Source organism: Mustelus asterias, unplaced genomic scaffold (genome assembly GCF_964213995.1).
Source record: "Mustelus asterias unplaced genomic scaffold, sMusAst1.hap1.1 HAP1_SCAFFOLD_1672, whole genome shotgun sequence".
NCBI classification, from domain to species: Eukaryota; Metazoa; Chordata; class Chondrichthyes; order Carcharhiniformes; family Triakidae; genus Mustelus; species Mustelus asterias.
The window spans coordinates 1-72,089 of NW_027591617.1; the positions used below are offsets into that span (position 1 = coordinate 1).

Sequence of the window (72,089 nt, forward strand, 5' to 3'; positions counted from 1 at the left end):
ACAATCACCGTCAACACCTTCTTTACTCCCCGCACTGATTCATCCTGAAACAGCCCATTAAAAAAATAATCATTGTTGAAATCAGTCTGAGGAAATTGGACGAAAGGGGATCACGTGGTTGGCGGCTGACGGAAATGGCCGAAGCCGCCGACAGTTTGTCTCCCTCCCGAATGTGTTCTTATTTTTAATTAAATCCTTTTTGTGACGATTTTGAAGGGACTTGGAAAAGTCCGGCGGAATGCTGGTAACGTTACTTGAATTTATTCTTCGTGTCGGAGGTAAAAAGCGGAAATTACCGAGCGATCGGAAGGAGCCGAGTGCCGAGCCGGGGCCGTTAACCGTGTTTCCCCGCCCCCTCCTCCCGGTTTTATCGTCATTTTATTTTAATTCTTTTTTGTTGACGGTTTTTAAAAAGAGTGGGAAAAGTAATGCGGGATTCGCGTCATGTCGCTCGAATTTATTTTGCGCTGGTGCCTCGTGTCGGGGGGGAAGGCCGGGAATTACTGAGCGGGCGGCGAGCGGGGGGGCCGGAAATTGCCGAGCGGGGGGCCGGAAATTGCCGAGCGAGCGGGAGGTGCCGGAAATTGCCGAGCGAGCGGCGATCGGGGGGCCGGAAATTGCCGAGCGGGCGGCCGGAAATTGCCGAGCGATCGGCGATTGGGGGGGCCGGAAACTGCCGAGCGAGCGGCGATCGGGAGGCCGGAAACTGCCGAGCGAGCGGCGAGCGGGAGGAGCCGAGTCCCGAGCCAGAGACGCCATCGCTGTTCTGGTTGAGGAGCAGGCCAAAGCAGCCGGAGCGGGGCGGCCGGTTTGATGAGAGCGACGCCACAGTAGGGGCTTGATCCTGGACTCTGACTGATTTGGGGTAACTGGCGATTCCTCCCACCCCACCCCACCCCCGTGGCCCCGGCGATCTGGAGAGACCTGCTGGAGCTTTGTCCACCCTTCCTTGAAGTCGGGCTGCAACCCGGCTTTGCCCTTGAGCCTGAATCCCTGAGAGGGCAGCACAGCTCCCCTTGCAGCACAGCCCTGCCTGGGAACCCTCCTTACATGGAGCTGGGGTTGGGACAGATTTCCTGTCCTGATGCAATCCAGTTTGCAAACACAGTCTCCCCATTCCCCCCCCCCCCAACTATTTAAATAGGGGCTCTGATTTATTATTGTCACATGCATTGGTGAAAAGTATTGTTTCTTGCGCGCTGTACAGACAAAATATGGGTGTCACGGCGGTCAGCTTTGCTGCCTCACAGCGCCAGGGACCCGGGTTCGATTCCCGGCTTGGGTCACTGCATATGCAGAGTCTGCACCCTCGCCCTGTCTCCTCCGGGTGCTCCGGTTTCCTCCCACACTCCAAAGATGTGCGGGTTAGGTGGATTGGCCGTGCTAAATTGATCCTTAGTGTCAGGTGGTCTAGCTAGGGTAAATGAATGCGGTTGTGGGGCTAGGGCCTGGGTGGGATTGTGCTCGGTGCAGACTCGATGGGCCGAATGGCCTCCTTCTGTGCTGTAGGATTCTATGAATCACACGAACAAAAAAAAACCACCTCAGGACCCTCCTTCTCACATTGGCAGTTGTGGGTACAACCCCTGCTCTGCAGACTTGAGCCAAAAAGTCTTGAAATGCCACTGCATGCAAGGCTACGGACCAAGTGCCAGAAAATGGGATTAGAATAGATAGGCGCAAGATCCTGCTGGCATGAGCAGCTGTGAAATCCTACCCATTGACTTTTTTATTGGTTCATGGGATGTGAGCATCGCTAGCAAGGCCCGTTAGTTGTTGTCCATCCCCAGTTGTCCTGGAGAAGGTGGTGGTAAGTTGCCTTCTTCAGCTGCTGCAGTCCATGTGTTGTAGATAGACTCACTGCGCTGTTAGGGAGGGAGTTCCTGGATTTCAACCCAGCAACGGTGAAGGAATATGGATACAGTCCCAAGTCGAGATGTTGTGTGTCTTGGAAGGGGCCTTCCAAGTTGACCCAGGGTACAAGACACCCCCATTTTCCGTGGCCCCAGCAATAATTTATTTTCCATCTACTCGGCATACAAGTTGACCTCCTTTACAGCTACAGATCTGCAGTGTGTTATGGAGCTTTGCAGAACATTTAACAAATGTCTTAAAATGGACATTCTCATGGAATGGTTACAGCAGAGAAGGATGCATTTGGACCATCACATCTGTGCCATCACAGTGTTTCAGTTTACTGCAAAATAAAACCAGCTTGGGTGAACAGTCCTCCAAAGTGGTGAATGCTGTTGATGATAGACTGGCCCTTCTGTGATGTTGATTTGACGACTTCCAACCCACCTGAGCAGGTCTGCCATTATCATCACCAGCTGCCTGGAAGATCCCCACTGTCACCAACGTGAATCTCTATCGAAACAGAAGCTGCAGGCTGCAAGATTCAATACAGCACTAAAAGGTAGTGAGCCTGATTATGTGATTCTGTGGAAACTGATTACTGAGATAATTAAATAATGATTCCAATGCATCAAGATGAAGGCAATAACAATGGCCATCTCCAACAAGGAAGGATCTAATTATCATCCTTTAACATTCAATGGCATTACCTTCGCTGTATCCCCCACTATCAACATCCTGGGAGCTCCCATTGATCAGAAATTGAACTGAACCAGCTATGTAACTACTGTGGCTACCAGAACTGGACAAAGGCTAGGGATGCTGTGGTGAGTAACTTACCCACTGACACCCGCTGCCTCCCACCCAAAGCCTGTCCACCGTTCATGAGGCACACGTCAGAAGTATGCTGGAATACTCTACACTTGCCCGGTTGAATAAGCTGCGACAACATTCAAGAAGCTTGACCCCATCCAGGACAAAGCAGCCCCGCCTGATTGTTACCCCTTCCACAAACATTCAATCCCTCCACCACTGACGCTCAGTGGCAGCAGTGTGTACCATCTGCAAGGTCCCCTCCAGGTCACTCACCAACCTGACTTGGAAATATATCACCGTTCCTTCACTATCGCTGGGTCAAGATACTGAGATTCCCTGCCTAACAGCACTGAGGGTGTACCTACACCTCGGGGACTGCAGTGGTTCAAGAAGGCAGCTCACCACCACCTTCTGAAAGGTAGCTCGGGATGGGCAATAAATGCTGGCCTGGCCACGTTCCGTGAAAATGAATTTTAAAGAAAAAGGTCAAGTCTGGAGATAACAAAATCACCAGATGAGGGTTTTGGCAGGAAGCAAGCTAAGGCAGAGCTGGAGATGGGGTCACGTTACACAGCAGGAAGTTTGTGTAAATTGATTCTAACTGAATGCTTCCTTTGCAGGTCGCAATCATGCTGCGATTACCCGTGATTCGCAGGAAGTTAACTGGCATTTCCCAGTCCGCCAAAGATATCCTGGGAGCAAAGAACAATGGTATGAACAGTAGTAGAGATGAGAAGTGACCCTCCCTCCCCGTCAACCATTTCAATGTATTGTGATTAATGTTGTGTGAACTTCCTAGACATCCATGCACAGATTTATTGGGGCGTTGTTGAATGACGATTGTTGTGGTGCTTCAATTAGTAATGAGCTAATTTCTCATCGATTTCTGCTCTGCATTTTGGTAATGCTAACCAAGTCAGGTTTATTGACCTTGTTGCCTTGATGGGCAGTCAGCAGTTATATCTGATGGGCTTGCTAAACCCCACCGAAGAGCGTTAACTGCAGGCAGAGTGTGGAGCTGGAGTCATGTGTAGGCCAGACCAACTGGCAAGGTCACTTCTCTGAAGGGCAATAGTGAAACATTTGGATTTCTAAAACAATCCTTGCATGGACGTTTTGGTTTATTTTCCCAAGATACCAGTCCACAAATGACTGAATTTATTGATTCACTTTCACAACTTGTTATGGGGGCGATTTGAAATTGCAATTCTGGGCTACTGGTACTAAAGTTGCTACCCTTTACCGGTCTAGGCAGCGGGCGATCGAGGGGGCAGTCCATCCTGACTGCCTGCCCCTCTACCGCGGCTACGTTCGCGTCCGGGTGTCCCTGGAGAGGGAGCATGCGGTGTCCATGGGCGCGGTTGACGCCTTCCGCGCCCGTTGGGCACCGCAGGGGTTGGGGTGCGTTATTGACCCTGACAATCACATTTTAATTTGATGTTTTTAAGTTTCCTTTGTACTTTGATTTCTGTTTGGGCTGTTCCCCCTCCTTTTGGGGAGCTGCCCCTTTTACTTTGTCCTGATTTAATCTGAGTTTGTTTATTTGGTTTGACCGAAAAAGAGGGTAGCATTACTGAATATTTTAAGCTTTAATCTAAATTGTCCCTACAATGTGGAAGGGACTTCACCTTGCCCCCTTGTGGGGATGGCACATTGGCACAGTGATTAGCACTGCTGCCTCACAGCGCCAATGACCCAGGTTCAATTCCCAGCTTGGGAATTCCCACTGTCTATGTGGAGTTTGCACGTTCTCCCCGTGTCTGCGTGGGTTTTCTCCGGGTGCTCCGGTTTCCTCCCACAATCCAAAGATGGGCAGGTTAGGTGGATTGGCCATGCTGAATTGCCCCTAGTTTTGGGGGGATTAGCAGGATAAATATGTGGGGTTACAGGGATGGGGTGGGGATTGTTGTTGGTGCAGGCTGGATGGGCCGAATGGCCTCCTTCTGTACTGTAGAGATTCTATGATCTCCGAGGTGACCTTGAGCTGATTCCCAGGACAGAGACAGGCTGAGAGGAAAACCTTTTCACCCAGGGGGTAGTGGAAGTCTGGAACTCACTGCCTGAAAGGGTGGTGGAAACGGAAACTCTCGTAACATTTAAGTATTTTTAGATGTTGCACTTGCGATGCCAAGGTATACAAGGCTATGGGCCAAGTGCTGGAAAATGGGATTAGAGTAGTTAGGTTTGTCTTTGACTGGCACAGATGTGATGGGCCAAAGGGCCTATTTCTGTGCTGTGTACATCTATCACTCTATGTGCCATTCCTAAAAGTACTTGATGTTGAGACTCATCCAATTCCTACTCTGCGGTTACCCCACACTTTATGAGCGTGACATTTTAAAGTGGAATATTTTTGGCTACATTTTAAGGGTATGCATGGGCTTTGGCTGAGAGATTTCTTGCGATTGTTTTTTATTGTGTGTCCCTTTTGGCAGGGGAGGTGTGTTATTAAATTTACAATTTTTGCAGTTAATACTGTAATACAAGCCAAAAGACCGAGGTTCTCTTACAATTACTTCTAAAGTAGAATAGAATTTTTAAAAAGAAATAATTTGGTGCTCAGCAGCAAGACCTTGTAACTGCCCTTATTTGTTTAATTGTCTTGGTTCCTAGTAGGGCTTTTAAGATATGTATTTCTGACGTCCTTTTGGGTAGTCTTGTTGTATCTGCCATACCTGCTCTGTGCTTAGAGTCATAGAGGTTTACAGCATGGAAACAGGCCCTTTGGCCCAACTTGTCCATGCCGCTCAGTTTTTACCATTTAAGTTAGTCCCAATTGCCCGCATTTGGCCCATATCCCTCTATACCCATCTTACCCATGTCACTGTCTAAATGCTTTTCAAAAGACAAAATTGTACCCACCTCTACTACTACCTCTGGCAGTTCGTTCCAGACACTCAGCACCCTCTGTGTGAAAGAATTGCCCCTCTGGACCCTTTTGTATCTCTCACCTATGCCCTCTAGTTTTAGATTCCCCACCTTATGAGAAAATATATTGACTATCTACCTGATCTATGCCCCCTCATTATTTTATAGGCCTCTATAAGATCACCCCTAAGCCTCCTAAGCTCCAAGAAAAAAAGTCCTAGTCAATCCAGCCTCTCCTTATAACTCAATCCATCAAGTCTCGGGAGCATCCTAGCAACTCTTTTCTGCACTCTTTCTAGTTGGATAATATCCTTTCTATAATAGGGTGACCAGAATTGCACACCATTTTCCAAGTGTGGCCTTACCAATGTCTTGTACAACTTCAACAAGATGTCCCAACTCCTGTATTCAATGTTCTGACCAATGAAACCCATGCATGCCGAATGCCTTCTTCACCACCCTGTCCACCTCTGATTTTACTTTCAAGGAGCTATGAACATGTACCCCTAGATCTCTTTGCTCTATAACTCTCCCCAGTGCCTTACCATTAACTGAGTAAGTCCTGCCCTGGTTCGATCTACCAAAATACATCACCTTGCGTTTATCTAAATTAAATTCCATTTGCCATTCATCAGTCCACTGGCACAATTGATCAAGATCCTGCTGCAATCCTAGATAACCTTCTTCACTGTCCACTATGCCACCAACCTTGGTGTCATCTGCAAACTTACTAACCATGCCCCCTAAATTCTCATCCAAATCATTAATAGAAATGACAAATAACAGTGGGCCCAGCACCAATCTCTGGGGCACACCGCTGGTCACAAGCCTCCAGTTTGAAAAACAACCCTCTACAACCACCTTCTGTCATCTCACCAATTTTGTATCCAACTGCTTCTACAGAGAGCTGTATGCTTTTGAACGGCGCTTTGCAAATTGTCAGTCTCAAAAAAGCCAGCTGAAAAATTTCAGCTCCTTGCCCCGTATGTGGATTTTTTTTTTAAGTGCATGTGTCAGACAAGTACATATAATGGGGGTGGTTGGAGCTGGGAGTACTGCCTAAGATTTGCTTGCTTACATTAAGTGCTAATGTCAAACTAGTATGTGGGTTGTAAAAAATTATTAATACGGATAAAGGCAAAAAACTGCTGATGCTGGAATCTGAAACAAAACAGAGCTCTGATGAAGCAGTTGAAACGTTGGCTCTATTCTCTCTCTACAGATGCTGTCAGACCTGCTGAGATTTTCCAGCAGTTTCTGTTTTTGTGTCATTAATGTGGAACTGATTTCATTGTCCTTTTTGCAGGTGATGTTTTGCCTTAAACACATAGGAAGAATTTTGCCTTGTTATTTTTCAGTCTTTTGATCTCCATTTTAATTTTTTTTAATTTCAGAATCTCTCTCTCGTTGCTCACTGCTGTGCCCCATCCAATGTTCTGAATTTATGATCGTTCTTGCCACCCATGCTTCACTAGTTGTCGTTCTCTGCCCACCCCCCCCCGCTTCACCTGCAGCCATTCTCTGTTGCACGGATTTATAAAATCTGTTGGGAGGTGATGAGGGTAAGCCCTAGCTCTGTGAGCAACACTCTGTTTCCTGAATCTGAAAGTCATGGGTTCAAGTTCCACTTTGTGACTCGAATAAAGTCATATAAAGGGACGGCACAGTGGTTAGCACTGCTGCCTCACAGCACCAGGGAACCGGCTTCAGGTCACTGTCTGTGTGGAGTTTGCATGTTCTCCCCGTGTCTGCCTGGGTTTCCTCCGGGTGCTCTGCTTTCCTTCCACAGTCCAAAGATGTGCGGGTTAGGTTGATTGGCCATGATAAATTGTCCCTAGTGTCAGGGGGATTAGCAGCGTAAATATGAAGGGCTACGGGCATAGGGCCTGAGTGGGATTGTGGGCGGTGCAGACTCGATGGGCCCAATGACCTCCTGCATTGTAGGGATGCTATGATTCTATGATAAATAACCTCAGATGTCACATTTCAGTGCTGCATCATCCTTCAACTGCGATCCCAGCTATCACTTCCCTTTGAAAGATCCTTTGGCATTATCTGAAAAATACTCAGATTCTGTTGGTGTCCAGGCCAACGTTCTGCCTTAACGCAAAAAACTGGTCATTTATCCCATTGCCGAATGTGGGGTCTTGATGTGAGAAATGACTGCTGTGCAACAACAGGGGCTTTGTGCCATGAAAATAACTTACTCTATGAAGTGATCGAGAGAGATGTGATAAAGCATTATATCCCTCAAACTTTCTCCAAATCAAAATAATGTCAAAATACCAGACCATTCTGTACCTTTTGCATTCACTGCAAGCATTGTCCATACCAGCAGAAACAAGAAGTTCAAACACATTTGACCAAAAGACATGTAATTGGGGCCTTAAAATGGCCCATCATTGTCAGCCAACAGCAGTGGTTGCAGCAGGAATGGTGCTGTGTGGAGTTTTACCGCCAAAAGTTTATTTTATGCATCAATCACAGATCAGTAGTAGGACTCTTGCCTCTGAGTCACAAGGCAAAGGCGTTCAAGTTCCACAAGAGATTTGAGCATATAATTTCAGTTTACACTTCAGTACTGAGGGAGTGCCACATTGCCGAAGGTATCATATTTCAAATGAAACATTAATCCGAGGCTCCTTTTGCCTTCTCGAGTGCATGCAAAGCACCCCATAGCACGATTTCAAAGAAGAGCAAGGCAGTTTTCTCTTGCCCTGTCTAATATTTATCTCTCAATAAAACAATATCAAGACATGATTACCTTGCTGTTTGAGGGCGCTTGCTGCGTTTCCCACATTACAACAGTGACCCCCACACTTCAGAAGTATCTCCTTTGGCCGCAAAATACTTTGGGATATCCTGAGGTCATGGGCTGTCACAAAAGGAGGCCATTTGGCCCATGGAGCCTGTACTGGCTCTTTGACAGAGATTAGTCTCACACCCCTGCACTTACCATGACTCTGAAAATCTTGACCATATTTCTTGATATTTTGTCCAACTTGCATCCCACCACAAAAAAGTCACTTGCTGGTGTGCCCTAATTTGGCAAATACTATTCCGGTGCATTATTCGCTGATGTACTGTAATCCTAAAATGGCACCTTGTAATTCATTTCATGTTGATGCAACAACCTGTTGGTTACTCTCTTGTATTTTTCAGTTCGCACCACTGCTTCAGCAGCTAGCAACCTGGTTGAAGTGTTCATTGACGGCAAGCAAGTGATGGTGGAGCCTGGAACCACTGTCCTACAGGTACGGTAGCTGACTCTGTCAGTAAACCTAAGCATTGTAAATTGAGACTTGGGCCATGCTGGAAAGGGTTAAGAGGAGATTTCTGCAGAGAGTTATTTTGGCAGGGGAGGAAGCCAAAGGGTAAATAAAACTACTGGAATGGATGACAAGCACAATACTAATGTTTGTTGTCATTTGATCCTGTGTCCCTGGATTATCCAAGCCACAATTAGGACCCAGTTGCCTGGGCTTTGAGAGTTGGGTTGATGGAGGAAAGTGTACTGTCTGAGACCCACAAAGTTAAATTTGGGTTCCCTTGCTGCTCGCCAATGTGTTTACTGTTTTACTTAGTAGGAGAGAGAGCCACATGTCCAGACTTGGAATTGAAAATGTTTTTGACCTCCCATTGCATAGAGCCTTGTAACTGTTGATAATTTCAGTCAAATTCCCATTAATATGTCGATATCTTCAGTTACATGAAGAGAGCAGAGAAGTTGAGATTGTTCTCAGAGCAAAGAATGTTAGTGCATACTTTACTGGGAGATCAGGTGCATGTGCAATGGTGCCCTCTAGCATTCAGCAGCCAGCTTCCTGGCATGAATAAGCTCCACCCACTCCCCCTCCTGGCAAGAATCACACTTTGCCTCACTCTTTCTCTAAGTGGCATAAGATAGTGTTCGAGAGCTCACCCAAAAAATGGGTGTGATTCTCTCTCGTTTGCACGCTTGTCCGGCACTTAGAATTTTTTTGGTAAGATCGCTCCCTTGTGTTTAAGTCGAGCCTGGCTTTTCCAGGATTCCGGTCCAAAATATGTCAAAACTGAAGTATAATCCTGGAAATGTTAATGATTCAATTGCATTATTAATGTATGAAAATGAGTACTGATAAATAAATGCTTAAAATATTTATGCATTCAAGTTTTGTTTTCATTTATTCAAATTATTGAAGTGATCAGATTATGAATGGTAATTACGATGAAATCTTTATTGTTGTATGTTTTTACTTTATTCCATTGCAGTGTTGTTTTTTTTGGATTTCAGTTGGACACAAATCAAGCATACATGCCAACCCCTCAAACTAATTACCCGTGGAAAATGCTGACCTCGTGACTTTTGGACTAAAAAAAAAGTCCCAAAAATTTGAATTTTATAACATTATATAGAACTAGTGGTATTCAAAATTATGAGGGATTTAGGAGAAACTGTTTCCACTATTCGGAGGCTCTGTAACCAGAGTACACTAATTTAAGATGACTAGTGCGTGAACTAGGAGAGATGAGAATTTTCTTCAATGCAGCGCATTGTTAGCATTTGGAACGCGTTGCCTGAAAGGGTGGTGGAAGCAGACTCAATAATCATTTCAAAGGGCAATTCAATATATAGGAATGTGAATGGAAAATTTGTCCCGTTGAGCCTGCTCCACCAAGCGATAAGTTCGTGGCTGATCTGGTTGTGGGCTTGATTGCACTTCCTTGCCTGTCCCCCATAATTAGGGTGGCACAGTGGTTAGCACTGCTGCCTCACAGCGCCAGGGACCCAAGTTCGATTCCCAGCTTGGGTCACTGTCTGTGTGGAGTCTGCACGCCCTCCCTGTGTCTGTTTGGGTTCCTCCGGGTGCACCGGTTTCCTCCCACGGTCCAAAGGTATTTGGTAGCAAATGCCACTAGTTGATACCAAATAAACCTGTTGGACTTTAACCTGGTGTTGTTAAACTTCTTACTGTGTTTACCCCAGTCCAACGCTGGCATCTCCACATCTTAATCAACAACCACATGTATACTTGTACTTCCCTGCAGGGATCATTTGGATTTGGGTCAAATGTATGATCCCACAGAAAATTATGGTGCCCCATTGAGATCAACTGATACAGTACGTCTAAGTGCAAGGTAACGTCATCCATCTATCCACCAACTCATTGGACAGGATGCTTCAGCCTCGCTCATCCCGAAACCATAAAATCCTGCCCGGGGCCAACGGGCCTCCTCATTGTCCTTCCCGATTCCCGTGGTGGGTGGGGCGGTAAAATTCCGACCATTAGCTCAGCACTTCTCCCCACTCTGAACAAGAGAACTTTGCCAAAGAAATGTAAAATGGATCTTAACTCAGGAAATAATGTGACAGACCCGGTCTCTCTCCTGATTACAGGCCTGTGAGAAGGTTGGCATCCAGATCCCTCGGTTTTGTTACCATGACAGGCTGTCCGTTGCCGGGAATTGTCGAATGTGTTTGGTGGAAATCGAGAAGGCACCCAAGGTAACGGGAGTGTTTTATATTGCAGTGGGGAAGAGCTCCCAACTGGATATACATACTAGAAAAGATGGGGCGGCAGGGTGGCACAGTGGTTAGCACTGCTGCCTCAGCGCCAGGGACCCGGGTTCACTTCTGGCCTCGCGTCACTGTCTGTGTGGAGTTTGCACGTTCTCCCCGTGTCTGCATGGGTTTCCTCTGGGTTTCCTCCCACACTCCAAAAATCTGCGGGTTAGGTTGATTGGCCATGTTAAATTGCCCCTTAGTGTTAGAGGAATTAGCAGGGTAAATGTGTGGGGGGACGGGAATAGGGCCTGGGTGGGATTATTGTCGGTACAGATTCGATGGGCCGAATAGCCTCCTTCTGTACTGTAGGGATTCTATGGAAAATGATGGTACTGGGAAATAAATTCCATTTGTCATGAAATGGGCTAATTTAAGGAGGGGGTCTCCATGCCAAAGGAAGCAATGGTGTTCCCACAGGAGCAGAACTGGGAGAAAGGATTTCTCTATCACAGGGACAGAGTGATTTAGAATGGGAAATAAAAATCAGAACTTATTCATTCAGCACTATAGCAGGCCATTTCAACCATTGTACCAGTAGGCATTCCCGCTGAAGGTACAAAATTTCTTGTCTCTTTTTCCCTCCTTCCCTCTCTCTCTGCCCTGCCCACCGTTCATTGCCCTGTTCCAACACAGTGCAGAATTGCCACCTGTACATGGATGCTATGCTGTGGTGGCAGGGGCACTGCACATCAGTGACCAAAGGAAGATTATTGACAAAGAAAGCCTTCGTTTGCTATTACTTGTAATTTTTGAAATACATTAACTTTTAAAGCAGACCAAAATGAACCATCCACTTTTTTAAAATGAATTGAGTAGAAAGTGTTATAAATATTGAATCTATCCCCCCATGATATTGAAAAGGTAACAATTTATATATATTTGTTATTCTGACTCAGTATATCATTATTCTGTTATTGATGTAAGTTGACTACAAATTGTGTTGTCCTTTTTGGTTTTTTTTAAGCCTGTGGCTGCCTGTGCTATGCCTGTGATGAAAGGGTGGAACATCCTTACTAACTCCGAGAAAAGCAAGAGAGCAAGGTATCGTATGTACGAAACCCCTTCACAGATCATTCTGTGAACGTGCAGTTACAAAGGCCTGAAAACACCCTCTTGTCTGCAGGGTTCAATTGCAATCTGATAAAAGAACATAATATAAGAACTCGGAGCAGGAGTCGGCAATTCAGCCCCTTGAGCCTGCTCCGCCACTCAATCCGATCATGACTGATCTCATCTCGGCCTCATCTCACCCTTCCTGCTCGCTCCCCGTAACCTTTCATCCCACTAACCCATCTATCTACCTCAAATTTGTTTAGTGTTCTAGTGTCCACTGTACTCTGGGGTAGAGAATTCCAGAGATTCATGGCCCTTTGAGTGAAATAATCCCCCTTCATTTTTGTTTTAAATCTGCCACCCCTTTGTCTAAACTATGGCCCCTCGTTCCAGAACATCCAATAAGGGGACCATCCACACTACATCTACGCTGTCAGTCTCCTTTAGCATCTTATATACCTCAATTAGATTGCACCTCATTCTTCTGAACTCCAGTATCGGCCTAAACTGCTTAATCTCTCTTAAGACAAACCCCTCATCCCTGCAATCAATCTAGTGAAGCTTCTCTCAACTGCCTCTAATGTATTTACATCCTTCCTCAAGTAAGGGGACCAAAACTGTGCGCAATACTCCAGATGCAGTCTCACCAATGCCCTGCACAGTTGCAACCACACTTCCCTATTTTATCCTCTACTCCATTAACAATGAGTGCAAAAATATCATTTGCTTTTCTTATTACCTGCTGCACCTGTATACTAACTTTCCGCGACTGGTGCATGAGGGCGCCCAGATCCCTCTGCACTGAAGCATTTTGAAGTTTCTCTCTATTTAGATAATTTGTCTTTTTATTCCTCCAGCCAAAATGGATGACCTCTCACTCATCCACGTTAAATTCCTTTTATTCATGAAGGAAATTGTAAACTGGTGCGATTAATGTAGCTGACAAATTTTGTGAGATGCGCAACAGAAACCTGTGGAAAAAGGACCGGGAAAATAATTTGCAGGGAAATGGGAGAAACATCCGGGGGCGGCACGGTGGCACAGTGGTTACCACTGCTGCCTCACAGCGCCAGGGACCCGGGTTCGATTCCTGGCTTGGGTCACTGTCTGTGTGGAGTTTGTATGTTCTCCCCGAGTCTGCTTGGGTTTCCTCCGGGTGCTCTGGTTTCCTCCCACAGTCCAAAGATGTGCGGGTTAGGTTGATTGGCCATGCTAAATTAGAACATAGAACATAGAAAAACTACAGCACAAACAGGCCCTTCGGCCCACAAGTTGTGCTGAACACATCCCTACCTTCTAGACCTACCTATAACCCTCCATCCTATTAAGCTCCATGTACTCATCCAGGAGTCTCTTAAAAGACCCTATTGAGTTCGCCTCCACCACCACTGACGGCAGCCGATTCCACTCGCCTACCACCCTCTGTGTGAAAAACTTACCCCTAACATCTCCCCTGTACCTACCCCCCAGCACCTTAAACCTGTGTCCTCTTGTAGCAGACATTTCCACCCGAAAAAGCCTCTGAGAGTCCACCCGATCTATGCCCCTCAACATCTTATATACCTCTATTAGGTCTCCTCTCATCCTTCGTCTCTCCAAGGAGAAATGACCGAGCTCCCTCAGCCTATCCTCATAAGGCATGCCACTCAATCCAGGCAACATCCTTGTAAATCTCCTCTGCACCCTTTCAATCTTTTCCACATCCTTCCTATAGTGAGGCGACCAGAACTGAGCACAGTACTCCAAGTGGGGTCTGACGAGAGTCTTATATAGCTGCATCATTATCCCCGGACTCCTAAACTCAATCCCTCGATCGATAAAGGCCAGCACACCATACGCCTTCTTAACCACCTCCTCCACTTGCGGGGCCGATTTTAGAGTCCTATGGACCCGGATCCCAAGGTCCTTCTGATCCTCTACAGTACTAAGAGTCTTTCCCTTTATATTGTACTTCGTCCCATTTGACCTACCATTGACCATCCCATTTGACCTACCATTGACCATCCCATTTGACCTACCCTTAGTGTCAGGGGGATTAGCAGGGTAAATATGTGGGGTTATGGGGATAGGGCCTGGGTGGGATTGTGGTCGGTGCAGACTCGATGGGCCGAATGGCCTCCTTCTGCACTGTAGGGATTCTATGATCTCCACTGTATTGCGGGATAGTAAAATGTAATGTCTTCGGTGTGGATTGAAAAATGTTGTTGAGATACACATCGTCCCTCTGTTGGCAAACCCCAGGAAACCCAACAAGCTCTAATGATGCATTGTGTGTTATTGGAACATTCACTGTTCAAAACAGAACAAGAAGATAATGTTTCATTCTCCTGTACATATATATTGTATCAAGCTTCACTTAGAGTCATAGAGGTTTACAGCATGGAAATAGGCCTTTTGGCCCAACTTGTCCACACCGCCCTTTGTCTAGTCCCAATTGCCCATGTTTGGCCCATATCCCTCTATAGCCATCTTACCCACGTAACTGTCTAACTGCTTTTTAAAAGACAAAATTGTACCTGCCTCTACTGCTACCTCTGGCAGCTTGTTCCAGAAACTCGCCACTCTGTGTGTGAAAGAATTACCCCTCAGGACCCTTTTGTATCTCTCCCCTCTCACGTTAAACCTATGCCCTCTAGTTTTAGACTCCCTTACCTTTGGGAAAAGATATTGACTATCTAGCTGATCTATGCCCCTCATTATTTTGTAGACCTCTATAAGATCACCCCTCAGCCTCCTATGCTCCAGAGAAAAAAGTCCCAGTCTATCCAGCCTCTCCTTATAACTCAAACCATCAAGTCCTGGTAGCATCCTAGTAAATCTTTTCTGCACTCTTTTTCTAGTTTAATATCCTTTTTATAATAGGGTGACCAGAACATAGAACATTACAGCGCAGTACAGGCCCTTCGGCCCTCGATGTTGCGCCGACCTGTGAAACCAATCTAAAGCCCATCTAACCTACATCATCCATATGTTTATCCAATGACCATTTAAAAGCCCTTAATGTTGGTGAGTCCACTACTGCTGCAGGCAGGGCATTCCACGCCCTTACTACTCTCTGAGTGAAGAACCTACCTCTGACATCTGTCCTATATCTATCACCCCTCAATTTAAAGCTATGTCCCCTTGTGCTAGCTATCACCATCCGAGGAAAAAGGCTCTCACTATCCACCCTATCTAATCCTCTGATCATCTTGTATCCCTCTATTAAGTCACCTCTTAACCTTCTCTCTAACGAAAACAACCTCAAGTCCCTCAGCCTTTCCTCATAAGACCTTCCCACCATACCAGGCAACATCCTAGTAAATCTCCTCTGCACCCCTTCTAATGCTTCCACATCCTTCCTATAATGCGGCGACCAGAACTGTACGTAATACTCCAAGTGCGGCCGCACTGGAGTTTTGTACAGCTGCAACATGACCTCCTGGCTCCGAAACTCAATCCCTCTACCAATAAAAGCTAACACTCCGTACACCTTCTTAACAACCCTATCAACCTGGGTGCAAACTTTCAGGGATCTATGCACGTGGACACCACACAATATTCCAAATGTGGCCTTACCAATGTCTTGTACAACATCAACAAGACACCCCAACTCCTGTATTCAGTGTTCTGACCAATGAAATCAAGCATGCTGAATGCCTTCTTCGCTACTCTGTCCACCTATGACTCCACTTTTAAGGAGCTATGAACCTATACCCCTAGATCTCTTTGTTCTGTAACTCTCCCCAAAGGCCTACCATTAACTGAGTAAGTCCTGCCCTGATTTGATCTACCAAAATGCATCATCTTGCATTTATTTAAATTAAACTCCTTCCGCCATTCATCAGCCACTGGCCTAATTGACCAAGATCCCGCTTCAATCCTCGATAACCTTCTTCACTGTCCACTATGCCACCAATCTTGGTGTCATCTGCAAACTTACTAACCATGCCTCCTAAATTCTCATCCAAATCATTAATATAAGTGACACACAACTGTGGACCCAGCACTGATCCCTGAGGCACAGGCCTCCAGTTTGAAAAACAACCCTCTACAACTATCCTCTGTCTTCTGTCATCAAGCCAATTTTGTATTCATTTGGCTACCTCCCACTGGATCCCATGAGATTTGACCTTGTGCAATAACCTACCCATGCAGCACCTTGTCAAAGGTCTTGCTAAATTCCATGTAGACAACATCAACTGCACGGCCCTCAACTTGGTTACCCCTTCAAAAAACTCAATCAAATTTGTGAGACATGATTTTCCACTCTCAAAGCCATGCTGACTGTCCCTAATCAGCCCTTGCATTTCTAAATGCCTGCAGATCCTGTCTCTCAGAATACCTTCTAACAACTTGCCCACCACACATGTGAGGCTCACTGGCCTATAGTTCCTAGGCTTTTCCTTGCAGCCCTTTTTAAACAAAGGCACGACATTTGCCACCCTCCAATCTTCAGGCACCTCACCTGTGGCTGCCGGTGATTCAAATATCTCTGCTAGGGGACCCGCAATTTCCTCCCTCGCCTCCCACAGTGTCCTGGGATACACTTCCGGTCCCGGGGATTTATCTTCCTTGATAATACCTTCATTTCTGTTTTATTTTAACAGGGAAGGTGTGATGGAATTCCTGCTGGCTAATCATCCATTGGACTGTCCCATCTGTGACCAAGCAGGAGAATGTGATCTCCAGGTACCACGACAATTGATAGTGATGAATGGAAAAGATTGTTTCCTATGAGTGAAGATACAACAGGATAAAGATGTCATGATTCTGGTGGATTCCAACAGTTTTGCATGCATCCTGTGCCAAGGACCATTCCACCTATGAACTGTTGTGTATCTGCCAACACTGTGTTGGCCAGGTGTTGGACAGAAGCTGTTTTATTTTAAAAGCTTCGTTGCTATCGGCTGGAACACTATTACTTAGACACATGGATGGCACAGTGGTTAGCACTGCTGCCTCACAGCGCCAGGGACCCGGGTTCAAGTTCAGCCTCGAGTGACTGTGGAATTTGCATATTCTCCGGGTCTGTGCGGATTCCCTCTGAGTGCTCCGGTTTCCTCCCACGGTCTTCCAAAGTTGTGCAGGCTAGGTGGATTGGCCATGCTAAATTGCCCCTCAGTGTCAGGGGGACTAACTAGGGTAAATGCATGGGGTTATGGGTGGGATTATGGTCTTTGCAGACTTGATGGGCCAATTGGCCTCCTTCTGCACAGTAGGATTCCATGGTTTTACCCCTTTGAATAAACTGTGGACTGAGAAAATTGCCTCACAGCGCCAGGAACCCGGGTCCGATTCCTGGCTTGGGTCGCTGTCTGTGTGGAGTTTGCACATTCTCCCCGTGCTACAAATAGTTAAGATTATTAAAAGTAAAAATTAAATGGGGCAGAAGATTAATACAGAGGATCCTTGGATTTGCCTCTCTTCGGACTCGAGAGTAATAAAAAGTGGAGTATTTTTGTGCCTAAAAACCTAGACAACCTCCATGATGTGGTTTATCTGTGAAGTTTTGTCTGTGGGTTTCTCAGGTGCTCACTTCTACATGAACTGTAATATAATGGAACATGCAGGACTGAAGATCTGTTACAGACTAGTGTGAGACATCTCCCCTCCACAAAGCTGTGGGTCACGCACACGGAATTGCCTGCTGCCCTCTAAACACATTGGCTGGCAAGTCGCCACCTTAATTGATAATTTGTCTCTCCCCCGTGAACAGAGTTAACTGTCTACACTAGCTGTTGAGATGGTCTTCCAGCCCTGTGTGTAGCATGACTCAAGAGAATATGTTCTAACCCCAGAAAATAAACACACACACACCCCATGATGAAGATTCCAGTGTTTGTCCATGCTGAGTAATGGAGGTTACCATGCTTCGTCCCATGGCATTGATTCACCTGCTATTAATGGGGCATGCGCAATAATGTTCACAATGACGTCAGGTATTTGTATGATTTAAGTAAATGATGCCAAGATTATCGGTGTTCAAATGATGATAGATTGCAGACTTGTGTTCTCTTGAATATTAAAGATGAAGGGGTGATCTCATTGAGGCAGTGAAGGTGTTTCATCGAATCGCTACAGAACAGAAGGAGGCCATTTGGCCTATTGAGTCTGTACCGACCACAGTCCCATCCAGGATCTATTCCCGTAACCCCACACATTTATTCTGCTAATCCCCTTGACACTAGGGTCAATTTAGCATGGCCAATCAACCTAACCTGCACATCCTTAGACTGTGGGAGGAAACTGGAGCACCCGGAGGAAACCCACGCAGACATGGGGAGAATGTGCAAACTCCACACAGACAGTGGCCCAAGGCCGGAATTGAACCCGGGTCCCTGGTGCTGTGAGGCAGCAGTGCTAACCACTGTGCCATCATGACGCCCACCCGTTTGAAGGGTTTGAGAAGGTCTTTCCTCTTATGAAGCCCAGAACAAAGCATAACCTTTAAAATTAGACCTGGGCCATTCAGGGATGATGTCTGGAAGTAGTTTACTGACACAAACAGTAGTGGGATTCTACTCTGTAGAATTCTCCGCCTCCTAAAAAAAAACTTGCCATTGGAGAGCAATTAAATGTTTCAAAGCCAAGATTGATACAGTTTTGTCAAGTATGGGTGACAGGAAGATGGAGTTAAAATGCAGATCAACTATTATCTAATTGAATGGTGGAACAGATGTGAGGGCCTCAATAATTGTCATCCTTCATGACAATGGTGAATTTTTATCCCTTTTACAAGTATAACTTGAGATACTTGCAGTATTTTGCTCCTTAAGTATGCTCCCTCGGAGTGCTAAAACACAGCTAATATCGGAGATGTTTGCCCACTGCGCTCCTCAACTGGCCCATCAGTTGGCTGCAAACAGTGAACACGAGTTCTCAGCCAAAAATGAAGGAAAAATCCCAGCAAGTAACATGCGGCCAGAGTTCTTCAAGCAGCACCTGGAAGAACAGCATCAGTGGAGTGCCGAGAAAGGTGCAGAGTGTTTGGGGAGGAGAGCTAAAGCTGTAGGGAAAGGAGGAAAGAAAGAACAAAGAAAATTGCAGCATAGGAACAGGCCCTTCGGCCCTCCAAGCCTGCACCAACCACGCTGCCCATCTCCACAAAAACCCCAGTTTTGTTTTTTGGCGGGGGTGCAGTGGTTAGGATGAATAAACTAAACCAGACTTGGAACTGAATGGAATTGCTCAATTTTTTACAAGAATACTACATAGGAATTCTGTTGGCTTTCAGGGTGAAATTGGTGGAGAATGAGGCGATGAAGACATTAGATAAGAAACTCTTGCGTAGTTATTTGTTAAAGCCTATTTCTATTCGGGAACTAATGAGAATAATTTTAAGAATATTAAAACTGGCACTGGATATAAATCCAGCAGAAGTGCTGTATGACATTCTTTAAGATAAAATTAATTTCAAATGAGTGCTGCAGATAAGTTTTGTCAAGTTGCACTGGTGGCGTTTGAACACTTTACCCTCATAAGCCACAGAGCTGAATACCGTGGCACTCCAGGGGTCACACACCTACATACTTATTAAATGCCTTGTGTCTGCATACATTTCCTGTCACCCCATGGGCAGCACGGTGGCACTGCGGTTAGCACTGCTGCCTCACAGCGCCAGGGACCCGGGTTTGACCTGGCCTCGGGTGACTGCCTGTGTGGAGTTTGCATGTTCTCCCCGTGTCTATGATTTGATTTGATTTATTCACATGTGTTAGCATACAGTGAAAAGTATTGTTTCTTGCGCGCTATACACACAAAGCATACCGTTCATGGAGAAGGAAAGGAGAGAGTGCAGAATGTAATGTTACAGTCATAGCTAGGGTGTAGAGAAAGATCAACTTAGTGCGAGGTAGATCCATTCAAAAGTCTGACAGCAGCCGGGAAGAAGCTGTTCTTGAGTCGGTTGGGACGTGACCTCAGACTTTTGCATCTTTTTCCTGACTGAAGAAGGTGGAAGAGAGAATGTCCGGGCTGCGTGGGTTTCCGGTTTGTGTTCCGGTTTGCTCCCACACTCCAAGGATGAGTGGGTTAGGGTGATTGACCATGCTAAATTGCCCCTTAGTATCAGGTGGATCAGCAGGGTAAATATGTGGGGTTATGGAGATAGGGTCTGGTTGGGATTGTTGTCAGTGCAGGCTTGATGAGCTGAATGGCCTCCTTTTGCACTGTTGGGATTCTATGACCCTCAATGTCTCGATTTATAGTGGAAATTGCTTTGGTAAACACGTGCTGTAATGACACTGCCCACCAGTGAAAGTTCTATAATTATAATATGACAAATTTACATAGGCAGAGAAAACCTGAAATTGGAAATTACACAGTGCAGGCAGGGAGTTGTAGCATTTTGAATCAGTCAAACTCAGTTTGATAGTTCCAGTCATTCCCACTTGTGTTCTGTCTGTTATTTGCTGCCTGTTGTCATTCTTATTATATATTTCCTGTGTGATATTTGTAATTGGTGTAGGATCAGTCAATGATGTTCGGCAGTGACCGGAGCAGATTTACAGATGGCAAGAGAGCTGTGGAGGACAAGAACATTGGGCCCCTTGTGAAAACGATAATGACGAGGTGTATCCACTGCACGCGCTGCATCAGGTACCTGCCCAAAGCCACTTTAGATTATAAACACACTGCTTGCTATTGCAAGCATTCATTATAGTCCGGAATGTCTGTGATAATATAGCTGATGTCAACTGGGGCATCTCAGTGGTACAATGGTTAGCACTGTTGCCTCAGCGCCAGGGACCTGGGTTCGATTCCCGGCTTGGGTCATTGTCTGCATGGAGTTCTCCCCGTGTCTGCGTGGGTTTCCTCCGGGTGCTCCAGTTTCCTCCCATAGTCCAAAGATGTGCGGGTTAGGTGGATTGACCATGGTAAATTGTCCATTAGTGTCTGGGGGATTAGCAGGGTTAATAAATGGGGTTGCAGGGATAGGTTGATTGGCCATGCTAAATTGACCCTAGTGTTAGGGGGATTAGCGGGGTAAATGTGTGTGGGGTTACAGGAATAGGGGCTGGGTGGGATCGTTGTCGGTGCAGGCTCGATGGGCTGAATGGCCGCCTCCTGCACTGTAGAGATTCTATGAATTGGGTCCTTACTGTACGGTGTTGGTTGTGGATCAGTGTTAGCATGTATTCCCCTGAAGTCCCACTCAGAGTCTAGAAGACAAAATGTCGGCTGCTAATCCAGTGCAGCACTCGGAGTGCTGCTCTGTTGGAGGTGCCACCTTTCAACTGTGATCTTAAACCAAGCGCCCATCTGCCTTTTTAAGTGGATGTGAAAGATCCCATGGAACTATTTTGAAGAAGAGCCGCACAGGTGGCCTGAGAAATATTAACCCCTGAGCCAACGTCATTCAAATAAATTGGTCACTTTCCCATTGCTCCTTGTGGGAGCTTGCAGTGCCCACATTGGCTGCCTTGTGTTTTTTTATTATTAGTCACAAGTAAGGCTTACACTAACACTGCAATGAAGTTACTGTGAAATCCCCTAGTCACCACATTCTGGTGCCTGTTCGGGTACACTAAGGGAGAATTTAGTACGGCCAGTGCACCTAACCAGTACGTCTTCAGATTGTGGGAGGAAACCGGAGCACCCGGAGGAAATCCACGCAGACACGGGAAGAATGTGCAAACTCCACACAGACAGTGTCCTGAGGCCGGAATTGAACCCGGGTCCCTGGCGCTGTGAGGCAGCAGTGCTAACCATTGTGCCACCGAGCCGCTGCATTACATCAGTGACTCCAATATTTAATTGGTTATAAACTGTTTTGGGACATCTTGCGACCATGAAAGATGCTCCATAAATGGCGTCTGAATGACGACTTTGGCACAACCATAACAAAACATTCACTTTACAATTTGTGACAGCTCAGACGCTGTACTTGGTGAGCTCACAGGCATTGGAGTTGGGGAGACAGAGGTACGTGGTTTCCGCACTGCACGATATCTGAAGGGGAATCTTTATTAATGATGGGCAGTGTGAAAAATGGGGAACTGTCCTGTTTCCCTTTACTGAACACAAACAATCGTACAGAACGAGAATGTAACTCTTGCTCTTCTACAGGTTTGCCAGTGAGGTGGCAGGCGTGGATGACCTGGGCACCACAGGAAGAGGAAATGAGATGCAGGTCGGCACATACATCGAGAAGATGTTCATGTCTGAAATGTCAGGGAACGTCATCGACCTTTGTCCTGTTGGAGCTTTGACATCTAAGCCTTATGCCTTCACTTCCAGACCGTGGGAGACCAGGTGCAGCATTTCTTTAACTGTCAATGAGCACACCCCTTTGCAGTATCTTGTAGCAGTTATGCATGTTTGTACATTCTGACTGTATACGCAGCAACATAGGTTTGGGGTTGCTGATGCGATGCACCATGTAGTGTTAGGGGTACAAGGATACACCAATTACTTGTCTCCCTGGTGAAGAACGTAGGAACAAAGTACATATTACAGCCTGTTTCACTATATCTGCACCTCAATTCCATTCACCTGCCTTCGTTCTACATCCCGTAAAAACTTTACTCAACAAAAATCCATCTTCTTCCTCCTGCTTCCCTCTGAACCATGACCCCACCACCCACCATCAATACACTGTTTTCAGAACTGTCATCAACCTCTTCACTGGCTTCCCATTTCATACTTCTCCAACCCTGTATAAGCTCGCTTGCACCTCCTTCCCAATATCCCGGTAGACCTGTCACTCAGCAGTTCCTGCCCCACTAAGCTGATTTCTTCCTACCATGACTCAATTCTTCTCTCTCCATGTCCGGTCTCAGCCCACCTACATCTGTGACCCTTGATGCACTCCGTCGTTTTAAAAGTCTCCAATTTCCTGGCCCTATCCATGTCCTCTTCGTCACGGATGCCCAACCTCTCTACACCTCCATCACCCTGAGGGCATTCTCAGAGCTGTCTGCTTCTCCCTTGAACTGTTGCAAGCATCCATTATAGTCCAGAATGTCTGTGATAATATAGCTGATGTCAACTGGGGCGTCTCAGTGGCACAATGGTTAGCACTGTTGCCAATCTGTTTCCTTTCGCCTGACTGAAATTGCTCTCTTGTTGAACAGTTTCTGCTTTGACTCCTCACACTTCCTCCAATGTTGCTACGGGTACCCACACAGGCCTTGGCAATGTCTGTCGTTTTATGGGATATGTGGAACATTCCTTGTCTGATCCTACTCGGATCCCCTCCTCTCTCAGCTGGCTGTATCCGTGCTGTGTCCTGCTCTCACCCTGAATTGAGAAACTTCTTCAGCTTCCGATTCCAATTTCCACCTTTCCCTTCGTTTCACAAGATCCATCTGACTCTTCCTTTCCCTTCCTTGACTTTTCTGTCTCCCTCTCTGGCAATAGGCTACGTGAGTTGAAATTTCACCTTCACCCAAGACCTGTCAGGTGAGTTGTATACCACCCACAGAGACATGGGAAACCTCAAGATTAGGATTTCATAGAATCATAGAATTCTACAGTGCAGAAGGAGGCCATTCGGCCCATTGAGTCTGCACCGATCAGAATCCCGCCCATAACCCCGTGCATTTACCCTACTTAGTGCCCCTGACACTAGGGGCAATCTAGCATGGCCAATCCACCTAACCTGCACATCTTTGGACTGGGAGGGGAAACCGGAGCACCCGGAGGAAACCCACGCAGACACAGGGAGAACGTGCAAACTCCACACAGACAGTGACCCGAGCCGGGAATCGAACCCGGGTCCCTGGCGCTGTGAGGCAGCAGTGCTAACCACTGTGCCACCCATGTGTCAAAGCAATAGTGTTCCAGCCGATAGCAATGCAGATATTAAAATAAAACAGCTTCTGTCTGACACCTGGACCACGCAGAGTTGGCAGATACACAACAGTTCATAGGTGGAATGATCCTTGGCACGGAATGCAAGCAAAACTGTTGGAATCCACCGGAATTATGACATCTTTATTTTGCTGTATCATCACTCATAGGAAACAAAACCTTTTACATTTGACTAACTGAATCCAATTGTAGTGATCTGCATCTGAATAATATGGTGGTCTGTCTAACTCTGGCGTTGTGTATAGTTTCATTGCAGTGTGCTGTGTTTTCGGGACCTGTTTAAGAATAAGGTGTGCTTGGTGAACTTAATGCTGGAAGCGTGTCATGGTTCTTCAGCCCAAAATGCCACACACACACATAAGGATGTATTTACCTCTGTCACAACAGTCATAACTCTCTTACGACAGGAAGACCGAGTCCATTGATGTGATGGATGCCATCGGAAGCAATATCGTTGTGAGCACGCGAACTGGGGAAGTGATGAGGATCCTGCCACGGTTAAACGAAGAAGTGAATGAAGAGTGGATCTCTGATAAGACCAGGTGATGGATTTTAACCCAATGGGGTATTTTGTACAAAGCATTGCCCACAAAACCGTCCAACTCTCTCAGGAATTGACATGGAGCAGGCAGCCCCATGTTAGAAAATGAGGTGGAAGAGCTGTCCCGCTTCTTCCGGGTGCCAGCCTCTGAGCCAGAAGGTTGTGGGTTCAAGTCTCACTGCAGAGACACTCAAATAAGGCACTGAGTGGGGGGGGGGCCTGCACTGTCGGAGGTGTCATCTTTCACGTGGAACATTAAACCAAATCCCATTGCCCCTCTGAGGTGGATGTAAAAGATTTCATGGCATATTCCAAAGAAGGGAGTTCTCCCTCATGTCCTGGCCAACACTGCACTCTCAACTACATCGAAAACAGATTATCTGGTCATTGTTCTTTGTGCACAAATTGGCTGTACAGTGACGCACTTCATTGGGTATAAAGTTTTTTCTAGCCCATGTAGAGGAGTACGACCTTTGTTAGGCTGTTGAGCTATAGGTGATTGTATGAAGCAAGCTATACAGCCTATTGAGACAATATTGACTCTTTCAAAGAGCACTCCAGTCAGTCCCACTCACCTCCACTTTCCCCATATCACTGATCTAGATGAAGGAACTGAGGGCATTGTGGCTAAGTTTGCAGATGATACAAAGATAGGTGGAGGGACAGGTAGTATTGGGGAGGCTGGACAGGTTTGGAGAATGGGCAAAGAAGTGGCAGATGGAATACAATGTGGGAAAGTGAGGTTATGCACTTTGGTAGGAAGAATAGAGGTGCAGTCTATTTTCTAAATGGGGAGCAAATTCAGAAATCGAAAGCACAGAGGGACTTGGGAGTCCTATTCAGGATTCTCTCACGGTTAACTTGCAGGTTGAGTTGGTAGTTCGGAAGGCAACTGCAATGTTAGCATTCATTTCGAGAGGACGAGAATACAAAAGCAGAGATGTACTGCCGAGGCTTTATAAGGCTCTGGTCAGACCACATTTGGAATATTGCGAGCAATTTTGGGCCCCATGCCTTAAGGAAGGATGTGCTGGCCCTTGCAGAGGATCCGAAGGAGTTTCACGAGAATGATCCCGGGAATGAAAAGCTTGATGTATGAGGAGCTTTTTGAGGATTCTGGGTCTATACTCGATGGAGTTTAGAAGGGGATCTCATTGAAATTTACAGAATACTGAAAGGCCTGGATAGAGTGGACGTGGGGAAGATGTTTCCATTCGTAGGAGAGACTAGGATCCGAGGGCACAGCCTCAGAGTAAAGGGACGACCCTTTAGAACTGAGATGAGGATGAATTTCTTCAGCCAGAGGGTGATGAATCTGTGGAATTCATTGCCACAGAAGGCTGTGGAGGCCAGGTCATTAAGTTTAAGACAGATAAATAAATAGGTTCTTGATTGGTATGGGGATCGCAGGTTACGGGGAAAAAGTGGGATCAGCCATGATTAAATAGCAGAGCAGACTCGATGGGCCGAATGCCTAATTCTGCTCCTATATTTTATGGTCTTATCCCGGTAATGTTTTCCTCCCTCGACTTGTTATCGAATTCCCTTTTGAAAATTGCAGTTGAATTTGTGCCCACCTATTAGGCAGTGCATTCCAAACCCTGACCACTTGCAATAGATTTTCCTCAGAATGACGAAGGTTGAGGGGCAACCTGATAGAAGTGTGCAAGATTATGAGGGGCATGGACAGACTGGATAGTCAGAAGCTTTTTCCCAGGGTGGAAGAGTCAATTACTAGGGGGCATAGGCTTAAGGTGCGAGGGGCAAGGTTTAAAGGAGATGTACGAGGCAAATTTTTTTACAGAGGGTTGTGGGTGCCTGGAACTCGCTGCTGGGGCAGGTAGTGAAAGCAGACATGATAGTGATTTTTAAGGGGCGTCTTGACAAATAAACAAATAAGATGGGAATAAGGGATATGGTCCCCGGAAGGGTAGGGGATTTTAGTTCAGATGGGCAGCATGGTCGGTGCAGGCTTGGAGAGCCAAATGACCTGTTCCTGTGCTGTAATTTTCTTTGTTCTTTATCTCTGGTTCTTTTGTCAATCGTTTGAAATCTCTGCTCTCCGATTATTGACTCTCCAGCCATTGTAAATAGTTTGTCTTGATTTGCTCTATCTGAATGCTTCATGATTTGAGACACCTCTGCTTTAAGGAGAAAAAAGCCACTCCTTCAGTCTGTCCACATAACACGGTAGCACAGTGGTTAGCACTGCTGCTTCACAGCTCCAGGGTCCTGGGTTCGATTCCCGGCTCGGGTCACTGTCTGTGTGGAGTTTGCACATTCTCCTCGTGTCTGCGTGGGTTTCCTCCGGGTGCTCCGGTTTCCTCCCACAGTCCAAAGATGTGCGGGTTAGGTTGATTGGCCAGGTTAAAAAAAATAAATTGCCCCTTAGAGTCCTGAGATGCGTAGGTTAGAGGGATTAGCAGGTAAATATGTGGGGGTAGGGCCTGGGTGGGATTGTGGTTGGTGCAGACTCGATGGGCCGAATGGCCTCCTTCTGCACTGTAGGGTTTCTATGATAACTCCCAATCCCTCAGCTCTCAAACCATGTGGCTAGATGGGTAGTATACTAATACTGGTAAATTTGCATGGTATTGGGTTAATTTGATGCAATGGTCCTTAACATAAACTTATTCCATACAGGTAATGCATTACAATAAAGGAATCAATAAACATGATTTGATTTATTATTGTCACATGCATTAACATAAGTGAAAAGTATTGTTTCTTGCGCACTCTATAGACAAAGCATATCATTCATAGAGAAGGAAATGAGAGAGTGCAGAATATAGCGTTAGTCATAGCTAGGGTGTAGAGAAAGATCAACTTAATGCAAAGTAAGTCCATTCAAAAGTCTGACAGCAGGAGGGAAGAAGCTGTTCTTGAGTCGGTTGGTATGTGACCTCAGACTTTTGTATCTTTTTCCCGCAGAAGAAGGTGGAAGAGAGAATGTCCAGTGTGCGTGGGGTCCTTAATTATGCTGGTTGCTTTGCCGAGGCAGCGGGAAGTGTAGACGGAGTCAATGGATGGGAGGCTGGTTTACGTGATGGATTGGGCTACATTCACGACCTTTTGTAGTTCCTTGCGGTCTTGGGCAGAGCAGGAGCCATACCAAGCTGTGGTGCTTATACACAATAACATTCAAATGGAATTGCAAACATGCTCTTTGCTCCCAGTTCTTTGATATACTGATCTGACTTTTTGGGGGAGAATCTTATTTAATTTGAAAGTGGGTTAATTTTTAACTTTGCCTGTCTTGCTCTGCAGGTTTGCCTATGACGGCCTTAAGCGTCAGCGTTTAATTGTTCCCATGGTCAGGGGTTCTAAAGGGCAGCTGGTGTCTGCGTCCTGGGAGGAAGCATTAACACAAATTGCTGAAGCGGTAAGGAACGGCTGCATGTTACATAGAGCTGAACCTGTTCATCAAACATTGTGGTGTGGGAGATTGAGGAAGATGTTCTGTGATGGAGCACTCTGCAATCGACCCAACACAGAACCTACATCTTATCCTTCTACCTAAACACCTCTCTTGCCTCAGCCTTTCCCATCTTGTCCCTTCCTCCTACCCCATAGTTCCCCGAGACTCACCCTGACAATAGTTCTCATACCAGTGTGCCCATAGGACCATAAGATATAGGAGCAGGATTAGACTATTTGGCCTGTTGAGTCTGCTCCACCATTCGATCATGGCTGATAAGTTTCTCAACCCCATTCATTGAATCCCTACAAGAATCATAGAATCCCTACAGTGCAGAAGAAGGCCATTTGACCCATCAAGTCCGCACTGACCACAGTCGTACCCAGGGCCTACTTATGTAACCCCTCATATATACCCTGCTAACCCCCCCCGACACTAGGGTCAATTTAGCATGGCCAATCAGCCTAACCCGCACATCATTGGAGTGTGGCAGGAAACCAGAGCACCCGGAGGAAACCCACGCAGACACTGGGAGAAACGTGCAAACTCCTCATAGACAGTGAGCCGAGGCTGGAATTGAACCCAGATCCCTGGCGCTGTAAGGCAGCAGTGCTAACCTCTCCAGCTTTTTCCCCTGTAATCTTTGACCCCACCCCTTACCAGTCAAGAACCTGTCTATCTCTGTCTTAAATATACTCAATGACCTGGCCCCTACAGCCCTCTGTGGCAATGAATTCCACAGATTCATCACCCTCTAGTTGAAAAAATTCCTCCCCTTCTAAAGGGTCGTCCCTTTACTCTGAGGCTGTGCCCTCGGATCCCAGTCTCTCCGACTAATGGAAACATCTTCCCCACGTCCACTCTATCCAGGTCTTTCAGTATTCTGTAAGTTTCAATGAGATCCCCCCCTCATTCTTTAAACTCCATCGAGTAAAGATCCAGAGTCCTCAAACACTGGGTACTGGGAGCAGATTCAACACTAACATTCAAACAGGATTGCAAATATAGTTGAAATTGAGAGGTTGTTGTGTTGTGGGGAAAGAGCAGGGGAGTGGGACTAATTGGATAGCTCTTTCAAAGTTGTGGTCCAGATAGATGGGCTGAATGGCCTCCTGTGCTGTCTGATTCTCTGAAATCCAGGATATTTTTCCCTTCATTTGGGGAATAAGAGGGCGGTACGGTGGCACAGTGGTGAGCACTGCTGCCTCACAGTGCCAGGGACCCGGGTTCGATTCCCGATTGGGTCACTGCCTGTGTGGAGTTTGCACATTCTCCCCGTGTCTGCGTGGGTTTCCTCCGAGTGCTCCGGTTTCCTCCCACAGTCCGAAAGACGTGCTGGTTAGGTGCATTGACCCGAACAGGCGCCGGAGTGTGGCGACTAGGGGAATTTCACAGTAACTTCATTGCAGTGTTAATGTAAGCTTTACTTGTAAATAAATAAACTTTAAACTTCCCCACACCCAATCCTCCCTATTTAAATATTAATGCTGTGGCTGCAGTTGCAGGGAGTGCGAGATAAAGGCGTGGCTGCTATTGCCGGAGGAATGGCTGATGCTGAGGCACTCGTGGCCCTGAAGGACTTTGTCAACAGGTTAAACAGCGATGCACTGTGCACAGAGGAGATCTTCCCGATGGCTGGAGCTGGGTAAGACAGCAGTTGTACAGCACTGGAGCGTACAGTACGGATCAAATATCACAGGTTGCAGTAGGACAGTAACACACCTTGAGTTGTTTGCTCTTTCTGATGTTTCATAGTTTGGTTCCTGAGTGTTCAGTAAACGAAATGGACCATCATCTAAATAGCGTCTTTCAAAACCACTGGATGTCCCAACGTGTTTTCCAGCCAGTGAAGTGTGGTTGCTGTTGTAATGTTGTGGCAGGAATTGGTTACTACCTTGTCAATTCACTGCAGCCCCCACATAACCATTCATGGGGTCAGCTGTTCCCCGATGTACTTGGCAGGGGAGTGGTGTTGAAGCTGAGCTTCAGCTCAAACACAGAAGGAGAATCTGTACCAGTTGAACTGTAACACTGCAGGGTTGTGGAGGTTGCCTGCACAGAAAGGAGCAGTGCGCGGCAAAACACACTTTTTATTGTGCAATTGTCAGCCCCAATCCTTAGCTTCCTCTCTCTGGACTGATATAGACTGACCTGTCCCAAGTGGGAGTGAGGTGGTTTATTCAGTCAGCATTGTGTATCTCTTACAGAGCTTTCAGTCGAGGGGAAGCAGGTGTGCAGTCGGCCTTCAGGCTGTGCTGCTGTGCAGCATGGCCAGATTACCCCGAGGTTTCACTTTCTTTCCATTGTTTTCCACCCCACTTCTTCCTGCCCGTCTTGGAGCGGCAATTCGACAAGTGAAGAACTCCGGGATCAGACCGGTGTCCAACAACCACCCCATCCGTACGCTGGCACATTAACGGGCTGCTTTGCCTTCACCCAGATGCTGTTGGGTTGAAGCGTCAGTTGGCAACATCCCTGCCTCAGAGTCAGAAGGGGTGTGGGCATTGGCGCGTCCTTCAGCAAGCACTTGTTGGGTGTGTCTGAAACTCTGGAGGTTTGATACAGCTCTGCATGTTGTTGGAGAGCAGGTGCCACTGTAGGGGGAGCACTGCTACATGTGTGTAACTCCATACCATACGAACATATGAATCAGGAGCAGGCCCCTTGATCCTGCTCCGCCATTCCGTAAGATAATGGCACACCCTCTTTCATTTTTGTTGCACTTATTGCCCATTCCTGGGAAGATAATGACACTGCCCATTTCCCTGCCAGGCACGGCGTGCCCCTTCCCCCGGCTGTTGGCACGGCGTGCCCAATGGTTAGGTGTAAAGCGGATCAGATTAAGGGTAACAGGATGCCATTCCTGAGGACACAAGTCAACCATACGGGTTTTACCATAATCCTGCATGGCTGTTTTGTTTGATGCCATACCACAAACTCGCCAATTTATTGAAATTTTTCACAGTTGGACATGACAAGATTTGACTAAATGAATTCTGGCTTTCTTGACATCTATGATGTCATTGGCGCTGCCATCACCAAATTCCCCAGCATGAATATCCTGGGGTTCAGTATCGATTGGAAATTGAATCTTTCCTTCATGGTCAGTGGGCCAAAATCCTCAAAGCTTCCTGAGCAGCACTGTAGGAACAACTTCACAATGCAGACTGTAACAGATCAAGAAGCAGCACCTTCTCCAGGACAATCTAGGATAGGAAATAAATGCTAGCACTGTTTACGTCCCAAAGATGAGTAAATTGCGAACAAAATAACCAATCCACCAACAGAATGTTGAGGGGGATGCGGACCAGAGGCTAAGTAAGGGAAGGTTAGTCACCTGGGGTTGGTGGAGTGAGAGGGAAAGGCACTAAGGTGGGAACAGCCCTCTTTTGCCCTGGAGGCCAAGAAAGGACAGAGGAATAAGGTGCTGTCTGCGTAGAAGGGCCATTATATAAAAAGCTGCTGGGGATATTTACTACACGGACTGTTGGCAAGAGAAAGATGACCACTTCGATGTGAGCCTATCTATTATAATGGAAAGGATTATGTTTGAAAACAGTCTACAGTACCCAGTCATCTAAAGACCGAGTACAATAAGCATAAGCGATGGGATGTTTACAGAAATAAAAAGCAAAGTGTTTTCTTTAACGGTTGACTTTCTGCTGTTTCCAAACAGTACCGACTTGCGCTCCAACTACCTGCTGAACACCAAGATCTCTGGGGTGGAGGAAGCTGACCACCTGCTGCTGGTCGGCACCAACCCGCGCTATGAAGCCCCACTTTTCAATGTTCGAATCCGGAAGAGGTGAGTATGTGAACGATCACTAAATTGCAAAAGGAAGCTCGAATAATCTGGGTGCAAATGGCTTCTGTTCTTAGCTTGTTAATGCTTCTGTTTACCCATTGGCTTTGGCTGACGTAGAATGAGCTGCCAGAGAAAGTGGTTGAGGCAGGTACAATAGCAATATTGAAAAAGCATCTGGATAAGTACATGGATGGGCAAGGATTAGAGGGATAGGGGCCAAACACGGGTAATTGGAACTAGCTGGGAGGGCATCATGGTCGGCATGGACTGGTTGGGCCGAAGGGCCTGTTTCCGTGCTGTATTGCTCGATGACTCTATGGCAAAGTATCTGACGAAACAGCAATAACAATTTGCATTTATGTAGTTCCTTTCACATCATAGAATGTCCTAACACCCTTCAAACAAATTTGATACTAATTTACAAGATGAAGGTAGATGATCTTACGTTAAGTCGAAGAAAGTAAGTTTTAAGAAGCATCTTAAAGGAGGAAGAAGGTGTATCAATGCAGACAGGTTCAGGAAGAGAATTCCAGCGCTTCCAATCGGGCTGAGGGCATGGCTGTGAATGGTGAAGTAATTAAATTGGAGATTGCAAGAGGCCGGAGTTACAGGAGTGTCGGGATCTTGGAGGTTTGTAGGATTGAAGGAATTGCACATGTGTAGAATGATTGTCATTAAAACCCAAAGCTCTGACCAAGCCTTTGGTCACCTATCTTAATATTTCCTTATGTAACTGGCTGTCCGATTTTGTGTGGTATAAAGTGTCCTGGAGTGCTTTACTATATTAAAAGGCATTGAATAGATGCAAGTTTGTGTTTCCTGTGGCTCTGTTGGTAGTAAACCTGCCTTTGGAATAGAGGGTTGTGGGTTTGGGTTAAATACCAATGTCATGGATAAACAGGTTAGTAGATCCTTGATCTTGTGCTTTTTTTTGTTGGACCTTGCTGACACATTTGCCTTTGTAATTGCAGTGACATCTTTGTGCAAGGCACTTGGAGCCATTTTGATATAAAGTGTTAAGTATTATAATATTAGTTGTGCGTGGTTACTCCAGAATTTACTTGAGGTTACACCCAAGGATATCAACCCCTAAAATCACATGGCTTTATCTCAAATACGAGCTGCACTGTTTGATGCTCGACGTGTTTAAGATTTGTAACATTTTGCGAAAATGGTGCTTGGTCTGCACAGTTAACAGCTCTCAGTGCGGTGGTTCACCTCAATCTTCCCGGATGCCTCTTTCCTGTTACTGTGCTGTGTGGACAGGATCCAACTCCGTTGTCACCTCTCTCTCTGTCCTCTTCCTCGACCACACCCAGCAATTGAATATTTTGCAGACACTTATTGCCAAGGCTAGCATGTAAATGGCATCTGTGGGAACATGTTCCAACTTCAATATGATCACCTTCATGAGAGATGAGAGGGAAGTGGGGGAGAGCATCTTCTTTGTCAGGTTCAGCAACTGCAGATTTTTTTTACGTCTTTTCATAGGATGTGAGCATCACTGAGAAGCCCATCCCTAATTGCCCTTAATCCCTAATTGCCCTTGAACTGAGTGCCTTGCAACGTCCTTCACAGAATTGTTATGGTGCAGAAGGAGGCCATTTGGCCCATCGTGTCTGCACTGGCTCTCCAAAGCATTTTGGCTTAGTGCCGTTCCCTTGCCTTTTCCCCGCACCCCTGCACATTGTTTCTATTCAAATAATCAGCTAATGCCCTCTTAGATGCCTCAATTGAACCTTCCTCTACCACACTTCCGGGCAGCGCATTCCAGACCGGAACCTCTTTCTCACATCACATTTGCCTCTTTTGCAAATCACCTTAAATCTTTACCAGTGGGAACAGTTTCTTCCTATCTATCCTGCCTAGTTCCCTCATGATTTTGAACATCTCTATCAAATCTCCTCTCGGTCTTCTTCTCTCCCAGTCCCAACCTCTCCAATCTGTCCTCATAACTGAAGTTTCTCATCCCTAGAACCATTCTTGTAAACCTCTTCTGCACTCTCTCCAATGCATTCACATCCTTTCTATAATGTACCTCTCAGAACTGTACACAATGTTCCAGCTGAGATCTAACCAGTGTCTTGTATAAATTCAGCATAAGCTCCTTGCTCTTGTACACTATGCCCCCATTAATAAAGTCTAGAATACTATCTGCTTTATTAACTGCTCTCTCCACCTGTCCTGCCACCTTCAATGATCTGTGCACACATACACCCAGCTCCCTCTGCTCCTGCAACCCTTTTAGAATTTTACCCCTTAATCTTGTCTCTCCGTGTCCTTCCTACCAAAATGCATCACCTCATACTTCTGCGCATTGAACTTCATCTGCCACCTGTCTGCCCACTCCCTAGAGGACATTACTGAGCTGGATAGGTTTTTACAAGAATCAATGATAGTTTAATAGTCACCATTATTGAGACTAGCTTTATATATCCAGATTTATTTAATTGAATTTAAATTCCGCCAGCTACCAGGGTGGGATTTGAACCCAAGTCTCCAGGGCAATAGCCTGAGCCTCCAGATTAGTAGTCCAGGCATTATCATTATACCACTGTCATCCCACATTTGTTGCTCCTCCGGATTAGTTTGAGATTTCTCACAATGGATCATTATGTGATACTAAATCAGTGAATTCATAGAAATGCACGAGAAGCTGCAATGGCAGTAACAGGCCATTCAGCCCAACCAGACTGTCTCATTGATTACCTTTCATGAAAGCAAATAGTTCTTTCGCACTTACCCACCCTGCTCCTTTTATTGTTTTCACCCTTTTTCCTTCACACACCTGTCCAATCTAATATTATCCATGTCCCACAGCAAAATCTTTGCAGTCTCCACACAGCAAACTTTCAAATCTCCAATTGCTGAGGGTTGGTGGAGATTCAGGGAGAGAGGAAGCACAATGTCCGTCTCCAATTGCTGAGGTTAGTGGAGGGACAGGGAGAGAGGAAGCACAATGTCCATCCCGCTGAGGTTAGTGGAGGGACAGGGAGAGAGGAAGCACAATGTCCAGCAGCTAGCTACAGATAAGGTTCTGAGAGAAGATAAATGTTAACTGTGGAGAAATTCTGAAGGATTTGGACCCACATCGTTATTCTTCCCATTGCTATTTGACCAGAATTTCCAGCATATTCATATTTTAAAATTCATTTCTGGGATGTGGGCGTTGCTGGCTAGACCCGTGTTTTTTCCCTGGATAAGGTGGTGATGAGCTGCCTTCTTGAACCATTGCAGTCCCTGAGGTGTAGGTACACCTGCAGTGCTGTTAGGGAAGGAGTTCCATGATTTTGACCCAGCGACAGTGAAGGAGCGGCAATATGTTTCCAAGTCAGGATGGTGAGTGACTTGGAGGGGAACTTCCAGGTGGTGGCATTCCCAGGTATCTGCTGCTCTTGTCCTTCCAATTGGTAGTGGTTGTGGGTGTAGAAGGTGCTGCCTAAGGAACCTTGGCGAGTTCCTGCAGTGCATCTTGTAGATGGTACACACACTGCCACTGTTTGGCGGTGGTAGAGGGATTGAATGTTTGTGGAAGGGGTAGCAATCCAACAGGCTGCTTTGTCCTGGACGGTGCCAAGCTTCTTGAGTGTTGTTACAGCTTTGTTCATCCAGGCAAGTGGAGAATATTCCAGCACAGTCCCAATGTGTGCCTCATGGATGGTGAACAGGCTTTTGGGGGGGGGGGGGGGGGGGGGGTGGTGGTCAGGAGGTGAGTTCCTGGCTGCAGGGTTAGTAGCCTTTGTTCAGTTCTGGTAGCCACAGAATTTCTATGGCTAATCCAGTTCAGTTTCAATAGTAACGCCCAGGATGTTGATGGTGCAGTTCCTTCTATTGCCGTTCCTTCATTGAAACAGTTAAGGACCCAGTAATCAGGTCATGTGTAGCAGTTTACCATAAAAATGCTTTCATCCCTGCCAAATGTTTGTCTTTTTACAGCTGGGTGCACAATGATCTCCAAGTGGCTTTAGTTGGGACAAATGTGGATTTGAGTTACACCTACAATCACCTTGGAGACTCTCCACAGGTGTTACAGGAGATTGCCTCAGGAAAGCACCCTTTCAGCCAGGTACACCTCTTCCTGACCATGTGAAGTTCCTACTTTTTCATTTTATTTTAATCCATCCATAATTCACATTTCAGTTAATAATGTTTCTGACGGCGTTATGTTCTTGGAGCCGTTGGGATGGAATTGACCTCTGTGTCTGAGCATAGTGAATGCTGACTCCTTTAAAACTCCTGAGAAATTCGGCTAGATCTCATCAGGGGTAGACTGATTTCCCCTGGGGAAATGATAAACGGAGACTCCTAAAACACGACCTTGATTGAGTGAACCAATATACTTCTCTTAACAAATCAGTGTTTTCATAGAACCGTGTCTGCTCTCTGTTTCACGGTGGTTTCTGTCAATGGATCTGATCACTCACCATCTAGAAACTAGAATCCCTACCGTACAGAAGGAGGCCATTCAGCCCATCGAGCCTGCACCGACAACAATCCCACCCTATCCCCGTAACCCCACATATTTACCCTGCCAATCCCCCTGAAACTAAGGTCAATTTAGCATGACCAATCCACCTAACCCGCACATCTTTGGAGTGTGGGAGGAAACCGGAGCACCCGGAGGAAACCCACGCAGACATGGGGAGAATGTGCAAACTCCACACAGACAGTGACCTGAGGCCGGAATTGAACCCAGGTCCCTGGCGCTGTGACGCAGCAGTGCTAATCACTGTGGTGTCCTTTATTAATCTGCCTTTACAAAATTTTGTAACACAGAGGATCAATGCTTAGCATTTCTTCAATAAAAAATTCCGAAAGACGTACTGATTAGGTGCTAAATTCTCCCTCAGTGTATCCGAACAGGTGCCGGAGTGTGGCGACTAGGGGATTTTCGCAGTGTTAATGTAAGCCTACTTGTGGCTAATAAATAAACTTAAAACTTGAACTTCTAAAAGGTTTCCTGTTTTTTATGTAATTTTCTGCTTAAATATTTCAACTGGTGATTAAACATCATAAATATTGAGGCAATATTAAACATCATAAATATTGAGGCAATATTAAACATCATAAATATTGAGGCAATATTAAACATCATAAATATTGAGGCAAACTCAATAGGGTCTTTTAAGAGACTCCTGGATGAGTACATGGGACTTAATAGGATGGAGGGTTATAGGTAGGCCTAAAAGGTAGGGATATGTTCGGCACAACTTGTGGGGCCGAAGGGCCTGTTTTGTGCTGTAGTTTTTCTATGTTTCTAATATTTGGACCAACCTCAGTAACCGACTAATTTATGGTTAAAAAGGAATTGAACACTCGAGGTAATTGACAAATAATGGTGTCGAATATAAAGCCTGCCTGTGTTTAAAAACTTCCAAATAAAGCTAACTTATTTAAAAAGAGCAAGCTTCTGATTTCTCTCCACATTGTCAGTGCATTTATCGAACAAAGCTCTTAAATATTCACTGTGAAAAGGTAGCTTGCTTTTCCATTCTTTTCAGCATAGACTCCCAACATTGAGAACTTCATGATCGATCCAGTGTCTTCTGGAAGCTCATTTTTTAACTGTTCACTTGTTTAAATCGGGTAATCAGACAGAAAAACCTAACAAGTGCAAAATTCGAAATACAAAGCTTTGTTAAATAATTCAGATACCTTCGTGCAAATTCAGAGCTCTGCCAAAATACACACCTACACGATACCCTTTCTTGTCGGGAAGGCACGATGGCATAGTAGTTGGCACTGCTGCCTCACAGCGCCAATTCTGGCCTTGGGTGACTGCCTGTCTGTGCAGAGTCTGCACGTTCTTCCTGCGTCTGGTGTGGGTTTCCTCCGGGTGCTCCAGTTTCCTCGCACAGTCCAAAGATGTGCGGGTTAGGTGGATTGGCCATCTAAATTGCCCCTGTGTCAGGGGGATTAGCAGGGTAAATATGTGGGGTTATGGGGATAGTTCCTGGGTGGGGTTGTTGTCGGTGCAGGCTCGATGGGCTGAATGGCCTCCTTATGCACTGTCGGGTTTCTATGATTCTTGTCACTAAAAATTAACTCAAATCGCAGGATTTCTGGACAATTCCAACTGACTTAGACCCCATGGAAAGCCACCCTTACAACTATGCTCCCATCAGCAATTCAACATTCCTTTTGACTGAAGCACCCCTTTGATCTCTTCATCAATTACCCACCTGAACTTTATTTTAAATAATATCAGCAGAATTCACACTCGTGGCAGCTTCTGTTTGTGCTTGCACAGACATGTTGGTGGGGTGCACTGTGTTTCTGGAGATGCATTTACTTGGGTCGCACAGTGGTTCGCACTGCTGCCTCACAGCACCAGGGACCCGGGTTCGATTCCGGCCTCAAATCACTGTGTGGAGTCTGCACATTCTCCCCGTGGGTTTCCTCCAGGTGCTCCGGTTTCCTCCCACACTCCAAAGATGTGCGGGTTAGGTTGATGGACCATGCTAAAATTGACCCTTAGTGTCAGGGGATAAGCAGGGTAAATGTGTGGGGTTACGGGAATAGGGCCTGGGTGAGATTGTGGTTGGTGCAGACACGATGGGCCGAATGGCCTTGTGTACTGTAGGGATTCTATGATCCATGAAATGCTGGAGTCCTTGTTGCAGTTATAAGCTAAACACATCAATCTGTTTTGCTTAACTGTTTGGGAAACAATTTAGTTGAAAGTACAAAGGCCAATCAATTGGTTGTTCAGTGTCCCATTACCAGATTAAAGTTTGAGATGTGTGTTTTAGCTAGGAAAATTATCCCCATTTTGACCTAGATAGACAATCATGTGGGCAAGGAAGTATAATTATCGGAGTAGTTTTGCACTGTTATAAGTACAGCTCAGGGTGCGACTAGAAAGCTATAAAATTGTTCCTAAACTGAACGCAATGTGAAAGGCGTAACAAACAGCGACACTGACATTAACCTCTCTTCTTCCTATTCCACCCCTACCGCCAAACAGGTCCTGGGCAAAGCGAAGAAGCCTATGGTGGTGGTGGGTAGCTCGATTCTGCAGCGGAGCGACAGTGCAGCAATACATGCCGCAGTCAGCACCATTGCACAGAACGCCCGAGCGGCCAGCGGAGTCGGAGATGACTGGAAAGTTTTGAATGTCCTCCAGAGGTTAGCAATGTGATTGTTGACGCAGTGAAATTTGGGGCGTGAGCCTTGGGGTTTTAAGTGGGCCACTTCCTAAACCTCGCGGGTTCCAGCATTAACACTGCCATTGCATAATTCCTCCCAGTCAAAGCAGTGTTGAATTTAGTCAGACTACAGCACGGGATCTCGTCGAACTTCATGGACGATGCTGAAATAACTTGAATTTTTATAGCACCTTTCACAATCTCAGGAGGTCCCGAAGTCGGTTTCCTCCGGGTGCTCCGGTTTCCTCCCACCGTCCAAAGATATGCTGGTTAAGTGGATTAGCCATGCTAAATTGCCCCTTAGTGTCCAAAGATATGCTGGTTAGGTGGATTGGCCAAGGTAAATTGCCCCTTAGTGTCCCAAGACGTGAAGGTTTAGGGGACTAGCGGGTAAATATGTGGGGGTTATGGGAATGAGGTGGGCCTGGGTAAGATGTTCTGTCGAAGAGTCGGTGTAGATTTGATGGCTGAATGGCCTCTTTCTGCACTGTAAGGATTGTATGACCATGCCTTGAGAGGGAAGTCTTGGTTGAATTTCCTATCTGAAGGCAGCACCTTCGATTTTGCAGCATTCCCTCAGTATTTGAGTGTCAGCCTATATTTCGTGCCCAAGTCTCTGGAATGGAGCCCTCTGACCCAGAGGTGAGAGTGCTACCCACTAAGCCACAACTGTAATCCAATACTGAGTCGATGATTTATGGTTTACAACACGGTTTGAGTGACTTGCCATAGTTTGTGCTCGCTCTTGAGAGTTGCTGAAATGTATTACAGTTTTATAACACCCCTACAAACTGCAGATCTCCCAGGACACTGTTGACGGATAGTCAGACAATATACAGTTTTGTAGCAAAATCCTAGCAGGAAATAAGTATGATGTTTATGGGAAGTATGCAATGTACACACCACCTTCTGCACACTATAGCCATTAAAGGCACCTCTTCCATTTGACACACACAAGACATCACAATTCAAAGTATTCTGTTGTGTTAAAATGACCAGTTAGACACAAGAAAACCACAGACCATTCCAGCTATCTTCAGTACCTTACAGTTGTGTTTGCTTCGATTACTATGTTGACTGTCCCTCAGAAACTGGGTGTGAAATGCAAGGTGCCATATGAAAGCCGATTTGCTCTGTCAAGTGGCACTGGCAGGTCTTTAATGTCAGCTGACTCCCAGGAACACACAGACTGAAATGCAGTTTAATGTCTCATCTGAGGCGGGCAGCCCCTAACAACGTAGCACTTCCCCAGTACTGCACCAAACTTGGATAATGTGCTTGAAGCCTGGAGTCGGGCCATCAATGCAGCAAACCTGTGATCGGATGATTAAATTGTTGGGCACGTTTTTAAAAAATTAATTGTCGTGTTACATTACACAAAATTTACAACACAGAAACAACCTACTCAATCCAACTGGTCCATGCTCCACACAAGCCTCCTCCCATTTTACTTCACTTTGCCCTAACAATAATTCAAAGAAAATTACAGCACAGGAATAGGCCCTTCGGCCCTCCAAGCCTGCACCAACCATGCTGCCTGACTGAACTAAAAGCCCTTACTCTTCCGGGGATCATATTCCTCTAGTCCCATCCTATTCATGTATTTGTCAAGACACCCCTTAAAAGTCACTATCGTATCTGCTTCCACTACCTCCCCCGGCAGTGAGTTCCAGGCACCCCCACCCTCTGTATAATATCCTTCCATTTCTTCTATCTTGCTGCGTGATATCCTTCTGTTCCTTTTTCCTCTCATCTCTTTAACTAGCTCCCCCTTAAATATCTTTATGCTATTTGTCCCAAATACTGCATGTAATAACAAGTTCCACATTTTAACCATTTTGTGTATTTCTGATGTTGAGTTTTGACCGTGTCCCTCCATTTACCCCAACGAACAACTCCACAATTTTAATCACTCTTCAGTCTTCTCTGAAGACCCCGGGTCTGTTCAGTCTCTTCTGTTGTTGATGCTAATCCGAAGGTGGGTCACACAGGAAGCCTGTCTTAGCTCTCTCACTAACAGCTTTAGGGTGTGCTGGGTCATCCAGCAGCCTGTGCAGTTGCAGCAGTCGTTTTTGCCCAGTTTCTATGGCATGTTCCCCATTGGAACTACAGGCATATACTTGGACGGATCCAAGATTATCACTCTGAATCTCATAGAAACCTATAAAATTCTAACAGGGTTAGACAGGGTAGATTCAGAAAGAATGTTCCCAATGGTGGGGGAGTCCAGAACTAGGGGTTATAGTTTGAAGGTCAGAGATAAACCTTTTGGAACTGAGGTGAGGAGAAATTTTTTCACCCAGAGGGTGGCGAATGTGTGAAATTCGCTGCTACAGAAAGTAGTTGAAGCCAAAACGTCTGATTTCAAGAAGAAATTAGATATAGCTCTTGGGGCTAAAAGGATCAAAGGATAGGCGGGGGAAGGGATCAGGATATTGAATTTGATGATCAGCCATGATCAAGATGAAGGGCCGAATGGCGGCCTCCTTCTAGTTTCTATGGAGCACAAGATACATGTGGCAGCAGTGAATTTGGGATTCCTGTGGAATTGTAAACCATTCTCTGGGTTTGAAATCAGCATTGGTGCCATCCTCCAAACTCTTCAACTGACTTGTTCTAATTCACTGATAGCAGATTCAGAGAATGATGCCCGGGACGAAGAGTATTAGTTATGTGGAGGGACTAGAGAAGGTGGCAGCGTTCTCCTCTTCAGGCAGAGAATGGTAACAGGAGATTTAATCGAGATGATTCAAATTATGAACAGATTTTAAGATACGGAGAAACGGTTTCCAGTGGCAGGAGGGTTAGTAATCGGAGGACACGGGGCTGATGTGATTTCCTTTCTATGCAGTGAGCTGTGATCCACTATCAGAAAGGGTTGCAAAAGCAGATTTAATAACTTTCAAATATTTAAAGTCACCGAAAAGTATTTGAAGAGCTATGACTCAAAAGAGCAAGGGAGTAAATTGGATAGTTCTTTCAAAAAGCCAGCAGAGGAGCTGAATGTGTTTCTGTGAAACTATCCAGCATTTGGGATTGAACAGCACAGTGGCACAGTGGTTAGCTCTGCTGCCTCACAGCTCCAGGGACCCGGGTTCGATTCCCAGCTTGGGTCACTGTCTGTGTGGAGTTTGCACGTTCTCCCCGTGTCTGCGTGGGTTTCCTCCGGGTGCTCCGGTTTCCTCCCACAGTCCGAAAGACGTGCTGGTTAGGTTGATTGGCCATGCTAAATTGCCCCTTAGTATCCCAGGATGCCTAGGTTAAAAGGATTAGCGGGGTAAATATGTGGGGTTACGGGGATAGGGCCTAGGTGGGATTGTGGTCAGTACATACTTGATGGGCTGAATGGCCTCCTTCTGTACTGTAGGGATTCTATGATTATGATTTATTGAGGCAAGGTGACAGGAACTGTGGCCCTTGATCTGGCCTATGTTGGATTTTGATTTGGTTTGATTTATTATTGTCGCATGTATTGGAATACAGTGATAAGTATTGTTCCTTGTGCACTGTACAGAAAAGCATACTGTTCATAGAGTACACGGAAAGAAGGAAAGGAGAGGGTGCAGAATTTAGTGTTAGTGTCATGACTAGGGTGTAGAGAAAGATCAGCTTGTTGGAATCCCATTGTCAGTTGTTTATTTGATATGAAGTAATAAAGCTTCTACCCGTGTCTTCCTGCAGGGTGGCCAGTCAAGTAGCAGCTCTGGATTTGGGATACAAAGCTGGTGTTGATATTATCCGGAAAAATCCGCCCAAAGTCTTGCTCCTTCTCGGAGCAGACGGTGGCTGCATCGCACGAGAGGATCTTCCGAAGGACTGCTTTGTCATTTACCAAGGTAAGTGTCAGGGCTACTGTCATTGCACGTACTGGTGACCCTTTGACATGCACTAGCGGCTGGTGTTGTGGGTACTGACTCGCTACATAATCATAGAGTTCTTGACCAGGGCAGAAATTGAATCATAGAAGGCAAGTATAGTTGATGAGATCAGCTGGACTGCTTCACCAGGGGCGCACTGGAGAAGAATATTCCAGGGTATCCTTTCTTGCAATGAACCCTTGTTTTGTTTCTGGAGATTATACGACTGAAAATAAGATGTTGGGAGGGAGGATGTGTCCAGCCTTGATTCTTCAGCTATCGTGGTGTGGGGCATATTTGATGCTCTTCCCCTGCCTGTCATTTCCCTGTGTTGATATGTAACAGCCTTGTGTCAGGAAAAGCCCAGCCGTCTTATCACAACATCTGCACCTTGACACAAATCCCATCTCTGATTGTCAGCAGCATAGGGGTGGCACAGTGGTTTAGCACTGCTGCCTCACAACTCCAGGGACCCGGGTTCAATTCCGGCCTCGGCTCACTGTGTGTGTGGAGTTTGCACTTTCTCCCCCGTGTCTGAGTGAGTTTCCTCCAGGTGCTCTGGTTTCCTCCCACGGCCCAAAGATGTGTGGGTTAGGTGGATTGGCCATGCTAAATTAATCCTAGTGTCGGGGGATTAGCAGGGTAAATATGTGGGGTTACGGGAATAGGGCCTGGGTGGGATTGTGGTCGGCACAGACTGGATGGGACAAATGGCCTCCTTCTATACTATAGGGATTCTATGAAATTCTATGAAAACTCCGTATCATGAGAGATTTGAGCAGCTTTAGTTCATAGAATGTAGCCCAGGTAGAGGAAGTTCTAGTCTCTGACAGCCGATATCTAATGCCAGTAGCTAAAGGAAGAGAGACTTCCATTCATAAAGCATCTTCAAGACTTCCAAAAGCATTTCACAGCCTATTATGTACTTTTCCTGAGGGACAGTTACTGTCATAATGTAGGAATTACAGCAACTAATATCTATACAGTGTGTTCCCTCAAATATCAGTAAATTAAATGACCAAATCATTTGATTTAAATGTTGGTTAAGAGATAAACGTTGACCACTACACCAGCAGAAATCCACTGCTCTTCTTTCAAAAGTGCTATGGGATCGTTTACACTCCACCTGAGAGGGCACATAGGGCAAGGTTTAACCTCTCGTCCAAAAGATGGCACTTCTGACAATGCAGCACTCCCTGAGCACTGCACTGGAGTGCCAGCCTGGATCATGTCTCTGCGGCAGTACTCAAACCCACACCCTTCGAACTTGGACAAGAGTGCTGCCATAGCAGACACATAATAGACCCACAGTCGAGGCAAGTCCACAGTAAAGGTTAACCATGATTGGGAACTCCGTGGAATCTCATTCTGAGGCACGACAAGACAGACAGGTGAAGGAAGTAAAAATTTTGCAGCACAGCAATAAATGGCCTGTTGGACAGAGTCAATTAAAGCCTGTTGGACAGAGTCGACCGAGCTATCCTCTGTGTTGCGACTAGGATGTAGATAGGCTGGAAAATTGGGCGGGGATCCTGGATTCAGGATTCAATCCTGGACCGGGGAGCGGCGCGGGCTTGGAGGGCCGAAGGGCCTGTTCCTGTGCTGTATTGTTCTTTGTTCTTTGTTCTTGTTCTAGCTGCCTGACACCATGATACCGACTCTGATTGCTGACTGTATTTGCTTTGTGTTGTAATCCCTCAACTTGAGCATGAAAGTCAAAAGAAAAGTCTTGGATTTCACACACAGCCGTGTCAGACAGTCACTGGTTGTTCATATTTTCCCCCACTTAGGACACCACGGAGATGTCGGAGCATCCATGGCTGATGTTGTTCTCCCTGGAGCAGCTTACACAGAGAAAAATGCCACATATGTCAACACAGAGGGCCGTGCCCAGCAGACCAGAGTGGCAGTGACGGCACCAGGCCTGGCCAGGGAAGATTGGCAGATTATACGTGCACTTTCTGAGGTAAAATGGAGTGTGTGGGGAACAGTAACAGGAGCAGGCCATTCAGCATCCAGTCTATTTGACCATTCAATTAGAATGTGACTGATCTGAACCCCAACCCACACCCACAACCCCCAACTTGGTTCCCCATCCCTTCATACCCTTACTGAACAAAAATCCATCAATCGCACTTCAGAAAGTTTCCCTCTAAACCTCAACTGTTTTTTGGAGGACCGAGTTACAGATTTCCACAAGTACTAACCTTTCACTGCTGATCACCAAATTGTACCAGGGTTTTGGGGCTAGAATTTCATTTTGGAATTGGAAGATGGGACTCATCCTGCCCTCATAATCCCACCTCTGTCTCAAGACGGTCAGAGGGCAGGATTTTCCCAGGGTCGAGGCCCCAAACCTGGAGATGGAGCAAGTCCAGAGCAAGCAGATTAAAAGGACTGCCATTGTTCCCAGAAAACCTTGGCCTGGTGCTCCAGATGCAATCAGCAGCCCATCTAAATACTGTTAAATCTTCTGACCATTTTAAACACCACCTCACCCATCCATTCATGAACAGATCACAGAAGCCTGATCGTAGCAATTGGAAGTTATTGAATAGCCCATAAAACTCCAAATAAACAAATCCTTCAAGCCAGCTATGTAAACAAAGTCAAACATTTGTAAAACGACTGGGCAGGTGCATTGCAAATAAGAGTCTGTAAAATCCCTCAAATAGACAAACTGACCTGGGAATTGCTACCTCAATATATGTCTGAACTGAATAAAGAACAAAGAAAATTACAGCACAGGAACAGGCCCTTCAGCCCTCCAAGCCTGCACCGACCATGCTGCCCAACTGAACTAAAACCCCCTACCCTTCCGGGGACCATATCCCTCTATTCCCATCTTATTCATGTATTTGTCAAGATGCCTCTTAAAAGTCACTACCGTATTCGCTTCCACTACCTCCCCCGGCAACGAGTTCCAGGCACCCACTACTCTGTATAAAAAATCTGCCTCATACATCTCCTTTAAACCTTGCCCCTCGCACCTTAAACCTATGCCCCCTAGTAGTTGACTCTTCCACCCTGGGAAAAAGCTTCTGACTATCCACTCTGTCCATGTCTCTCATCATCTTGTAGACTTCTATCAGGTCGCCCCTCAACCTCCGTCGTTCCAGTGAGAACAAACCAAGTTTCTCCAACCTCTCCTCATAGCTAATGCCCTCCATACCAGGCAACATCCTGGTAAATCTTTTCTGTACCCTCTCCAAAGCCTCCACATCTTTCTGGTAGTGTGGCGACCAGAATTGAACACTATATTCCAAGTGTGGTCGAACTAAGGTTCTATAAAGCTGCAACATGATTTGCCCATTTTTAAACTCAATGCCCTGGCCGTTGAAGGCAAGCATGCCATATGCCTTCTTGACTACCTTCTCCACCTGCATTGCCACTTTCAGTGACCTGTGTATCTGTACACCCAGATCCCTCTGCCTATCAATACTCTTAAGGATTCTGCCATTTACTGTATATTTCCTATCTGTATTAGACCTTCCAAAATGCATTACCTCACATTTGTGCGGATTAAACTCCATCTGCCATCTCTCCGCCCAAGCCTCCAACCGATCTACATCCTGCTGTATCCTCTGATGGTCCTCATTGCTATCCGCAAATCCACCAACCTTTGTGTCGTCCACAAACTTACTAATCAAACCTGTTACATTTTCCTCCAAATCATTTATATATATATTACAAGCAGCAAAGATCCCAGCACTGATCCCTGAGGATCGCCATTTGTCACAGCCCTCCATTCAGAAACGCATCCTTCCACTGCTACCCTCTGTCTTCTTTGACCGAGCCAGTTTTGTAACCACCTTGCCAGCTCACCTCTGATCCCATGCGACTTCACCTTCTGCACCAGTCTGCCATGAGGGACCTTATCAAAGGCCTTACTGAAGTCCATGTAGACAACACCCACTGCCATACCCTCATCAATCATCTTCGTCACTTCCTCGAAAAACTCGATCAAGTTCGTGAGACACGACCTCCCCTTCACAAAGCCATGTTGCCTCTCACTAATACGTCCACTTATTTCCAAGTGGGAATAAATCCTGTCTCAAAGAATCTTCTCCAATAATTTCCCTATCACTGATGTAAGGCTCACTGGCCTGTAATTACCTGGATTATTCTTGCTACCCTTCTTAAACAAAGGAACAACATTGGCTATTCTCCAATCCTCTGCGATCTCCCCTGTAGCCAGTGAGGATACAAAGATATCTCTCAAGGCCCCAGCAATTTCCTCCCCTGCCTCTCTCAGTATTCTGGGGTATATCCCATCAGGCCCTGGGGACTTGTCTACTTTAATGTTTCTCAAGAACCCTAATACCTCCTCCTTTTTGATCTCAACATGACTCAAACTATCTACACATCCTTTCCCAGACTCATCATCCACCAAGTCCTTCTCTTTATCCATCAGTACCTTAAAGCTTACTGAATTGTGGTCACTGCTCCCTAGTGAAACATTGACCACCTGGCCGGGATCATTGCCCAATACCAAGTCCCTAGTTGGACTATCTACATACTGTTTCAAGAAGCCCTCCTGGATGCTCCTTACAAACTCTGCCCCATCCACGCCCCGAGCACTGAGTGAGTCCCAGTCAATATCGGGGAAGTTAAAATCTCCCACCACAACAACCCTGTTACTTTTACACCTTGCCAAAATCTGCCTACATAGCTGTTCCTCTATCTCCCGCTGGCAGTTGGGTGGCCAATAGTAAACCCCCAACATTGTGACTACATCTTTCCTGTTCCTGAGCTCTACCCATATTGCCTCGCTGTATGAGCCCCCCGAGGTGTCCTCCCGGAGTACAGCTATGATATTCTCCTTAACCAGTATTGCAACATCTCCTACTCCATTTACATCCCCCTCTATCCCGCCTGAAACACCTGTATCCTGGAATGTTAAGCTGCCAATCCTGTCCTCCCCTTAACCAAGTCTCTGTAATGGCAACTACATCTAAGTTCATCTGCCTTACCTGTTACACTTCACTCCACCAGATTCTCTCTGCCTGCTGTTTCTCTGAGTCTTACTGGCCCTACTCTCTCATTCCCCTTCAGCTAATTCACCTTTGCTTTGGTTCCCACCCCTCTGCCAAACTAGTTTAAATCCTCCCGTGTGACACGAGCAAACCTCCCGCCAGAATATTTATGCCCTTCCAGTTTAGATGCAACCCGTCTCCTTGTACAGGTCCCATCTTCCCCGGAAGAGACCCCCAATGGTCCAGATATCTAAAACCCTCCCTCCTACTACCAGCTGTTTAGCCACGTGTTGAGCTGCACTATCTTCCTATTCCTAGCCTCACTAGCACTGGCACAGGGAGTAATCCTGAGATTACAACCCTAGAAGTCCTGCTTTTTAACTTTCTACCTAACTCCCGAAACTGCTGCTGCAGGACCTCATCACTCTTCCTACCTATGTCGTTCGTACCAATATGTACCACAACCTCTGGCTGTTCACCCTCTCCCTTCAAAATGCTTTCTGCTCGTTCAGAGACATCCTGGACCCTGGCACCAGGGAGGCAACATACCATCCTGGAGTCTCTTTCACGTCCACAGAAGCACCTATCTGCACCCTTCACTATAGAGTTCCCTATAACTATTGCTCTAGTGCTCTTTGTCCCTCCCTGCTTAACAACAGAGCCAGCCATGGTACTACTGCTTTGGCTGCTGCTGCTGTTATCCCCTGATAGGCTATCTCCCCCAACAGTATCCAAAACAGTATACTTGTTAGAGAGGGGGATGACCACAGGGGATTCTTGCACTGACTGCCCGCCCCTTCTGGAGGTCACCCATCTATCTCCCTGCACTTTCGGTGTGACCATGTCTCTAAAGCTCCTATCTATGACGCTTCCCGCCTCCTTCATGCTCCGAAGTGCATCCAACTGCATTACATTAGAATACTTCACAATACATTAGAACAAGGGGAAATAATTAAGCATTTACACAGTGTCATTATACTAAGTTACTCTTTCAATAGTCTGAAATGTACACCAGCTTTATATTCATTAGATTAACTTTTTTGACTCATCCGAAGATTTTTCAACATTTATGATCCTATACTTGAAAGCTTGGCTGAAGTAACAGTCTGACACGCACATTGTTTAAGGGGCGCAGCAACCAGCTTGCATACAACAAGTTCCCACAGTCCAGTCATTGCACTGTTGTAAGTCAACTCATCCTATGTGAAGGATGCAAAACTATTTCTCTTCCTGCCTCCATGCCACTACTGTTGAAAATTAACAAACTTACCCTGAAGCAGGGTCTCAATGAGCTCACAACACTTGCCAGTTGGCTCCTTAATAGGATTGGGCTGGTTCTGGCGCCCGCTCCATCTCCTACCCTCAGGAAAATGGCCAAGAGCAGAAACGGAGGTGGGACCTCCAGATGCCCCATTTGTTTTTAGCTCCGTGGGATCATGAAGACCTGGCCCTTGGCTGCTTCTTTCTTCCTTTCCACTCAGGGCCCAAACTGGCAAGTCCAGCTCCATGAGAAACCAGGACAAATTGAAAAATTCAATAAAATTCCCCTTGGGGTACATAAACGAATAATTACGTCTGTGGTATTCCCTTTGGAAATTGCACATCTGCATATTTGTGATAACCAGTGTGCTGGGGGTGAAGGAGTACCTAAGACTGACTACTTTAATATGGCCATTTTCGCACTGATCCTTCCTCCTGCAGCATCCGCCAATCTTTTCTCAAATTGGTGATGAGTGTCAAGCTCTTCAGATCTGGACTGAGTTCCTAATCTATCTTCTGGTCCTAATTTAGTCAAGCTGACACAATTCCTTAATGAAATGCACTGTTAACTCCGGTACAAAGGAAGACACATCTATATAACACCCTTTGCATCCTCTGACGTCCCAAAACACATTACAGCCAAGGAAATCATTTTTGAAATGGAGTCGGCTGTTGTAATGTTAGAAATGCAGCAACCAACTTGCAGACAGCAAGCGTCCACAAACAATGTGATAATGACCAGATAACCGGTTCCTGAATGTAGTTGGTTGAGGTACAAGTGATGCCCAAGAACCTGGTCTTGTTTGGAATAGTACTGTGGATCTTCTATGTTCACCTGAGAGTGCAGGCAAGGTCTTCATTTAACGTCTCATCGAAAAGATCTTTAACCTCTGAAAGAGCAGCACTCCCTCGGTACTGCACAGGTACCGAGCATTGATCACGTGCTTAAATCTCAAGACTGAGACTTGAACCCTGTAATGACTTCAGTCAGGCCATTGAGGTTGGCCGATTGGAGTATGAACTCCCTGATTAAGGAGTCAATTGATGAGACAGTCAGAGTCTTTTCCTTGTATTTAACTGAGAGCGTCAGTTCCTCTGGCACTCCCGAAGGTAGGCTGCTGACTGATAGCACTCTGTGTACTGCTGCTGGAATTGTAAATAAAGGGATTTTGGTGAAGTGACTTCAACTCCGAAGACTTGTTAAGACAAACCCCCAATCTTCTGAGCCACGGCCAACACCAGGGACAGTAAGAAGTATGAACACCAGGGAACCAGTCTGCAAATAATCTTCTGCTCTGTATGCTTCAGTACAATGCCATGTGGTATACTTCTCCTGCTGAACTCTTGAGAGAATCTCTTGCTCGGCTTTCAGTTTAAAACCGAATTAGTTCTTCATATTTATCCGGACCAAATTTTCAAATAAGGGCTGACCAGCGAAACTCGAACAGCGGGGGTTTAACTGGAATTTGAAAATGTGGTTTTGTGCATTTTGAATGCTTTGTCCCTCCACAGGTGGCTGGTGTAACACTTCCGTATGAGACTCTGGATGAGGTCCGAGACAGGCTGGCCGAGGTAGCCCCAAACCTGATCTGCTACAATGACGTAGAGGAGGCCAATTTCTTCAAACAGGCAAATGAGCTCGCAAAGGTCAGTGTGACTTCACTGTTAGCCTGGTAGAGTTTGCACACTGACGTATCAACACACTTTGCTCCGTAGCTCGTGTATGATCGCATGAAACTAAAACAAAAATAACTTGCATTTATATAGCAGCTTTAATGTAGAGTCATGTTAATTAATCCAAAAGCGGGAGAGGTTTGCGTTTAGGAGGTGGGTTTGAAAGAGCATTTTCGAGGAGCATCTTTGTGCTTCGAGGGTGACACGGTGGTAACACAGCTGCCTCACAGCGCCAGGAACGCGGGTTCGATTCCCAGCTTGGGTCACAGTCTGTGTGGAGTCTGCACGTTCTCCCCATGTCTGCGTGGGTTTCCTCCGGGTGCTCCGGTTTCCTCCCACAGTCCAAAGATGTGCGGGTTAGGAGGATTGGCCATGCTAAATTGACCCTAGCGTCAGGGGGATTAACAGGGTAAATATGTGGGGTTACGGGGATAGGGCCTGGGTGGGATTATGGTTGGTGTAGGCTCAATGGGCAGAATGGCCTCCTCCTGCAGTGTAGGGATTCCATGAGAAAAGACAGAGATGTTTAGGCAGGAAATTCCAAAGCATAAGATGGATCAAGGAAAGGCTATCAATTGCAGAGTGAAGAAGGCACAAGAAATTGACAAGAATGAAAGCTTCTCATAATGGTGGTAAAGATTACAGAGTTGGAAAAGACAGAGTCATGAGAATTTAAAATCTCCAAGCGTATAGGGGAATGATCTTAGTCACTGAGAACTGAGGTGATAGATGAATGGGGCTTGGTGTTTGGAGAATGTTTAGAAAACGACACTGCCTGAATATCACATACCGTATGTATTCACCTTTATTAATTAATGTTCCTCTGTTTGTTCCATTCCACCAGGCAGCCTCTGACCATTTCCTCTGCTCTCTTACAGCTGGTGAATCAACAGATCCTAACTGAACCACTTGTTCCACCCCAACTTACAATTAAAGATTATTACATGACTGGTATGTAGACCTGAAATAGTCACTGGGATATTGCTTGAGACCCAGTGGAAATTATGCTCACATTTTCAGTTTATTTATTAGTATCACAAGTAGGCTTACATTAACATTGCAATGAAGTTACTGTGAAAATCCCCTAGTCGCCACACTCTGGCGCCTGTTCGGGTGCACTGAGGGAGAATTTAGCACGGCCAATGCATCTAACCAGCAGCACGTTTTTCGAACTGTGGGAGGAAACCGGAGCACCCGGAAGAAACCCACGCAGACACGGGGGAGAATGTGCAAACTCCACACAGTGACCCAAGTCGGGAATTGAACCTGGGTCCCTGGAGCTGTGAGGCAGCAGTGCTAACCACTGTGCCACCGTGCCGCATCCATGAGGATGAGCATAAGATTTCCCTTCCTTTGACAGGTTGAATGTGCTACTCATTAGCCATAGCTGTACTTATTGGACGTGAGGCACCTTCTCTGCATTAGTCGCATACCATTCTGTTTCGAAGGCCTGGATTTTGCAGTGTAGAGGTGACAAAACTGCAGTGTCGCTGCAGTCACGCCACTGAAACTGACGGAAACACTTGTGCCGGAATCTTACCAGCATTCACTCCGGCGGGATTTTCCCATCCCGCCGCAGTGAACGGAGATTGGGCTGGCCGCCAAATTCTCCGAGCGCGGTGCGAACGGGCGATAGGATCACGTCCTTGGAATCCGCACTTGCACAGAGTAACGCTGAACTCCCGAAGTGTGTTTCACTGATTTTGCACTTCTTCTGCAGAGGGTTGAAACCGCCCCCCCCCCATCCCTCTATCTACTCTTCAATTGCATGTCATTCTTAAGCAGTTGAGAATTTCCACTTTTACATTTAGTCTCCCAGTAAGAGTCATTGAAACAGTTGCATCTTATTGATTGAGGTGTAACTGGCCCTATTTAAAGGACAAAAGGAAGTCCGAGTCCCAGAGATCGCTCAGTCTTTATGGGCAGTTTTCTTGGCGTTCAGTAGCTGGTGCTGTTACTTCACAGCTGAATGCAAAATTCAACTCAATGTATTGCATATTGAAGGCATTAAAAACAATTCTTTGAAATTTACAAGGTATGCATAAACTAGTGACATGGCTAACTCAACTTGCATTATTTACGCTCTAAGTCTCAAGATGCTTCATAGAAGCATGGTACTGCACAGTGATTAGCACTGCTGCTTCACTGCGCCAGGGACCTGGGTTCGATTCCTGGCTTGGGTCGCTGTCTGTGTGGAGTTTGCACATTCTCCCAGTGTGCATAGATTTCCTCCGGGCGCTCCAGTTTCCTCCCACATTCTGAAAGACGTGCTGGTTGGGTGCATTGACCCGAACAGGCGCCGGATTGTGGCGACTAGGGGAATTTCACAGTAACTTCATTGCAGTGTTAATGTAAGCCTTACTTGTGACTAATAAATAAATATTTAAACTTTAGAAATGCAAACCAGTGCCAGTCTAATGGAGGATATATCAGAGAGAGAACTCACATTTTGATCAGAGGTTTCAAAGGATGACGCTGAAGGAGTAGAGAGACAAGTGTAGGGGTAGAAGGGTTTAAGGAAGGAATTCCCGATGGTCCCCAAGATGGGGTGACACAGTGGTTAGCACTGCTGCCTCACAGCGCCAGGGACCCAGGTTCAATTCCCGGTTTGGGTCACTTGTCTGTGCAGAATCTGCACGTTCTCCCATGTCTGCGTGGGCTTCCTCCGGGTGCTCCGGTTTCCTCCCACAGTCCAAAAGACGTGCTGGTTAGATGCATTGGCCATGCTAAATTCTCCCTCAGTGTACCCGAACAGGCGCCAGAGTGTGGCGACTAGGGGATTTTCACATCAAGTTCATTGCAGTGTTAATGTAAGCCTACTTGTGACACCAATAAATCAACTTAAAAACAGAGGATCCACACGGGATCAGAAATGGAGTTCTTTGCGGAGGTAATAGAGATCGGAACAGGCAAGGATTTACTGGAATTTGAAGGGGGCGGTGAGCTGAAGTCAGTGCAGGACTGGATAGGGGCAGCAGAGTTTTAGATCAGCTGTTGTTGTGGGGGAAGGTGGTGATGAAGAAGAATGGGAGGCTGGCCGGCTGGGTGTGTATCGGATTAACCGAATCTGGAGGTCAGAGTGGAATGGACAAACACAGTCTGTATGTTATCCATTGAAAGAGTTGCATTCGTATGGCTAATGTTATGGAACTTCAGACAGCCATAGATGGAAATATTTTTGCTTGTTTTCCTTTAATCTGCATATTCATCTGAAGATATTATAATTTTGAATGAGGAGTTATCCACCAATGAGGCTAGAGCACTAAGAACAGCCCTTCCCAAGTCTTCAAAATTCTAGCTGGAGAAACCAGCCTGTAAGGAATTGAAGTGAACCTGGGACTGAACTGTATGGGTTAGATTGTTACAGCTCTGAGGCTGTATGTGGCACACACACCATTGTGCAGATACCCTTGGCTGATACCATAACTCAAATTCTGTCATGCAGATTGAAGCCACAACGCCGCAACCTTCTGGCTTGAGGGTGGAGTCCATCAATAATGGTGCTACGTTCATGGGTGGTTTTGTTCTGTGATGAGCCCTGTTGAATAATGTACACTCCTTGCTCCAGGGAAAGGGCCCCATTGTATTTGTGCGAGAGGTTTCAGCAGCAGCGTGGACTGGCTCAAGATTCTCCAAAGCCTTTTCCTTTACCATTTCCCCTTTTCCCACAGATCCGATCAGCAGAGCTTCCCAGACGATGGCGAAGTGTGTCAAAGCGGTTACTGAAGGAGCCAGCGCAGTGGACGAGCCTTCCATCTGCTAACACATAACTGACAAAATGACGTCCAGGCATCCACGTTGTGCTGCTCTAGTAGAATTCTGCGTAAATACGTGTAAAGGACAGGCCTCAAATGAACTCACACCTGGCTGTATACTTAGCTACTCGGTATGAGAAGGGAAACACGTCACACTCCACCCCATCCACGTGAAACACAACCTTGTACTATCATTAATGTCTGTCATGTTCAACAATACAAATGAAATTCAGATAGCTCCGTACAATAATCGGCCTGTTCAATAAGCTTGTGATTATGCTGTATCTTGTGACCATTTATTATTTTGATGTGTTTCCCAAACCACCTCAAAGTAACAGTTCTTGTAAAACTGCTGTCAGGTTTTTACTGGAAATAAATCTATACCACAAAGAGTGAAGCCAGTTAAATCTGTTCTGTGTGATTGATCTTCCATCATTTGGATCATGCACTGATACTGCTATCTGCTTTTAAAACAGATATGTCCGGTGCAGGATCAGAGTGCCGTTGCACCTCTGGTCTCAACTCAGTCAACCCCTCTCTTGCTACGGTTAGAGCCTTGAAGCAGCCAGACCTGATCTCTCCCGTCTCTGACCCTTTAACCAACTTGCATTTACACGGTACATTGAAGATGCTAAGACACTTTACAGGAGCATTATGGAACAAAATGTTGGCTACAGACAAATTATTGCAATCAATTTTGATGGCTGGTATAAGTTCTAATGTAGACCGGCATGAATTAATAAACAATCTCAGCTCAAAGAAGGTCACATCTGACTAGATTGATCGAATGGGAAGTTGACAAAAAGGTTGGTGAGACCAGTGTGGTGGATGTGATCAATATGGATTTTGGCAGGGCTTTTAACAAGGACCCACATGACGGATTGGGCACAAACGTAAATACCCTTGGGATCCAAGGATGGGTGGCAAATGGCTGAGGGCTAGAAGCAAAGATTATTGGTTGATGTGTGTGTTTACAACTGAAACGTTACAATGAGGTTCCACGGGGCTCCATACTCGATCCCTTGATTTTTGTACTTCATGCCAGTGAGTTAGACTGTAATGTAGGGGATGTAATTTGGAAATCTGTAGATTGTGGAAAGTTTAGCCATTTACTTGACAGTGAGGAATGCTTTAGTCTGCCAGGACACATCAGTTGGACAGAAAAGTGGCCAATGGAATTCATGCATTCGGCACAGTAGCACAGTGGTTAGCACTGCTGCTTCACAGCTCCAGGGTCCCGGGTTCGATTCCCGGGTCGGGTCACTGTCTGTGTGGAGTTTGCACATTCTCCTCGTGTCTGCGTGGGTTTCCTCCGGGTGCTCCGGTTTCCTCCCACAGTCCAAAGATGTGCGGGTTAGGTTGATTGGCCAGGTTAAAAATTGTCCCTTAGAGTCCTGGGATGAGTAGGTTAGAGGGATTAGCGGGTAAAAGAAATATGTGGGGGTAGGGCCTGGGTGGGATTGTGGTCGGTGCAGACTCGATGGGCCGAATGGCCTCCTTCTGCACTATAGGGTTTCTATGTTTCTATGTTCATTTTGGGCGGTGCAACAAGCCGAGGCAATACACAGTAAGTGGAAAGATAGAGTAATGTGGAGGAACAGACCTTGGCATCAGTAAGAGGAATTTTCTCAGGTGTCCCACTGGGGTGCTCTGTATTCAGTTGATCTCACTCAACCAATAAATAGACTACGAAAGACAGTTTATAGTTAAAGAATAAAAAGGAATTTATTTGCTAATGCATGCATCGGGGAAAGACAGCCAATGAAGGATGACTGTCCTCTCTGATAATATCGCAATCGTAAAATTGTTATATTCTGAACATTTCAATATCCCGCCCTGCCTTGTCACTCAGACTGGAGAACCCAATTACAATATTGCAAATTATTACCTTAGCCAATAGCGTTCCACCAGTCAACAGGAATAGGAGATCATTAGCTCATTGCCCCTGTAGGTTCCTCCCCCGTTACCTAGGAAACAACCCACGTCAATCCCAGTGAGCAAGGCCATAGCTATCTGTGAATTTTAATTGGTGAAGGGAGTCATTTTCTGCCAGAATCTGGCCTATTATCAGCTTGAGAGAATGCTCCAGCCTTGCTACCCATGAACGAATCCACTCCCTTACACAGCAGGCCGATTGAACTTGCTTTCACAAAAACAGATAAGAGAAACTGGCTTTCTATATTCCATTGTATTGAAAGAAGTTGGTCTGTCTACCACTGTGTTTCCCATCATGCTGCATTCGGAGCCAAGTTGACCAAGTCGCACAATACATAAAAATTGAAAATACAGTTTAAGCTTATAATACTTGGTTAATTTGTGGTTATACAGTTTATAATACCTTTGTACACCTCAATGAGATCACCTCCCATTCTTCCAAACTCTTGAGAATACAGTCCCGGTCTCCTCAATAGGATAATTTTTACCATCTTCAGGATTAGTCTGGTGAACCTTTGTTGCATTTCCGCTATGGCCAGTAGATCCTTCCTTGAGTAAAGAGACCAAAAACACACAATGCTCCAGGTGTGGTCTCACCTAGAATCTCCAACTGCAGCAAGACTTCAATACTCAGATTCCCTTAAGGCTAATAGACCATTTGCTTTCCTAATTGCTTGCTGCACCTGCATGTCAGCTTTCAGTGACTTATCAACAAGAACATCCACATCCCTTTGGATATTAACACTTCCCAATCTCTCCCCATTTAAGAAATACACGAGCTTCTAATTTTTCTACCAAAGTTGATAACTTCACATTTTTCCACATTATAGTCCATTGTTTGTCTAAATCCGCCTGAAACCTCGGCATCATCTTCGCTGTTCACATTCCTACCATGGTTGGGGGGGTGGGGGGTGCGGTCTTGATGTCCGTGAGTGGGGGGAGGTAGTGGGTCTCCCAGTGCACTGTGAGATCAGGGCACCCTTTCAAAACGGTGCCCGATCACTTTGCAGCCAGGCTCGCGAGCGTGTTAAGGTCCGGCTCCTCCCAGTACAGGCGCACAACTCACCAATCTCCCAAAAATGAGAGAGTGCGGGACGTTTGCGGTTCGGTCCGTGCCGACCAGACTGGTGCGGAACCCTCTGGTTTTCTCCCCTCGTGACAATCATTTGGGAAAATTCCAACCAAAGTATTTATTTAGTTTCTCTGTTGTTCCCCCATTCCCCATCATACATTCCACTGTCTCTGCTTGTAATGGGCCCACATTTGTCTTTGCTAATCGTTTCTCTTTTACATACCTGTCATTGCTGCCTTACTTTCATGTTCTATTTTCTCTTTATTAATTTCTTGGTTATCCTTTGCTGAATTTTAAAATGCTCCCAATCCTCAGGCTCACAACTTTTTTGGGGCAACTTGGGCAGCACAGTGGTTAGCATTGCTGCCTCACAGTGCCAGGGACCCAGGTTCGATTCCCGGCTTGGGTCACTGTCATAATGGAGTTTGCACATTCTCCTCGTGTCTGCGTGGGTTTTCTCCGGGTGCTCTGGCTTCCTCCCACAATCCGAAAGACATACTGGTTAGGTGGATCAGCCATGCCAAATTCTCCCTCAGTGTACCCGAACAGGTGCCAGAGTGTGGCGACTAGGGGATTTTCACAGTAACTTCATTGCAATGTTAATGTAAACCTACTTGTGAATAATAAATGAACTTTAAACATTATATGGCCCCACCTGTCATCTAACAGAATCCTTAGCTTCTCTTGTTAGCCATGGTTAGATCACTTTTCCTGCTGGCTTTTTGTGTCTTAAAGGAATGTAAACTTGTTGCAAACCTCATATTAATTCTTTAAATGCTAGCCATTGTCTGTCTATCATATCTTTTGGGGAATGTGGTTCCCCAATCTTCCTCAGCCAACTTGCTCATACCTACATAGTTTGTTTAGAATAAAGATATTAGTCTTGGATTGAACTGCATCACTTTCAAACTGCATGTAGGATTTTATCATATTATGGTCACTCTTGTCTAAAGGCTTCTTTACATTGAGATTATTCATTCGCCCTTTCTCATTGCACAATACTGCATCTAAAATAGCTGTTCACTTGTTGGTTCCTCAACATACTGTTTGAGGAAATTGTTATGAGCCAGGCCAAAAAATCCAACGTGTTTTATGAAGTTAGCCCAGACCCTAAGTTCTACATTTAATTTTGGCATTAGGGCGAGCATAAGGTGTTTCACTCCAGGTATGATTCAAGTGACTCACTAGGAAGCTTTTATCAAACAAAGTTTATTTAAGAACACAATTAAAATATAGTAAAAGGAATTAGCATAACTTTTACCAATTACAAGAATTATACACGTCAGTATAAACCTTAACAGCTAGCTATCTACGATGTTCCAAGTCAAACAACCATCCTATGGACATACGCCCCTTTCTAGACTAGGCACAAAAAGCAATTATGCTCCCGCGATGCTGGATTTTGCAGCTTTGTAACACCCGCTGCGAATTGGTCCTTTCAATGTTGGATTAAAACTCCGAGGCTTCCCAGTCCTGGAGTTTACAGCACACCTCTGGAGAGAGACAGAGACACTGCCTGCCTCCACCAGCTTCTAGCTAGCAGCTAACAGACAGTATAACTTCCAACTCGAGAGAGAGGAGAAAACAAGAGCCACTGCTTCCGGCCTCACATCCAAACAGCACCTGACAAAAATGAAACTAAAACTTGGACTTTCCTGTGGAAATAAAACTGTGCCCAGGCATCACCTGACCTGTCAATCAGGCACCACCCAGCAATTCCAAAAGGATCATAAAACCCCAGGACACTGCATTAGCCCAGATTAAATATAATCAAGATGCCCATTATATTGCTTCAGTAACAAATAGAGGACACCGGCTACAGACAAAATGATGCCAATAAAAACTTGCAAAGGAACTGCTTGAAAGACCTGCAAAGAAACATGATTGAAATATATTTCTTAAAGGCACAGTATCATCACAAAACCATTGTGTGTACTTTCCAGGAGTTCATCTTTCGTATTAGTGCTAATTAGATTTATCCAGTCTATATGTGGATTGCAGTCCTTACCCTTGCTACATGCACTTCTATTTTCCTGATTTAAAACGTTACCAGGACTATTTGGCACTCTGTAAAACAGCCCCTCCCAAAGTTTGCTGCCCCATGCTGTCACTTAGCTCCACTCAAAATGAATCTACATCTTGATCTTCTGCCCTAAGATCATGGATGGAAAGTTTTCCTGCCCTGTGGCAGACTTGCGTCTGGCCTCCACAGCGATTTAGTCAGCACAGTCACCATGTCCCTTCCCCACTGAGGAGCTGGATTAAATTAAAAGGCTGAGAGGCAAGTCAATAAAATAATGGAAGTGTCTGTTCAGGTAGACCTGGAGATTTACACTTACAGAGGCTTCAAAAAAAAAACTAAGGACCATAAGGGGAGAATTTGGTGGAAACTTTGTTAGCCAAAGAATGCACAATCAGAGTGAGTAGTTGAGGCAAATAGCAGAGATGCATTCAAGAGGAATCTAGATTTGATTTATTATTGTCACATGCATTGGTATACATCAAAAAGTGTGACGCTCCTGCGCCTTTAAGAATTATTTTTTAAATCATGTTCTATGCAGCTTAAAAGCAGTTTCTTATTGTGGCATTGGCTACCTGCTTAGAAGTCATTTTATTGCTGCGTAAATGGATTAAATGGGGTTTTGTTTATTTTTATTCTCAGCCTCATGCAGTGTCCAGGATTTTACAACGTTTTGAATTGTTAGGGGGAAGAATGTAAAGTAAAGTAAAGTTTATTTATGAGTCACAAGTAGGCTTCCATTAACACTGCAATGAAGTTACTGTGAAATTCCCCTAGTCGCCACACTCCGCCACCTGTTCGGGTCAATACACCTAACCAACACGTCTTTCAGACTGTGGGAGGAAACCGGAGCACCCAGAGGAAACCCACGTGGACATGGGGAGAATGTGCAAACTCCACACAGACAATGACCCAAGCCGGGAATTGAACCTGGGTCCCTGGAGCTTTGAGGTAGCAGTGCTAACCACTGTGCCACCCTAAAACTGATCCAGGCAGACTTCATAAAACACTTTGGCGTTTTTGACCAGGATTATAACAAAAGTATTGTTTCTTGCGCACTATACAGACAAAGCATACCATTCATAGAGAAGGAAAGGAGAGAGTGCAGAATGTAGTGTTACAGTCATAGCTAGGGTGTAGAGAAAGATCAACTTAATATGTGGTAGGTCCATTCAAAAGTCTGACAGCAGCAGGGAAGAAGCTGTTCTTGAGTCGGTTGGTACGTGACCTCGGACTTTTGTATCTTTTTTTTGACGGAAGAAGGTGAAAGAGAGAATGGCTGGGGTACGTGGGGTCCTTGATTATGCTGGCTCTATAGATGAATTTGTAGCGGGAACACAGGCATGGCCAGTTTCTGCTCTGCACTAGAGGGAATATTGGGGCATGATATTGAATCGCAACTTAAGTCACATGTTTAATTAGCAAAATCATTCTGCTGCCAGTGCTGGATGACTGTCCAAAATTATTTCTATGGCATTCAGCATTGGTCCAAGTTAAACTAATCACCCATTAAATCCGACAGATCAGCACATGTATCTGCTTTTCTCCCTCAGCGTAAATGAAAATTGGAAGGATAGAAACGTACATTGATATAATACTTTTCATTATCATAGGACGTCCCAAAGTTCTTGCATGCTATACAAACAAAGCAAACCGTTCATAAAGTACATAGGGGAGAAGAAAAGGAGAGGGTGCAGAATGTAGTGTTGCAGTTACAGCTAGGGTGTGGAGAAAGATCAGCTTAATATGAGGTAGGTCCATTCAAAAGCCTGATGGCAGCAGGGAAGAAGCTGTTCTTGCATCGGTTGGTACGTGATCTCAGACTTTTATATCCTTTTCCCGATCGAAGAAGGTGGAAGAGAGAATGTCTGGGGTGCGTGGGGTCCTTAATAATGCTGGCTGCTTTGCCGAGGCAGTGGGAAGTGTAGACAGAGTCAATCGATGGGAGGCTGGTTTACGGGATGGATTGGGCTACATTCACGACCTTTTATAGTTTCTTGCAGTCTTGGGCAGAGCAGGAGCCATACCAAGCTGTGATACAACCAGAAAGGATGCGTTCTATGGTACATCTGTAAAAGTTAGTGAGAGTCATAGTGGACATGCCAAATTTCCTTAGTCTTCTGAGAAAGTAGAGGCATTGGTGGGCTTTCTTAACTATAGCATTGGCATGGAAGGACCAGGTCAGGTTGTTGGTGATTTGAAGCTCCCGTCCAGTTCCATTTCATCCCCTTTGATGTAGACAGTGGCATGTCCTCCACTATGCTTCCTGAAGTCGATGACAATCTCCTTCATTTTGCTGACGCGGAGGGAGAGATTATTGTCATCGCACCAGTTCACCAGATCCTCTATCTCATTCCGATACTCCATCTCATCATAGTTTGAGATCCAACCCAGTAGGGAGGCATCACCAGCAAACTTGAAAATCGAGTTGGAGGGGAATTTGGCCACACAGTCAGAGGTGTATAAGGAGTATAGTAAGGGGCTGAGGACACAGCCTTGTGGGGCACCGGTGTTGAGGATAATGGTGGAGGAGATGTTGTTGTCTATCCTTACTGATTGCGGACCCTTCCTTGTGGAGGGACTCTTCCTTGAGGTGGGATGTAGTGGCACTGGAGACAGTTCAGAGGAGGGTTCACTAGATTGATTCCAGAGATGAGGGGTTTGACTTATGAAGAGAGATTGGGCAGTTTAGGCATGTACTCCCTGGAGTTTAGAATATTGAGAGGATATCTAATTGAGGTATATAAGATGATAAGGGGGATTGACAAAGAGGATGTTTCCTCTCGTGGGGCAATCCAGAACAAGAGATAATAGTTTTAGGATAAGGGATATTAGATTCAGAACAGAGATGAGGGACTTCCTCTCAAAGGGTCGTGAGTCTGTGGAATTCACTACCCCAGAGTGAGGTGGAAGCCAGGGCATTGAGTAAATTTAAGGACGAGGTGGACAGATTTTTAATTAGGAAGGGTTTGAAGGGCTATGAAGAGCGGGCAGGAAGGTGGAGTTGAGCTGAGATGAGATCAGCCACACATTAAATGACAGAACAGGCTTGAGGGGCTGAATTGCCTACTCCTGCTCCTAATACTTATGATTTGCCTTCTGAATTACTTCTGCCCTGACGTACTAACTTTTTATGATTCATGTACCAACACCCAATCCCTGTGTACTGCAGAGTTCTACAATCTCTCTTCATTTAGTTGAGACGCTGCTCTTCTATTCTCCCTGACAAAGTGAACAAGGTCACAAGTTCCTCTCCCCAAGTCCCACAAAGGTGTTGAAGGCTCTGGGGTGTGAACAATTATGCTGCAAATTGTCCATTTATTTCTAAGATATAATGGAGTTGTCGTCAAGAATAGCAAATCAGAAATTCTACCTGGATGCCAGGTTAATGTGCTTCATGTTGCCATGGGGAAGAATGCAGAGGAAGACATTTTTGAGATCAGGTTACAAGCTTCCCTACAAATCAATGAATATCACAGACAGACAGCAGTTCTGTGTGGTCAGCCAAGAGAAAGGCTGCTTGACCTTGTGGACTACCACAGCTAGGTGCAGGAGGGAAACAATGTCTAGTGAAAGAGGTACATCGTGCAGCCACCTTATGATTCTGGGAGATTTGTTCTGGCATGGCCGGGGAAGGGAGAATCCTTGCAACAGGCTTTACAGATGGTGGTGGATTTAAGAAACTATCTAAAAACTGAGGAGAGTACCTGGAGACAGTCAGTTGAGCTTGCTACTCAGCAAAAGGGGGGAAAAGGGATTCTACTGGAAGCTGGGAGAAATTGCATACTGTTTGCTATAAGAATTATAATTCTGCGAAGAGGGATAATGAGTAAGAAAGGGGAATGTTTTTCTCTGTCGTTTAAAGTAAAACTACAGAGAAAAATTGTTTTGTCAATGGTGCTTTAGTCATTTGTTACAGTAAAAGGTTTAAAACATGAAATCTTGTGTCAATCATTCAGTTAGAAACTGGCAGCTTGTGTCTCTTTTTGGAAGTTGCAGAGATTAAAACAGTTTACGTACAGCCTGATGCACCTGCACTAAAACTGGCTATCAGGATGATAGCGACATTGGGAAAGTTTTTGTCCCCTCTTTGCGCTGAAATTTGCACAACATATCCCTATGGTCTGGCTCTATTTTCAATCTCGAGATGAAGTGTAAGCTGGTTTGGGTGACAGTCACAGCAGAGGAGTATGGTACAGGCCAGATCTGTGCCATGTTGAGCAACATCAAGAGTGCGTTGCATCTTGTGACAAGTTCCTTCATAGAACATAGAACAGTACAGCACAGAACAGGCCCTTCGGCCCACGATGTTGTGCCGAGCTTTATCTGAAACCAAGATCAAGCTATCCCACTCCCTATCATCCTGGTGTGCTCCATGTGCCTATCCAATAACCACTTAAATGTTCCTAAAGTGTCTGACTCCACTATCACTGCAGGCAGTCCATTCCACACCCCAACCACTCTCTGCGTAAAGAACCTACCTCTGATATCCTTCCTATATCTCCCACCACGAACCCTATAGTTATGCCCCCTTGTAATAGCTCCATCCACCCGAGGAAGTAGTCTTTGAACGTTCACTCTATCTATCCCCTTCATCATTTTATAAACCTCTATTAAGTCTCCCCTCAGCCTCCTCCGCTCCAGAGAGAACAGCCCTAGCTCCCTCAACCTTTCCTCATAAGACCTGCCCCCCAAACCAGGCAGCATCCTGGTAAATCTCCTCTGCACTCTTTCCAGCGCTTCCACATCCTTCTTATAGTGAGGTGACCAGAACTGCACACAATATTCCAAATGTGGTCTCACCAAGGTCCCGTACAGTTGCAGCATAACCCCACGGCTCTTAAACTCCAACCCCCTGTTAAGAAAAGCTAACACACTATAGGCCTTCTTCACAGCTCTATCCACTTGAGGGGCAACCTTTAGAGATCTGTGGATATGAACCCCAAGATCTCTCTGTTCCTCCACAGTCTTCAGAACCCTACCTTTGACCCTGTAATCCACATTTAAATTAGTCCTACCAAAATGAATCATAGAATCATAGAAACCCTACAGCACAGAAAGAGGCCATTCGGCCCATCGAGTCTACACCGACCACAATCCCACCCAGGCCCTACCCCCATATCCCTACATATTTACCCACTAATCCCTCTAACCTACGCATCTCAGGACACTAAGGGCAATTTTAGCATGGCCAATCCACCTAACCCGCACATCATTGGACCGTGGGAGGAAACCGGAGCACCCGGAGGAAACCCACGCAGACACGAGGAGAATGTGCAAACTCCACACAGACAGTCACACCAGGCTGGTAATCGAACCCAGGTCCCTGGAGCTGTGAAGCAGCAGTGCTAACCACTGTGCTACCGTGCCGCCCGTACCGTTCCTTGCCCCTGTTAAAGAGGTGGTGATGCCGGTGTCGGACTGGGGTGGGCACAGTAAGAAGTTTCACAACGCCAGGTCAAAGTCCAACAGGTTTATTTGGAATTACGAGCTTTTGGAGCGCTGCTCCTTCATCGGGTGAGTGGAGGTTAGTTCACAAACACGGCAAATATAGGCAAGATAATTACAGATTGGAATGTGAAGAATGGTTGGAATGTGAATCTTTTCAGGTAATCAAGTGTTTACAGGTACGAACAGTGTGAGCGGAGTGAGGAATAATCACAGGTTAAAGAGGTGTGAATTGGCTCAATCCAGGACAGTTAGCAGGATTTTGTAAACCCGAGCCAAATGGTGTGATATGAACCCAAGATCCCAGTTGAGGCCGTCCTCATGTGTGCGGAACTTGGCTATCAGTCTCTGCTCAGCGATACTGCACTGTCGTGTGTCTTGGAGAATGCTTACCCGAAGATCAGAGGCTGAATGCTGAAATGTTTCCCGAGCGGAAGGGAACGCTCCTGCCTGGTGATTGTTGTGTGGCGTCTGTTCATCCATTGTCGTAGCGTCTGCACGCTCTCGCCAATGTACCATGCCGCAAGACATCAGGCCCGATTTTACCATTTTGATTCTAAGTGCTGAATCTGGACGTGATTCAGATCCGACTTGTAAACCCCGTTCTCCGGCGCCCCCATACGCACTCAGTCTGAAAAAAAAGCAGCGATTCTGGATCATGCTGTGCATGGGGCTTATCCCGCCCGAAACACTGCAGCTCTGATCAGAGCCTTCAACTGTGCACGCGCAGTAAAACAAATTTGAAAAATGCTCCCCTGCCACATCGCTCCCGGGCCGCTTTATCCAGCCTGGGAGCAATGGCCCCCACAGGCATTGCTCCACCCCCACAACATAACTGTCCCCCTTATCCACCCACCCACCCCCTGCTACCCAGACCGATCGTGGCCCCCTGCTCCCCACTGATCGCACGCAGAGTGGCAGCGGACCCCCCTGCTCCTCCCACCCCTCCCCCACCAGAGATCCATCTGGCCCGCCTCCCTCCTCCCCCCCCCCCCCCACCACCAGAGAACAATCTTTCCTCCCTCCAGCACCCCCCCCACCCCACCAGAGAACAATCTGGCTTCCCTCCTCCCCCCCCCACCCCACCCCCGCCAGAGAACAATCTGGCCTCCCCCCTCCCCCACCCTCCCACCAGAGAACAATCTGGCCTCCCCCCTCCTCCCAGAGAACGATCTGGCCTCCCTCCTCCCCCCCTCCAATCAGAGAACGATCTGGCCTCCCTCCTCCCCACCCTCCAACCAGAGAACGATCTGGCCTCCCTCCCTTCCTCCCCCCACACCAGGGATCCATCTGGCCCTCCTCCCTCCCCCCGCCCCCCAATCTGAGTCAGGGAGCCGCCGGAAGTTCTGAACTTACCTCCTCAGAATTGGAGCGCCTGAAACAGACCTTTACCGAGCGTGTCTGTTTTGCGCCGAATCTGGACGGGCGAACGCGATGGTAAAGGGGGAAATGCCGGTAAGTTTGGGCGGGCAGCCCATGAATTCAATTTAAATGCATGCAAATGCATTTAAATTGATATCGTGCCCATTTTGGGCGCGGTCCTGATCGCCGCCATTTTAGCTATTAAAGGGAGAACTGGCGCGGAGGCGGGCATGCATCGCGCTATTCACCTCACGCCCGACTTTACCACGTTTTCGAGCCCAAAAACGGGTGCACCGCGATGGTAAAATCGGGCCCATCGTGATTCCAAATAAACCTGTCGGACTTTAACCTGGTGTCGTGAGACTTCTTACCGTGTTAAAGAGGGAAGGTCACTCCTGGATGGCCAGTGTTGGTTTCACCATCAGTATGTGCTCTTTCCAGCTTTTTGACATGAGCCCAAACTCCTCCAAACCTATAACTCCAGCGCCTTCAGCTCGTCTGATCTGATGGTGAAGGAGAATGAGTATCAGGTGGCCTAGTTCCCAAGGAACGTGGCTTTGTTCTTGCTGTGAGTTACTTAGGCTCCCCGAGACCAGTTCAAACTGGTCGCAGATACTCATCAGTGTGTGAAGCAACATGTTGTCCATGTACAGGGAGGCTTAGACTGAAGAATCCTGCTTTGGACACCATCCAGCAGGCTCCATAGTCCAGAGTTTGTTAACAGCTAGCCTTTATCAATTCATAGGTATGTGCATATTTACATTGGAGATCTACCACCAGTCTAGGCCTTGACCCAACTCTTGTCCACCTCTAGACTGATCTTGGCCCTGGGTCATGTGTCTTCTGACATCATTGTGTGGGCGTTATTGTTCTCATCCCACATTAACCCTTTATGTACCAGGCAGACCCTACCACAACATGGAGTATCTCTGCTGCCTGGGATCAGTACCTCCCAAACCAGCAACATCTACCACCTGGTAGGACAAGGCCAGCAGGGGAACACCACCTCTCCTTCCAAGTCACTCACCATCCTGACTTAGAACTATGTGGCCATTCCTTCACTATCACTGGGTCAAAATCCTGGAACTCCCTCCCTAACAGCACTGTGGATGTGCCCACACCTCAGGGATTGCAGCGGTTCGAGAAGGCGGCTCACCAGCACCTTCTCAAGGGGCAAGTAGGGATGGGCAATATAAAATGCTGGCTGAGCCAGCAGTACCTGCACCTTGTGAAAGAGCAACTGTAAAAAAATGCCCACATCCATCTCGATGGACACGGCCAAGAGTTCGATACAGCACACGACCAAAAGAAAGGGTGGGTGGATTCCTCTGCCTGACTCCAGGTTTTATTGTGAAACTTTTGAATACCTGCCCGTTGATTGTGTTGCTGAGATGCATTGCAGGAAACTCAATTTGCTCACAGTAAGGTCACACGAACAGCAATGTACGAATGATCAGATGCCTTGGGATATTTTACATCTAGCCGAGGGGCAAATGGGGCCTCAGTTTAACATTTCATAGAATCTACAGTGCAGAAGGAGGCCATTCAGCCCATCGAATCCGCACCGACCACAATACCACCCAGGCCCTACCCCCATAGAACATAGAACAGTACAGCACAGAACAGGCCCTTCGGCCCACGATGTTGTGCCGAGCTTTATCTGCATAACCCCATGCATTTACCCTAGGTACTCCCCGTGATACTAAGGGAGAATTTAGCACGGCCAATCTACCTAACCCACACATCTTTGGACTGTGGGTGGAAACCGGAGCACCCGGAGGAAACCCACGCAGACATGGGGAGAGTGTGCAAACTCCACGCAGACAATGACCCAAGCCGGGATTCGAACCCACGTCCCCAGGCAGCAGTGCTAAGCACAGTGCCACCATGCCACCCCCTCTCATCTAAAAGCTGGAATGAATTTAGACACCGTGCTCCGAAGTGAAATTCGCGGGTACAGAAACTGACTAAATGGGGATAATTACTTCAAGTCACAGTGCCCATTGCAACACCCGAATTCACACTTCAGATACATGGGCTTTACTCACAGTGAAAGCTGTGCTGACCTTATTCAAGCTTTGGTCCTGAATGGATATGTTGTCCTGCATATAGACAGTGTATCTGAATGAGAAACAGACTTGCATTTACAGAGCACCTTTCATGCCCTGGAGGACATCCCAAAGTCCTTTAGTGTCACTTACGTACTTTTGAGTTGCAGTCATGTTTACAGTGTAGTAATCATGTATTTGTGCTCAGCCCCACAGCGTAACTCCCCCTGCATTCCAAAACTGATGGTTCTTTCTGCCACTTGACCCAGGAATTTGTATGTGAGGTGTGACAGTGGGAGGCCAGCCAGGAGTGGATGTATTCCTACACCTGATCCTATGTGCACACACTTCCAGTCGGGATTGAGGCATTGGCCTTAGCTCCGTGGGCAGCACTCTTGCTTCTCAGTCAGAAGAAGGTTGTCAGTTCAAGACTTGAGTCACAGTGCAGAAAAGGCCCTTTGGCCCATCGGGCCTCCACCGACAACATCTGCCACTAAAGTTGCGCTAATCCTATTTTCCTGCACTTGTCCCATATCCTTGAATGTTGTGATATTTCAAGTGCTCATCCAAATATTTATTTAAAGGTTGTAAGGGTTTCCAGCCTCCACCACCTTCCCAGGCCGTGCATTCCAGATTCCCACAACCCTCTGAGTAAATTTTTTTTCTCTCAAATCCCCTCTGAATCTCCTGCCCCTCACCCTAAAACTGTGCCCCTTCATGATTGACCCCTCGAGCAAGGGGAACAGCTGCTCCCTACTCACCCTGTGCATACCCCTCATAATCTTATACACCTCAATCGTGTCTCCCCTCAGCCTGTTAGGAATGGGTTAACAGACCTTCCAATTAAGTCCTAATTTGATGTCAATGATTCAATAGAAATCACTGATATATAAAGAGGCTACAGGTGGCACTGTTTGTTGATGGAGAATTGTGTGTGAAGTTGGATCAAAGAAGTAAAAGTATTTTATGAAGAAGCAGAACTTGTGCCTCCTTTACTGAATTGTAACTGAGAGACTCAAATACAGTCTTCTCTGCTCTAAAGAAAACAAGATGTGGAGATGCCGGCATTGGACTGGGGTAAACACAGTAAGAAGTCTCACAACACCAGGTTAAAGTCCAACAGGTTTATTTGGTAGCAAAAGCCATTAGCTTTCGGAACGCTGCCCCTTCATCAGGTGAGTGGGATTTCAGTTCACAAACAGGGCATATACAGACACAAACTCAATTTACAAAGCTAGTGGCTAATGCTATCAAATAAACCTGTTGGACTTTAACCTGGTGTTGTGACTTCTTACTGTGTTTACCCCAGTCCAACACCGGCATCTCCACATCATGGCTACCATCGACACCGCAAACTGCCGGATCTAAGTGGAGAGGATCTCCAAGAAGATCGTGCATATTGACACAGACATCCAGTTTCTACAAAGATGCAAGAAAGCAGACAAGATACCGAAAGGACTACAGATCACGAACCCACTCGGGTCAACCTATAACACAGACTACACGCTGAGAGACCTTGCCGTCGCACCTCTCGCACTCCTCAAACACCTCGTACACCAGCTCTACAGCAAACGCCGCAGCCTGGAAACCAAGATAGAGTCCATATTCTCAACTTGTGCTCAGGACGCAGACCAGCTGCAAAACTCTGCCAAGCAGATGAAACAAAGGAACTACGCCATCTACATGCACACCAAGAACAGGAAACTTGAGAAACTCGGCATCACCACCAGCAGCAACCAAGCCTCCCCCGGTACCACAGTAGAAAACAGTACCACTGCAGGGAAGTCCATTGTCAACTTGTCAAACTACACACTTCAACCAGATGAAATCGAAGTTCTCAGCCGAGGGCTCAATTTCTGCCTTACCACCAAAATAGACCCCATCAGTCTCGCAGCAGACAGAGGAATTCATTAAGTGAATGAGGCTGTGGGAGTTCTTTCACAAACCCCAAGAGGCCAACAGCGAACACAATGAGACAGCCAATGAACCAAAACAGCCGACAGAGATCTGCGGTGCAGCAACCGAAGAGGAAAGAGTCGAATTGGACTCCTCCGGGAAGGCCATTGCCCTCGACTTGACATGTATGCCCAAGCCGTCAGGAGGTGCGTCAACACCAGATTCATCAGCCGCACTCTCTCAAGACAGCCTCGAGCACAACTCAACGCCATCTGCGTTCTCAAGACCAACCGCAACATTGTCATCAAACCAACAAAGGAGGGGCCATCGTCATACTGAACAGAACGGATTACTGCAAAGAAGTGTACCGACAACTGAACAACGAGGAACACTACATACGGTTACCTGCAGATCCGACCAAAGAACACACCCATCAACTCAACAGACTGATCAAGACCTTTGATTCAGAGCACCCTCCGTGCTCTCATCCCACGTACGCCCCCGCGTTGGAGATCTCTACTGCCTCCCGAAGATACACAAGGCAAACGCACCCGGCCGTCCCATCGTATCGGGCAATGGGACCCTGTGCGAGAACCTCTCCAGCTATGTCGAGGATATCCGGAAACCCATTGTAAAAAGAACCCCCAGCTTTTGTCGCGACACTACGGACTTCCCTCAGAAACTCAGCACACATGAAGCAGTTGAACCAGGAGCACTCCTCGTCACAATGGATGTCTCGGCACTCTACACCAGCATCCCCCACGACGATGGCATTGCTGCAACTGCCTCAGTACTCAACGCCGACAACTGCCAATCTCCAGATTCAATTTTACAACTCTTCCACTTCATCCTGGGCCACTGTCTTCACCTTCAACAACCAGTTCTTTATCCAGACACACGGAACAGCCATGGGGACCAAATTCACGCCTCCAATATGCCAACATCTTCATGCACAGGTTCGAACAAGACTTCTTCACCGCACAGGATCTTCAACCGATGCTATACACTGGATACATCGATGACATTTTCTTCCTTTTGGACTCATGGTGAACAATCACTGAAACAACTATATGGTGACATCAACAAGTTCCATCCCACCATCAGGCTCACCATGGACTACTCTCCGGAATCGGTTGCATTCTTGGTCATGCGCATCTCCATCAAGGACGGTCACCTCAGCACCTCACTGTACCGCAAGCCCACGGATAACCTCACGATGCTCCACTTCTCCAGCTTCCACCCTAGACATGTTAAAGAAGCCATCCCCTACGGACAAGCCCTCCGTATATACAGGATCTGCTCAGATGAGGAGGATCGCAACAGACACCTCCAGACGCTGAAAGATGCCCTCATTAAACAGGATATGGCGCTCAACTCATCAATTGACAGTCCCGACGCGCCACAACGAAAAACCGCACCAACCTCCTCAAAAGACGAACACGGCGGACAGAGTATCCTTCGTTGTCCAGTACTTCCCCGGAGCGGAGAAGCTACAACATCTTCTCCGGAGCCTTCAACATGTCATTGAAGATGAACATCTCGCCAAGGCCATCCCCACACTCCCACTTCTTGCCTTCAAACAACCACACAACCTCAGACCATTGTCCGCAGCAAACTACCCAGCCTTCAGGAGAACAGTGACCACGACACCACACAACCCTGCCACAGCAACCTCTGCAAGACATGCCGGATCATCGACACAGATTCCATCATCTCACGTGAGAACACCATCCACCAGGTACACGATACATGCACTTGCAACTCGGCCAACATTGTCTACCTGATACGCTGCAGGAAAGGATGTCCCGAGGCATGGTACATTGGGGAAACCATGCAGACGCTACGACAACGGATGAATGAACACCGCTCGACAATCACCAGGCAGGAGTGTTCTCTTCCTGTTGGGGAACACTTCAGCAGCCACGGGCATTCGGCCTCTGAT

At 46.3% G+C, this 72,089-nt stretch overlaps 1 protein-coding gene across 2 annotated transcripts; it reads left to right on the plus strand.

Annotated features, from left to right (window-relative positions):
• Positions 1–114: 114 nt before the first annotated feature.
• ndufs1 (NADH:ubiquinone oxidoreductase core subunit S1) lies at positions 115–54,767 on the plus strand. Of its 2 annotated transcripts, none has more exons than XM_078206634.1 (19): positions 115–244; positions 3,291–3,381; positions 8,701–8,792; positions 10,916–11,023; positions 12,048–12,124; positions 16,726–16,807; positions 20,586–20,716; positions 22,187–22,372; positions 24,340–24,474; positions 27,741–27,855; positions 29,391–29,536; positions 31,568–31,696; positions 35,633–35,762; positions 38,664–38,824; positions 42,526–42,680; positions 44,492–44,667; positions 50,450–50,584; positions 51,490–51,562; positions 54,283–54,767. In XM_078206634.1, exons 1-19 carry the CDS (start codon positions 239–241, stop codon positions 54,372–54,374), a joined length of 2,220 nt encoding a protein of 739 aa, XP_078062760.1. In that variant the 5' UTR covers positions 115–238; the 3' UTR covers positions 54,375–54,767. The 2 variants fall into 2 exon arrangements, with proteins under 2 accessions (XP_078062760.1, XP_078062761.1); XM_078206635.1 differs by lacking the exon at positions 115–244 and adding an exon at positions 649–865.
• The last annotated feature ends 17,322 nt before the right edge of the window (positions 54,768–72,089 follow it).

Coding starts and splice junctions, on each gene's coding strand:
- ndufs1 (XM_078206634.1), top strand. Junction 27,856..29,390: donor TAACACAAATTGCTGAAGCG/GTAAGGAACGGC, acceptor CTGTGGCTGCAG/TTGCAGGGAGTGCGAGATAA. Junction 50,585..51,489: donor AGGCAAATGAGCTCGCAAAG/GTCAGTGTGACT, acceptor GCTCTCTTACAG/CTGGTGAATCAACAGATCCT.